Below are 69193 nucleotides of genomic sequence, written 5' to 3'. Positions count from 1 at the left end.
AATTACATCTGCGTAGCAAGCCTATCAACTGTTGTAACATCCTCATATTAGAACAGAAGTTATCAACATTTTGGACCCTGTTTCTCTAAAACCCCCTTACCCATGGTAAAATCACAGTAGTTCATACCCTCAAGTCGTTCAATGATGATTTTCTGCCTTATTTAGCAGTGTAAATCTAGCAAAATTTGTAATAATATTTTTATAATTATTATTATTATTAAGTGTAAATTTATAACATTATGCTTTGTGTTATATTACCCTGGAATTACTAAAACAAACAAAAAAACAAACAAACAAAAAAAAAACACAGCTGCAATGGGGTTTCAATACAGCTGCTGAGGCAGGAACAGTAAATGTGGCATCTTCTCTCTTCTGAATGCTGTAATCCACTATCTATTATTTTCCTCTTGTGGAAAGTCATGGAAACGTAATAGTGGAATTTTTCTTTTGATGTTGGAGCAAAAATAATATTTGCTGTGGTCTCCCATTCACAGCTATAGAAGTTAATAGCAATAGTTTACTACCACATTCCAAAACGTGGAAATGTGAAGAAAAACAAAGTTACTGACATTTCCCATCAGACATCTTTGTATCAATTCAAATCTGTTAACCTTTTCTTGTGGCACTAAAGCAGCCTCATAGACATGGGTTCTGGTCTCATGGAAAGCAGAAAGTAATCACACTCACTTAATCAATGGCTAAGATTAAATTGTTACTCTGACAGTTAGGTTTAAGGTTGGGGTTTGGGTTAGGGCATATGGTTACTAAAATCAGTGCCGGCCCTGCCTATTAAGCGACATTTGTGGCTGCATAGTGCCCCCACAGCCACCAGGGGCCCCCTACCATGGGTTCAGTATAGCCAAATAATTATTTTCAGTAAGTGTAAATATCACTGGGGACACAGCCATACTATATGCATGCCAATAATCCGATGGAACCAATCAAATCTGTTAAAATTGGGGGCCTGGGTAGCTCAGTGGTAAAGACGCAGGCTACCACCCCTAGAGTTCACTAGTTCGAATCCCAGGGCGTGCTGAGTGACTCCAGCCAGGTCTCCTAAGCAATCAAATTGGCCTAGTTGCTTGGGAGGGTTGAGTCACATGGGGTAACCTCCTCGTGGTTGCTATAATGTGGTTAGTTCTTGGTAGGGCACGTGGTGAGTTGAGCGTGGATGGCATGGTGGGTGGCGTGAACCCTCCACACTCGCTATGTCTTCGTGGCAACGCGCTCAACAAGCCATGTGATAAGATGCGAGGGTTGACGGTCTCCGACATGGAGGCAGCTGGGATTCGTCCTCCGCCACCCGGATTGAGGCGAATCACTACATGACCACAAGGACTTAAAAAGCACATTGGGAATTGGGCATGCCAAATTGGGAGAAAAAAACAACAACAAAAAAACTATTATAATTATTGAATATGCTTCAAAGAAAAGACATGGGGAGATAAGTATGTGCATTTGAACATCCTCAGTCTAAGATTTGATATGGCATCATTAGTGAGACAGTTGGTTAGTTGTGTGTGTGATCTGGGTTCAAGTCCACCTTTTGCCAATTTCACTATTCTCCCATAACAATCCATGTAAGTGAAGACAGACAGTGGCTGTACATGCCATCAACCGCAAAGTCATTTATTTTAAATAAAAATGAACACAAAAGGTGTTTAAAAAAAAAAAAAAAGCATCTAAGGGGAGTGTGATATCACTGAAAGCGGTGTTTTCATCATGATCAGGGGCTCACTAAACATTGGGCAGTGCAGAGAAGGGGGTTAGATGGGCACACACACAACTTTCCCAGTCTGGAACGTGTGGTTGGCAGCTTTTTCCAGCAGCTCGGCTTTTCAAGTAAGGGTCATGCCGGAGACTCGGTTACATGTTTCCTGGACCTGAAGAGACCACTCTAAAGCAGCGCTCCACATTTAAAGCACTGTACACACATGCAGCGTCTTCCAGCGACAAAGCGACCTCATCTCATTCATTTTCAATAAGAGCTGACGACTTCCAGTGACACTAGGGACTGCAACATCTGGCGACTAGATGTGGGCGTGGCGAACTACACGACAAAGTTGAGAAAAGTTTAACTTTATGTAAATGAGCAGTAACTTTCAGGAGCGATAACCAATAGGAGTGATCACCATGTCAGTGGAGCTAACGTCGTCATCCGTCTCCTGTGAGATAATGGAGTCGAGTGCAGGCAACACAGAGGAGAAGTTTCTGTGAGCGATTTCACTGTTCTATATGATTCGTCTGCAACCACATACATGAATATAATAAATAAAATTATGTGTGGAAAAGAAATTGTTGGCAGTCTGAGTGAGTTTGATTCATACATTGATAGTTTGATAATCTTATTAGGGACATGATGCAATGAGCACTGCTGCAGTTCATATAAAAACACTCTCCCCTGCAGAATGTACAGTTTTGGGGACAAGAATACAGATTCCTTGTCAAATTAGAAGAAAGTCATAGTTTTACTAGCAAAATGCCTCATCTGTGATCATATTTTCAAATGACATGGCCAAATGTGCTGTCCACCAATAACGTTAGAGCCACAGAAGTAGGAACGCCCACTAGCGACTTCACAGTACAGCAACATCAAGCGATAAAGTTGCTGCATGTGTGTACGGAGCTTAAAGAGAGCAGTGTTGAGGTACCATTATGTGCGTTTCTTCCCACTGCCAGCGATGTAGTTAAGTTCAGTCACAATACTTATTCTATATACTGATGTTGTTAGATTATACACTATTTTATTATACATCAGTGTGCAAATAGCATATGCCACTATTTACAGCAAGTGTAAATATCATCTACTGTAGCCTACCATACCTTAATTTGGTAATTGAATTTTATCTTATTCATTTCCACATAACTTCATTAAATATATTTATTAACTATATTTACGTCACTCCAAAATACTTTTTTTTTTCCAAGTAGCATTGCATTGCAATAAGAGGAACACAAAGTTAGGGAGTATGTGTGGGCCACCAGGATTATGCACCACTGTGTCATTTAGACTAGTGTCTCCTATTATTCTCAAACTGTAGATCAAAGGCCAAGCACAAAAATGTGGTCAAGACTCCTTGATTGAAGACATGAGACTCGCTGCCATACTCTTCGCACAGACCTATACATGCATTCATACAGCATACAGAAACCCTGATCACTGCCCATGCCAACTAAAAGAAGCACTATGCTGTGGCAAGACTTTGTCTTTGAGTAAACAAAGTGTAATTACTTAAACCTTCCTTAATAGGATACTGTGGCTTTTTACAAACTAAAAGCAGGCCCTCTTGCTCCAAAATAGATGCTTGTGGAAATCCGTGGAATCGGCCCGCAGACAGTTCACTGGAGCCTGTCCTCTAATCTAATGGAGTATACCACCTACTCATCCCTGCTCAGTGACGTACATCCATTCATCTCTGACATAATTCGTGGTACGGACTCATGCAACACAAACACGACTTAATGTTTATTGGTGTATTTTGGCTAAAAATATTTTTGCTGTACTGTGCGAGTAAGTGGGAACGCTGAGTCTTTTATGAGTGTTTCTCCACAAAGAACGAGATTGTTTAACGAAACGCGGCCAGGGATGAAAATCAAAAATTTTTTGTATTGTTGTCTGAATATTTTATTTTCTTACTAATTGGGATCAGATGGAGCTCTAAAAAATTTCATATTATTAAACCATTTTGTGTTTGGTTTATATGTTATACTGTCAATGGTACTGAGACTATTTACATGGGCTCTGATATGTAATGTATATATATATCTCCACACATAAAAGGCTGATCTGGTATGACTATATCAAAAAGGTCACTTTTTAACCAATTGTATACTTTGTTCAATTAAACATGAAAGGTTTCAAATGGTATTTACTGAAATGCTATTTTTACTGTCTTTTTTTCAGGGTTGTGTTTATAACTAATGGCACAGCTGTCATCCAGATGGGCCGCACCGCAGTCTGTATTGTAGAAGAGGGACCAGTAAAACAGGGCAAAACCCTTTACCGGGCATTCTTTCAGTGTCTTCACAAATCATATTTTTTCTTCTGGTATGAATTTCTGAACACCATAAAACATTAGGTCATGATTTAAAAATAAGATGTTATTGAGTAAAGTCACAGTTCAGTGTGCTCCCTGTTATGAGTCTTCCACTTGTACTAGGCTTAATGGCCCATCAAAAGATACTTTGTAAGAGTTTTCTGTTATGACACTGATGCCAGGCATCACAGACACACCCCAAGTGTCACGGCACATTTCACTGTGGATAAAGCTTTAGGTTTTCATAAATAAAGGACTAACCACAGCTTAATCGCACCTTTTAAAAATTTTACCGGTTGACTGCCTGCACTTTCGAAATGCATGAGCCCACAATATAGTATGAAAACAAAAAAGAAATAAGCTACCTAATTAATGATTGATAGCTTAAAATGATCCACAGTAAGCTTGTCACATCACATGACAGTGTCCCTAGAAATCAAACATTAATAATAAGCAATTGTTTATAATTTTGTCTGTGATATGCAGATGATTGCTTATTTGCCGGCTCATTGTGAAATCTGATTCATCCCAGCCAGCCACAGGGAAGTTTGTCTGGACATGAAAGCATGCGACCCACAGCCAGGTGCAGATGCAAAACATGCTGGACAAGCCCCTGACAACATGTCTTCACCTTCAGTAGTCGACTTGTTAAACGAGCACAGACAGACGCAGTGGCATGCATTAGCTTACATCGGTCTGCTATTCCCACAGTCTGCTAGAGTAGCCTGTTTTTGAGTGGTTTAACAAGGTCTGCAGATGAGAAGAGACATTTCTGAGGGTAAACTCTTCAGTATTGGTGGTAAAGCTTCACTCTCTCCCTTCTTATATAGACTATAAAAAGAGGTGTGTGTCTGCAGGGAGACAATGCAGATTTAAATCTGAATTTGATTATTGTGCTGTTGTCGTTGCTTTTATGAGTCCGTTTGTCTTGTTGAGCCAATTTTTAAACTTGAACCAGTGTTGCATAACAGCTGCAAGCTAGTAACCCAGTTGCTGGCCACAGACTATTTTATACACAAGTTTTTCCCTGTCTGCTGTGCTATGCAGGTGATTTTTAAAGCTGAAGTGTATCATTTGTTTTCAATATTAAAACACTTTCTCTTATCCCACACTCTGGCTCTGCGGCAAAATGTTGCTCTGTTTGTTTGAGCATCCTGTTTGAAAGCAACTTTTTTTTTCTTTTGGTGACAACAATATCACGGAAATTACACACTATTATTTTTGCATTCCTTTTTGCCTCAACATTCATAGAAAAAAAACAATATTACATTTCCACAACTTTCTAAAATAGGGGAGAAAATAAAGAGCAGAAGATTACAGCAGTCAGAAGAGAGAAAGATGCCAAATTTTTGTGTTATTAAATTTACATATTTTTGTGTGTGTGTGTGTGTGTGTATTTTCTCCCCTTTTCTCCCCAATTTGGCATGCCCAATTCCCAATGTGCTCTAGGTTCTCATGATGGCTCAGTGACAATCTGGATGGCGGAGGACGAATCTCAGTTGCCTCCGCGTCTGAGACAGTCAATCCGCGTGGCTTGTTGAGCATGTTACCGCGGAGACCTAGTGCATGAGGAGGCTTCACTCTATTCTCTGTGGCATCTGCACACAACTCACCGAGGAGTTTAACCCAACATGACTCTACCCACCCTAGAGTCACTCAGCATGCCCTGGATTCGAACTTGCGATTCTATGTGTGGTAGTCAGCGTCTTTACATGCTGAGCTACCCAGGCCCCCTAAAATGTACATTAATTTAAAAAAACTGAATTACACATTTACACAAACACCAAAAAAAAAAAAAAAAAAAATGGAAACACGTCATCACAGTCCATTTTGATTGCCGTGCTTCCAGGGTCTCGAACTGTGTTTCCAAAATGACTAAATTCACATGCTTACACACAGACACAGTACAAACTCTGGGCTCCATCTGTGACAAAGTGATACAACACAGTGTGATGCTGAAATGGTGTCTGTTAAAACAGAAAATTCCAGAGGTTATAATTTATAATGTATTGAGCAATTAAATCAATTGAATCACCCAAAGGCATTCGGTGTACATTTTACTGTTGTGCACTCTGGCTTTAATCGGCTACAATGCATGATCACACATTGAGTTAAAAACCTATAAAAGGTAATTTTATTAGTCAGTAAAAGCAATGAAATTTCACACAGAAGGCTATTTTATTTGTCACCTTGTGCTTGAAATGAGTTTGTCGAAGTTATGAGAATGTGAAAATTCTGCAAAAATATAAACAGACTGCATCTGATTGCATTATGAAGATAGCTAATCAAACCATTAATGACTAAATACACTCTTGGTGTGCCAGTATGTCCAATATGTTTAGGTTGACATCTGCATACATCAAGGAAAGAGTTCACATCTCCCTTTTTAGGTGCAAACAAATTAACTAACTTTTGCCTGAGGCTCTTAAACATTACTGTACCACAGTGCAGTCTGACCAGATATAACTTAAGTTAGTAAAACTCCAGGACAACTACCTGCATAAAATAAAAAAGAATTATTAAGTGCTCTTGTCATGCTTTGACAGACTGATAACATTGGCAATAACATCAACATGTCCTTTCTATAGGTGTAAAATTGAATCTGTTATGAATGAAGATAAAGATGTCTAATACGAAACATGAAATACAAAGTCATGGCACTTAAATTAAAAGTTAGCTCTAACCAATGCTTGCTTGTGAATTACTCCAATATGACACAACAACATCTTGGTTACATTTGATCTCACATTGCATCATATTTAATAGTTTGTTTAAAGCTGAAGTTGTCCTGTCATGTTGATCTAGTATCCGATTCCCATAACTAATTCACTGCATCGACTGTACAGGGCAACTTCTACCTATAGCTCAATGTTTACCTAATGCCAGTCGCAGTTCCATAGCAGTCAGCACCTTCGTTCTTAAAATGGCCAAGCTCCATTTTATCACTGCAGTGAAATATGTGCAGTGTGCCTTAATCTTAGACATAGTTACAGTATCCATGGAATTTACTGGCCGACTTGGATGCAAAACCACATTCTACACATTACCAAAAGTGCTGTGTTAACTCACTGAGGGCCTACAGTTTACACACCATGAAAATGCCTTTGGAAAATACATGTACTGATTTGCTAGACTATTCCACTAATTACAAAGGTCTGAAGTTGAACCTAAATGCAGGGGACAATTGTCTATGCCTACGCTACTGAAATGCACCATTGAGAACAACTGGGAAAGAATGGAAATAACAAGTATGGGAAAATTTTAGTCTGACTATGCATTATACCCCAATCAGGTGAGAACCGCAAATGACAGAAGGTTGAAGGAGTAAAGGGTGTCAGTTCCAGGCCTCTTTGAATGAAACAACTACATGCTTCAAACACTGCAATGATCCATGTGTGAAAGAGAAGAGAGAGACCAGATGAACACCAACCTGAGCATCAACTTGATATTATTATGTTTTCATTTCTATTTTGTGTCATTGTTTCATTTCTAAGTACATTGATATTCAGTATGTTGACATGTTAATGCATAAGTAGAAGAGCTGCCAAAGATAATGAGAAATACATGTTTTTTTTTTAATTGATTAAATATGTGTAGTGCCATTAAATTTATTTTAGCGCAGTTACTGTATTTATTCAATTTGACATTAAAATGGCTTCATTCTGTTCTGAGTGATATATCAAGCCTAGTCAGCATAAGAGTATGGCTTATTTGTTTATAAATCAATCCACCTGGGACACTTTACCAAAGTAAAGTCATTTACAGTCATTATATGCCGGAATTAATCATTGAAGCTCAACATGTATAAAGTGTCATCAATTAATGAAACACGCATTAATGAGACTGCCAGGCTGCTTGAATATATGCTTGATTTATTATTCAAGAGTTAAGTGTAGTTACATTTGGAAAGGAACGTAGCTACACTTATATTTAGAGGCAAATTTCATCAAATTATAAATTTGAGATCGGTCACGTTAACGCCAAAAAGATGATTTATTGTTTTAATCAACTGACAGCCATAAAAAGTAGAAATAATCTGCCTTCCCATGAATAAACCTCTGTATGTAGGTGTGCTGAAAGCTGTAACCGGAAACGACTGAGCCACACTTAGTAGAACGCTGAAGCACATGTGAAAGTGAAACTAAACAGGCATCACCGGCGTGACTTTCAGATCTGAAAGTGAAAGTGAAAGTGGAGATTTATAGTAAAAAAGGACTTGAATATTGATCTGTTTCTCACTCACACTTATCATATTGCTTTTGAAGATATAGAGTCTTATAGATTACTTTTATGCTGCTTTTATCTGCTTTTGGACCTTCAGATTTCTGGCCACCATTCACCAACAGAGCTGAGATATTCTTCTAAAAATCATAATTTGTGTTCAGCAAAAGAAAGAAATTCATTCACATCTGGGATGGTATTAGGGTGAGTAAATGATGAGAGAATTTTAATTTTTGGGTGAACTATTCCTTTAAACTGAAAGAAGCACTGGGCTCTTTTTTTCTTTTTTTAATAATTGTGTATAGAAACTTTTTTATTATTATTAAGAACAATTCAAATTGTACAAACAAAATTACATAAAACAATTTTTAAAAATATTGTTATTAAATAAACATGTCCGGGGTATATGGAAAAAAATGAGATGAAAGTGAAACAGCACAAATTACATTATAGAAAAGTCAACAGTTACATAGTTCGTATTGCTTTCATATTTTTTTAACTTAAGATATCGTTTCCAAATATGTTTAATTTTAAATTGTTCAAATATAGGTATTTTTATTTATTTATTTATTTATTTTTATTATTATTGTCCATTTAATTTTTCCATTTAAACCAATTTGTGTGGGAGTGCCCCCTATGGGCCATTGGGTGAAATATGGAAAGAACATGGCTTGTAATACACCAAAAGTAAACGTTATCTTTTGTGATAGAGAAGAAATGTTATGTTTGTCTTTCCAAAGAGTTGTGTTTGTCAAAGATATTTAAGAGACCTAAAACATAACACTACACGTGCACGAGCGTAGTTATTCAGCGCCGCGATGACGTCATTCTAAAGCGCCACAACCTTTACTACAGTGCTAATATATCAAGTTTGTCTCTTAATTCTCAGTTCATTGTATTTGTTTATAGATATGCAGAGAGCAGCGAGGTATGCAGTGAAACATGACTTTACGCGTGTTTTCTGTCCGTCAAACGTAAGGAACTGTCCTGCCCTGAACAGAGGTAAACACTTGCATGTATGTGTGTGTGTGTTGAGTTCATGACAGCTGCTCACTCTCCAGTTCATACACTGATGTCAAGAAAACAATAAGTTGAACCTCAACGATATAACCGTTTGAATGATGTCTTTTGTCACAAATCCTGACCTTGTATTAAATGCAGTGTCAAAAAAAGAAACGGAAATGATAAAGGTCGTACAGTTCATTTTATATGTCATATATATATATATATATATATATATATATATACATACATACATACATACATATATATATATATATATATATATATATATATATATATATATATATATATATATATATATATATGTATGTATATATACTATAATATGGTGTGTATATATACGCTAGATATGGTACATAAATATAACTGCATTTGTTTGTAATGCAGGGATTTGAATTATGATACTGTATTTGCAGATACATTCATGTCCTCTAAATTGAATATGCCTATTTCTATTTGCATGTATTTTATGGGCGTACTTACATTATATTCATTTATTCATTTATCAGATGTTTTTACCCAAAGTGACTTACAAATAAGGCATAGGACACAATCGGCTTATCTAAAGGAGACAGTATCATTAGGAGTGCTGCAAAGTTCCAAAATTGGCTAGAAAAGTACAAGCTACAGTTGTACTGAAAAGTAGGAGTGGCAAAGCAAGAGTGAAATAGAAGTTTTTAATAGTTAAATATTTCAAACTTATATAAAGTAGTATATGATAAAAAGTATCAATATTGTATAATAAAAATATTTAAAGTAACTTAAGCAGAAGGAAACTGACAAAAGTACAAGGACTAAACTTGTCTAATAAACAGTGCAATTAAGAATATTTTAAGTACCAGTACAATTGCATGTCGGTACGAATGCAGCTTCGGTGCTATAAGCAAATCACATATTTAGCTGAGGCAAGGTTTTTATTTTTTTATTATTATTTTTTTTTTTTTTGTCATAAAGAGTGATTGTTTTTGCGTGTGTGTGTGTGTGTGTGTGTGTGTGTGTGTGTGTGTGCAGTTAATGGCTCCCTGTTATGTAGAAGATACAGTGTCCTTCCTCCACCACGGGACAAAGAAGAGAAGGCCATGCTGGACAGTATGTTGAGGGTTGACCATGCAGGAGAATATGGAGCCAATCGTATCTACGCTGGGCAGATGGCCATTCTTGGAAGAACTCAGACAGGGCCTCTAATCCAGGTACTGACATCAGTCTCATGGCTTTAAATTTACACACTGGAACACTGAACTAATGTGAATGCGTTCTTTACATAATCTGCAGCATATGTGGGACCAAGAGAAAATACATTTGGAAAAATTTAATGAGATCTTGGGCGAGCATCGGGTTCGGCCAACGTTAATGTTGCCACTGTGGAATATCACAGGGTTTGCACTAGGTATGTTTTTAATTAGGCATTCTTATTTAGGGGTTTTATTGAGTACTTTTGTAGTTTAACATAATATACTCTCTTCCTCTGTGTTTGCAGGGGCTTGTACTGCTCTTCTGGGTAAGGAAGGGGCTATGGCCTGCACTGTTGCAGTAGAGGAGAGCATCTCAGAGCACTACAACAGTCAAATCCGAACACTTATGGAAGCTGACCCGGAGAGATATACAGAGTTATTACAGGTAAAGTGTGTGCCTTTAATTGTGCTGTGCATTCACACATATTAATATAGCATGCAGTGCAGCATGTGCAGTGTTATCACCACTGTGTTCAAATCATTAACAATAAATGCCTCTACCACTAACTGTTTCTCTGTGACTGTTTCTCTGAGCAAAAGTCAGGAAATGGATATATAAATACATATCAACATAAAGGCTTAATGTTTTTAATTAGATTATTAAAGAATTTCGTGATGATGAAATCGAACATCATGACACTGGATTGGAGCATGATGCTGAATCGGTGAGTATAACATGTCGATTAACTTGTTTGTTTGATAAGTTGCCATGTTTATCTAAACTTTTTTTTTAATTCTGTTTTTTCCTCTCTGTAGGTACCCGGATATTTGGTTTTGAAAACATTAATACAGGTTGGCTGTAAAGCTGCAATCTACATTTCTCAGCGTATTTAGAGTCATTTTAGCAATGCATTTATGTTTAAATATTGTTTTGTCATCATAAATGTACAATAAATAGCTGATGTCAGAACTGCACTTTTTGAAGCTTTGATCAGTTTGAATGATGCTAAAAGAAAAATTGAGAGTTCTGCAACATTTGAACAATTTTACAATTAAAAAATACAAACAAAATGATATCCTGTTTGTGTTGCAATTAAAAGGAGTCACAAAGTGTTCAAAAAGATTAATCTTCAGTTATGTTCATATTTTATTTGACATTGTCATCCGTAACAGAGAGAATATAACAGAAACATAAAAATTAATTGCTGCATTATCACAGACAAGGTTTCACTGATTAGTCATGGAGTTAAAGGGCTAGTTCACCCAAAAATGAAAATTCTCTCATCATTTACTCACCCTCATGCCATCCCAGATGTGTATGACTTTCTTTCTTCTACTGAACACAAACAAAGATTTTTAGAAGAAAATTTCAGCTCTGTAGGTCCTTGCAATGCAAATGAATGGTGACCAAAACTTTGAATCTCCAAAAAGCACATAATGGCAGCATAAAAGTATCCATATGACTCCAGTGGATAAATCTTTATATTCAGAAGCGATATGATAGGTGTGGGTGAGAAACAGATCAATATTTAAGTCCTTTTTATTATAAATCTCCACTTTCACTTTCACATTATCCTTTTGTTTTTTGCAATCCCATTCTTTGTGCATACTGGGCAGAGAGGAGATTTTATAGTAAGAAAGTTCTTAAATATTGATCTGTTTCTCACCCACACCTATCATATCGCTTCTGAATATATAGATTTATCCACTGGAGTCATATGGATACTTTTATACTCATACACTTCTGGGATGGCATGAGGGTGAGTAAATGATGAGAGAATTTTCATTTTTAAGTGAACTATCTCTTTAAGTCAGTTGACTTCACATGAAATAGCCAATCCTGTAATGAGAGATACGATATAACCATACATGTTGTCTGTATTGCTCCACCTTGTGGTCATTTTATGCAAGATGACTGTAAAATGCTTGGAAATGTTAAACTGTCAAACCACCAGAGGACAGCTCTTTTCTCCTGGTGATGTCATAGAATTTTTAAATGTGTGTGTGTGTGTTTTTTATTTTATTTTATTTTTTTATTGTTGATGACCGGAGAACATTTATGTGTATGCATTTAGCAGCTGCTTTTATCTAAAGCGATTTACAGTGCATTCAAACTATAGATTTAACCCTTTGGTTCAGTGTACAGATAAAGCCATTAAACCATTCTGGGTGTGATGTTAAACCCAAACCACTATGGATTATTAAATCTAACCCTTTCCCTTAATTCTGAATTGCTGTTCTCTTTAAATTAAATTGTTACTTTTATTTATGACAACATTTGTTCAGCATGGTGACGAAACTGCAATTTCCCACATACATTACTTCTATGCACCACATTAACGTCTGTCACAATTGACAGATATGTAACTCTTACCAAATCCAAATGCGTCATTAATAAAAAGGTGATTGGAAACAATTGTTTTCTTGTTCTGAAGTAAAATGAATTTATTTATTTTGTCATTTAAATATGTATGCATCAGAGAGTTAATCCGTATTAATTTCCTGAGAATCAGACCCATGAGCCTGGCATTGTTAGCACCATGCTCTATACTAGTTAAACTGTAAGAATATGAGAACTTGATCTGAAAAGTTAATGGTCCAAGCTGATACTTTGGTTTTACCTGGACTATATAGCCACCACACTGTCACTCTATCAAAGATCAAAATTCAAATTTGGGCTTAAATTCTAATTCAAAATAGCCATTTATGCACACAACTTTTATGCAATTGTTTGTTACATGCATGTTAGATCTGACACATTTTTTATGCAGTGATCCAGTAAAGAATCTGTCCTGTTAACCCAATTTTCCACATGACAATGGTTCACACATTTAAGTACTCGGATGGCATCAGCTTCCACTCATATAGCGCACTGTGCTGATCTACTGGTGAGCCCTAGTTTACATACATAAACTCTTACGTGCGTGTTCACAAATCATAAATCATGTCCCCTGTTTAGCTCCTGTTGCAAAGCACACTATCAATTTAAAATGGGTTGGAAAAAGGTTAAACAGCAGTGCTCTCTTACTGATTTTGTTTTTAGAAATGGCATTGTGTAAATGACAGCCGTCAAACCCTTTTGAACTGCCACATATCTACATCAGATGTGTTCATTTCTCCAAACCTCAACTATGGTCAGATTTCAGTGTATGCTGACATAAGTTAATCTTTTGGTTCATACTGTTATACAGTGTTTATAATTACAACATGTTTATGTAACCTTAATGGATAATAATGGCATAAATACATATCATAAACACATAATGAATGAAAGCAATTGTCTAATATTAGATTCCTTTTTACATCACAGGTTTTTTTTCAACCCCAGTGTTTGGGTTTTATATCTAGCTTTCATTGTGTAATGGAATGCAAAACAAAATCACTGAGGTTCTGACATGTAAAAACATAAGTGAATATTCTTTGCTGCCCATCTATTCTCTGGACGACAGCAGAATTTGCACATCTAAAAGCCGAATTGAGTCAAGAGATTATTTCTGTTTTAGATTAATAGTGCTGACAGCTTCAAAGCATGATGTAAGATGTGAAATAAAGCAACAAGAATTGAACTGCATATTTGGCATCCATATTGGGTGACAAAATTACCATAACATAAAAACATGAGCGATGAGCCCAGTCAAGCTGCAGGTGTTAATAACAGTAAACCATAAAACCGACATCTATATTAACTCGCTGTTTTGGAGGGCAGAGCCTTCCAAGTGCCAAAACGCTTTAATGCAGAGATGCGTTCAACACAAAACTGACCATAAAAAAGAGAGCATGTTAAAAGTAAACAATATTGTTTGACCTTCATTTTTCCCAGAAGGAAGCGTGAAAGTATTTTTTGAAATCCTAAAACATTTGTCCTGGACCATACATTTATTTTTATGTTCACACAGCTCTGTTAAAAATATTTTTTTCTTCTTCTTCTTTTAGTTACTTACCTTTTAGCGGACGCTTTTCAAACATTGTTACTTTGGATGTAATGGCACTATTTTGGACTAATTAGAGGGACTCTCCCCCTGGAACAACGGGGGGAGGTGCTTTTCTCAGTAGCTCTCCGTTATTTTTTTACTTGGGAACCCCATTATATTTTAGTACCCATTCCTTTGTTGTAGTTCTTATTGGTTCTGAGTACCACCCACATCACAAATAATTTATAGGGTGAGTTTTCAGCACACTAATATGGGAAATGGGAAACAGCCTGTATCAGTAAACAGGAAACAACCATCGGCAGGAGTATCAAAATCAGACTCAAGGACATTTTCTTGACATTTAATCATTAGAAGTCAGTTAAAAATATTCCAAAAGTAAAAATAGAATTACTCACAAGACATACAGCCATCATTTTAAGACATAACTTTAAAAAGAGTTTCTGGGGAAACATAGGTCATTTCTACAGACAGAAAGTCTTTTGGAAACTAATCTCCACACACTGTAGCTATGCAGGTGTTTGGGGGAAGAGCTACTTTGCCTAAACTCACCTCTCAGAGGAATCCACTTTTATATAAAAGAAATAAGCAACAAAAACACTTTAAAAAACATTATGATTCTCATATCTATGAAAAATTGTTTCCATACATTTTTGAGAACAAAGGTAATTTAAATCTACATATGCCATAAAAACTTAAGGATGCAGATCATTATGTTTCTTGGCAACATCAGAAGCCCCAAATAAATAACTGACTATAATTTCTTACAACCTCTCTTACTCCCCTGTTTCTGTCTTAGCATGTCTTTCCTGAAAGATGAAAGTTATGGTGTCAATATTACATTTTTGTATTGTTAGTCTTAGTCTGTTTTATACGTTTTATTATGAAACATATCTACAAAGGTTTAGTTCAATAGATAAGTATGGACTTTAGGCATGACAACCAAAAAGTGTCCAAATACTTCTTGTCTTAATTTTGAACAGTATATCTATCTACTTTATATTTGAAATCTAACAAAGTTCTGATTGTGTCCTCGGCATTTAAATACTAGGAGTGTGAAGGGTATGTTTCAGGCCTTAGTTTGCTAACCCTGCTGAAAAAAAAAAAAAAAAAAAAACTGCTAAAACCTCCCTAAGCTGGTTGATTAGTGTTAGCTTGTCTTGCAGCTTTGTCAGACTGGTCAGTTGACTGGGTTTAGATGAGTTAGCACACTTTTCAGCTGTCAGGCTGGGAAACATAGTTGAGAACTCAGGAGCTGAGTGTTCCAATGTATTTGATACTAGAAAACGTTTTCGAAAATGTTGTTCCAGTATGGATGAGAGGTGTAAAAGTATCAAAATCAGTAAGTTTAAACCAAAAATGTATTAGTGTGGACGTGGCCTAAGACCATTATTTAAATGGAATGCTCTATGCATCTCTCTAACCTCTGATTTTTTTATTTTATTTACTGGTGTAAAATAACTAATTTAAATATTTAATAGGTGGAAAAAGTAATTTGTGCCTATATTAAAAATAAATGTCAATGAGTTGCGTGGCACCATGCGAGGTTCGGACGTGTGAACGGCGAGCTCTGCGCACTTTGCTAGTTTTAATACTTTTTGTGTCGAAACTTGATACACCCTGATTCTTAACTGTTCTAGGAAGACAATATGTCAAAGAATTTAAAATCCTCAGGCTCTGGAGACATTAAAAGACACTTACGTGCTCAAGCTGAAGCCCCCGAGCAGCAGGCCGAAAGCCCAGGACTCAATTTGGCCAGTGAGGTGAAAGAGATTCAGCGTAACTGCTGAACATGTCGGAAATGCTGATGAAGGCCGTTGCTGACTTGGAGGATCTTGCTGTAATACATCGATCGATCACTGCCATGGAGACGAAATTCACTGAGATGGTTAAAAGAATGGCGGATGTTGAGAAACTGATCGATTATCTGGAGTCATCGGAGAGGGAATTAGCTGCTAAACCGCTAGCGACAAAGGTGGACTTGGAAGGCATTTGGGAAAAGTTGGAAGACCTTGAGAATCGTAACCGGCGAAACAACGTCCGAATTGTTGGAATTCCTGAGTGTGCAGAGGGTCAGAATATGGTGGAATTTCTGGATGGGCTCTTTCTGAGTCTGCTCAACATAACAGGCCATAAGCTGGAAATCGAGCGAGCTCACAGAGTTCTGGCTCTGAGATCCGCGAACGGAGACAGGCCCTGATCAATTCTGGCCAAATTTCTGAGACCATCCGATAAAGATCTCGTGTTACGTGAGGCGAGGAGTAAAGGAAGGCTTTCTTGGAAGAACCACAACATTTTCTTGTTCCCAGACTTTGCGAATTTGACAAGAGAGAAACATGATCGATTCAAGGAATGCAAGAAACTCTTACATCAATGGAAGTTCACTTTTGAAATGATGTTCCCGGCCAAATTGAGAATAGAAGCTATGGATTGCCGCTAAATATTTACATGCCCACAGCAAGCATTGTCCTTCATAATGTCAATGGAATAAGTCATTGTGTGATATTCATTTTGCAGCCGAGTGGACCTGACTCACTGAACATTCACTTGACCGTCCAAGGAAACTGGGCGCCTTTTTTGTTTCTTTTTGTGCTGGTTCCACCTAGCGGCTGGAGTTTGTTTTGTGTAGTAGCACTCCTTCGGGACAGTGTTGTGGATGAATCTGCACATTCTTTGTGCTAATGCCTCCTATCGGTTGGAGTTTGATTTGTGGAGTATTTCTTGCAGGACATTGGAGTGATTAGGTCATGTCTTATGTAACAGCCGGCTCATTGAACATTAATTTGACTGCCTGAGGAAACTGAGTGTTTTTTTGTTTTTGTTTTTGTTTTTAGTTCCACTAGCGGCTGGAGCTTTTGTGAAGGAATACACCTTCAGGACAGTTATGTGGTTGAATCTACATGTTCTTTGTGTTTATCCCGCCTATTGGCTGGAGTTTGTTATATTGATTTTCTTTTGTTATGTAATTCTGTCTCTCAAAATTTTTATAGAAACACCGGACTTGAGCAATCTGATGGCAAAGTTGTCACGGGGGTACTCGTAGGCGTACATGGACTGTTTGATTTTAGAGGGATGGACGATGGTTGGCGCTGTCGTGCGCTGGGTTAAAGCGCACATTTTTCTTTTTTGTTTAGTTTTGGGGGAAGTTCGGGGTTTGATTGTGGCACTAATGTGGAATGTGAGCTTTATAATCTTATTTTTGACACACAATCTATTTTTTCTAATATGTCAAAATGTCAGATGTTAATATGAGTGGATTGTCTCTCTCCACGTGGAATGTGAATGGGTTGGGGCACCCCATAAAATAAGGAAGGTTATTTATTTTCTTAAACGTAAGAAATATGATATAGTGTTTCTTCAAGAAATACATATTTCCCCACAGGAAGCGGAAAAATTTGGGAAGATATGGTGTGGACATGTTTTCTTTAGTTCTGGTTCAAGTAAGAGCAGGGGAGTCATTACATTGATAAGTAAACATCTACAATTCAAATGTCTCAATCAGATTAAAGAACAATTAGGAAGAGTCATTATAGTTTTAGCAGAAACTCAGGGGCAAAGTTTGATTTTGGCTAATATTTACAACAAGGGATGTTGCAAACCACTGGAACCCCTCATGATATAATATTGGGAGGAGACTTTAATCTATTGATGGACTCAATCCTTGATCTTAGTGAAGCAAAAGTGTGTAAGCCCCCTAGAGCAGCATTGATGCTTCACAGGATGTGTAAAAATCTTGGTCTTACAGACATTTGGAGACTTTTGAACCCATCTGGTAGAGACTATACATTCTTTTCATCAGTCCATAAGGTTTATTCTAGAATAGATTTTTTTATATATATATATCTAAGTCCCTCATTTCATCTGTTGTGGATTGCTCAGTTGGAAACATCTTAGTCTCAGATTACACCCTGGTGAGTTTAGAGGTGTTGCCACATACAGAGAAAAAGAGATCATATAGTTGGCACTTTAATGTAGCCCTTTTGCAAAATCCTGAATTCCAACAAATGTTAAAGTCTGAAATCAATGTTTTTATGGAGACCAACTGGTCCTCAGTATCCTCTGTGGGCGTGGCTTTGGAGGCACTTAAGGCGGTTCTTAGGGGTCGGATCATAGAGTATGCCTCATTCACCAAAAATCCAAAGTACGAGAACTCGTGGAACTGGAAGGGAATGTTAAAGGTGCCGAGGCAGAGCTGAAGCGCTGAATGTCATCTGATGGCCTCAGAGAATTGACCCAATTGAAATACAGATATAATACTATTTTGTCACGGAAGGTGGAGTTTTGGCTATTCATATTTTGAGTCGGGGGACAAAGCAGGGAAGCTTTTGACTAGATATATAAAGCAGAGAGAGTCTTTTTCTACCATTCCCTCAGTGAAATCTGCTGATGGTTAAATATTTACCTAGGCCATTGATATTAATAATGCTTTTAAAGAATTCTATCTTGATCTCTATAGTTCCATGTCTTCGTCTACTGATGAAGATATTAGAAACTTTGTGGAACCATTAGAACTCCCCAAATTGAGGACTGAGCAAAATAATTTTCTTGATTCTGAGATAACCTTGGAAGAGCTTGGCAAGGTAATTAAGGCCGTGCCTACAGGCAAGTCTCCGGGGCCAAATGGCTTTGCTGCTGCATTCGGTCTCAGACATTTGGCTAATTGGTCGCCTCCACCTGAGAGAGCCCCTCCCTGGTTTTGTATTGAACAGGAAGTTCTTGCCCCAATTTTGCTATTGCAAAGCCTTTCTATCAAACTAATCGGAAAAGTTAAGTTACACCCTGTTATCTCGCATTTGCACTCAGTATGGACAAAAGTGTCCAGAGTGTTTTATTCAGACATTTATTTAAATGTTACCTCGAGTGTATGGATGAACCCAAAATTAAGTATTAATAAGTCCCCTTTCTGCTGGTCAGAGTGGATCGTGAGGGGGGTTACTATACTCGGTGTCTTATATGAGAACGGAGTGTTGAGATCCTTTGAAAATGTGGTTCAACATTTTGGGATCCCCAGATCTCAGTTCTTTAGGCATTTACAGCTGCGCCATCTGCTCTGTACTATTTTTGGGAGTCGCATTGTGACTGCAGTGTGATATAGCCTTCATTCATCTGCCTTTGTAACACAAAAAGCAGAAGCAAAGTTGAGGTACCACAGGTGCTGTCCTTGCCCACTGGCAAATTGAATAACTATACTGAAGACTCTAGGTTTGTAGACAAAAGGGTTTGTGCAGTTGAAACCAAAAACATAAATATCTTCAACCTCCCAAAAATTAAAAATAAATAAAAATAAAATAAATGTCAATGTATTAAATGTACAAATTCTTTAGTATGAACACACTAGTAGGGATGTAACATTAGTGTATGGAACAGGTAAGCATATGTATGAATGTATGGATGTTTGTCTTTGTAAGTCATTACACTGTTTGGAGAGCCTGCAGTTGTGTTGGCACATCCACCGTCTGTGTTTCTGATCAGATGGGTCTGCTTATGTGAGGTCTCAGAGGGTGGCGTGACCCCAGGGAACATTAATCAATGGCTTTGACAGGAGTGTGGCTTCACCAGCATGACTTCAAGGCCGTTCTGCTGCTCAGCACTGTCATGAGCTTGTGCTGGCTCTTCAAGCTATTTGCACAAGCATTTGCTGAGGCCCCACATGGCCCAACTAGTGATCACTACAAACCTTTACAGATTGATCCCAAAATTGCCTAAATGAGGGAATGTTGTGTGGTGCTTTGGTTAAATATCTGGGCTGGTAACCAAGAGGTAATAGGTTTAAACCCCACAAAGAGTGATCCATGAGCTATCACCTCTGTGCCCATGAGCAAAGCACTTCAACCCAGGTTAAGCCATAGGTATATTTCCAATTTTACGTGAACACTCAATGTCTGCGTGCAGTCGAACGCAAGCCTGTCAAAGTATACTCCATATAACTGTGTGCGCATACACAGGCAGTTGGCGCATGCACGCTCCAACTGCTATGAGATACTGGACTATTTCTTAAAGGTGAAGGATTAATTTAAAAAGAGTGTCCAAAATGCATGACCACAAACAGTTAAAAATATATTTTTTAAAAACCAGGAGAAAGACAGGGAAAACAAATACAGACAAGACTAGACCAAAAATGCCAACCAAACTAGAATTAAAAAAAACACTAGAACAGGAAAGACAATGAAACGAACCAGCCATAAACACAGGTCAAGCAGCAAAATAAAAATGCAGGCAAATCAAAGAGGAACATGTGAAGCTAATTAACACAATCAAGAACTAACAAGAGGGAAGGCAGGAGAGCAAATGACAGGCAGGGCAGAGAAAAACACATGGCAAAGAACTATAATAACAGAAACCCATAAACACAAAAAACGAGCTCAGACAGGGATCTTGACACATCCAAAACAAGGTGGAGTGGCAGATTGGGAAGACCAAGGGGGCATCAGCAGGGGCGTAGACCAGGGCGAAGTGGTGGGCGTGGACAACCATGGGGGGTGCTGGTGGCGCTGGGAACCTTGGGGGTTCTGGGTCAAAAGAAGAGGACAAAGGAGCCGGTGGCTCCAGCTTGGGAGTAGGTTCAGACAGCTCCGGGGACCAGCTACAAGACCAGTTTGGGGAACTCTGAGAAGGGAGCGAGAAGAGCACCTAGACAAGAAGATGTAGAAATCGTTCTCTTCTTCCTTCTCCTGTGTGCAGGCCGGAGAGCCTCTGAGAGAGTTGCAGCAGACTCTGGCGCCTTGGGGAGTGGGTTCAGAAAGCTCTGGAGACCAGCTCTGCAATGGGATTGGGGGGCCAAGGAGGTGGCGGCACCGTGGTGGGAGCAGGGGACCATGGAGGTGGCAGTTCTGAGAAAAGAGCGCCCGGACGAGAAGAGGTAGATACCTTTCTCTTCTTCCTCCTCCTGTGTGCAGGCCGGAGAGCCTCTGAGAGGGTTGCAGCAAACTCTGGTGCCTCTGGGGGACCACCACGGAACCGAAACAAAGGTAGTTCAGACAGGGAACCTGACAGCAACTGTATGTCTTACAGTATGATACCAGCTATAGTATCATGCTACCAAGAAGAATCACAATGCTACTCATGTTGTTTGAATAACAGGCTGACTATTCTGTTGTTGGATTACTGTAATTTTTGGTTGATCATGTTGAAAAGAGTTGTATTTTGAAAAAGATGTCTCGAGATCCCATTTTCCGTTCCATTCTTTTGCACTCTGTCTAGTGTCATGTGTGAACAGCCACTATTGCTGCACTTGGCCCAGATACATGCTGTTTACTAGATGAGGCAGAGTTTAAGCCAAATACACAGTTCAACCCAAATACCACTACTGTCTGGTAAATTCACTACCTTACACACAACAGTAAGTATGGTATTTTGAAGCTTGCATACTGCAGTAGTACCCAGGCACCAGTAGGCCATGCAAAACTATATTGAGGACAATTACTCTTCCACACCACAGTTAGATATGAAGTCAAGGCTTAAATCTCTTAAATGATGAAAGTGACTTTTAAGTACTCGCTCTTGTTGTGGAACCTCACTCAATTCAAATCATGCCACTTGTTTTCAATGGCTGCTTACAGAAGGTTAGCATGTCAACTATCATAATGCCTGCTTAAGGGCAGTTGTCCCCTTCAGTGGGCGTCTCGCACTTTGCACCAATCCAGCAGAGATGTCAATACTGATGACAAACAGCTTAAACCACTGAATTCTTCTCAGCTAAAATCACCACTCCTCTTGGGGATTAAACTTTGAGCGTGCAAGTCACCTGCACATTTGTGTATATATTTCTCTCATAAAATGCACTTAATTGCTGGTGACAGTCAAAAGTATCTAAGATTTTGAGATAATCCAATTCCTCCCACGATTGAATTCTACTTAATTCTTCAAATGAACTTGGATCTGCATGCTCTGAACAGGTCGAACATTTGCCTGGTGTGTAAATTGTGGATGTTTAAGTCCCAGGCATTCAGTTTAGATGTTGATACCCTCTGGATCACGAACTTTACACATTACTCTACTCTTAAAATCACTTGTATTACAGTTCGCAGAGGTGTGGCATGCTTTGATGCCTGTCCATTTAATGGTGTACATTTAATTGATTAGGTTTTTAAAGGGCAGACTCATGATCTCTTTGCTGTTTATTACGTCAGCCATACACTGGAAAATATTATGTACATCATTTGTGTTTTGTAGGAATTACCTAGATGTGAAATGTTGTCAATTGGTTTCTTACTGGTATAATTGCCAATATAACAAACTTTCTTTCTTTAAAGTAATTCATATCTATAAAGTGTACCATTTTGTAGCAAATGTTGAGTTTTTATTATAATTGATCAAGGTGTAATTATTTACATTTATATTCCTTTGAACCTTTCCTGTCTCTTTTTTATTATATGCAGCAATTTCTGTGTAAAACAACTTGTTTTCTTTCATATTAACATTTGATTAGTGAAAATATAAAGTTTGTGGAATATAAATTTAAATTCTCATGAAACAGTGTAATAAAGATGGCACGCTATACATGAAATTTACATGACATTGCAGACACATAAAGTGCTTGATGTGCACTTTGATGGTTAGACGTAGACACAGAGAAGCATCCCATGCTGAAGATAACACAAAAATTTGACATAACATAATTTACATACAGATTTCTCCACGATAGATCCGCTGAACAGTTAATGACAGCATGAGGGTCAGACACCAACCCAAACTGCCTGGTGTACAAATCACCAGATACCTAGTAAATCTGCACACAACAGACTACCATTCTACAAACTGTTATCTCTGTAATTTGAGAGGAATTTACATTTCGAGAAGAGAAATTTAGGATTATTTAGTGTGAAGGGTTTCTCCTAATTAGAGTGAGCAAGGAGAGGTCTGCTCCACTGACCTGGAGCCACATGCCATGTAGCTGCAGGGCTATGCAGGTATTTCAAACATGCAGGTGTTTAAATAGAAGTCGAGGCAGGGAGGGAGGGCTTGTTGTAGGACTAAGTTAGGTGGGGAGGGGAAGTCTTTGAAATATGGTTGGGAGAATGCATGTTATCTTTTCTCCTCACCATTAGACGTCCAGGTTTGGTGTGTCATTGGTTGAAGCCCAGAGCTGGCACTAGCTCAAAGGGGATGTTGAGAAATGCAGTCCATATGGTGGCACTATAAAGTCTAGCCCAGATCACAACCAGAAACCAAGATCAATATCAGGACGCCAAAAATCTACCTTTCCTGCAGCAGCCACAGTGGTCCTTAACACTGAAAATTTCTGCAGTGTGATAGATGCCAAGGGGACCAGTTGCTTATAGAGGTAAGTTTGTTCATTCTAATATTGTGGCCTGATAGATCAATTTTTGGAGATTGATCACTTCTGGCTTCATTGGCGGCAATCATGCAAATGAATTCAGCAAATGAATTTGAAAATGACAAATGGGAAATGGCCTTGAAACCCTTTAACTTAATGATTGGGTTTACCACCTCTCTTCCATCTTTTCAGTATTTGGTCCCTTTATGACAAATAATTAAGGTGCTGATTAAAGTCTTTTGTGACTTTAATGCAGACTGTTCTCTTTGGCCTTTTTTTAGGGAGGTCCTGCTGGATTTGATATGAATATTCTGTGTCATGTTACGTACCTGCTTCTGCTGGAGTCATTTCTTGCCAGAACAACCGCAATGCCAAGCCGGGCAGGAAAGCTGCAAAGAAGCCTAACAGCCAAGCTACAGACACAACCCACCATGGCCCTGTAGATGATCCACACTCTGGGCTAGCAGGTGCTGTTGATTCCAGCAAAGACACAATCCCCAGAGGTTGCTGCACTACACAACTAAGCGCATCGGTCAACAAGCCTGCTGATGAAATGAAGCTACACTTTCTTCAGAACACATTAGTGACATGCAACGATGGTACTGCCGCTGGGTAAGAGACAGTACTGATATCCTCACATTTTAGCTGAGAACAACTGATGTTTGGGAACATCTACATTTTTAGATACTGTTGCTATCCAACTGAGTGCAAAATAAATTAGAATATCAATGATTTTAACTGGTTTACTACCCACCAACGGGGAACTTGGATAACATTATTTAAAGGAATATTCCAAGTTAAGCTCAATCGACAGCATTTGTGGCATAATGTTGATAACCACAAAAAATTATTTCAACTCTTCCCTCCTTTTCTATAAAAAAAAGTAAAAATTGAAGTTACAGTAAGGCACTTACTAATGGAAGTTAATGGGGTTTAAAGGCAGAAATGTGAAGCTTATAATTTTATAAAAGCACTTACATTAATTTTTTTGTTAAAACTCAGATGATGTATTTAGTTGAGCTAAGTTGTTTAAATTGTCATTTTTACAGTCATTTTAGGGTTTTAGAGTTTTTTAGGGTTTTTTGTTTTTTGTTTTTTGTTTTTATTTTTTATTCCCTTTTCTCCCAATTTGGAATGCCCAATTCCCACTACTTAGTAGGTCCTCGTGGTAGCACGGTTACTCACCTCAATCCGGGTGGCGGAGGACAAGTCTCAGTTGCCTCCGCTTCTGAGATTGTCAATCCGCGCATTTTATCACGTGGCTCGTTGTGCATGACCACAGAGACTCAGCATGTGGAGGCTCATGCTACTCTCCGCGATCCACGCACAACTTACCACATGCCCCATTGAGAGCGAGAACCACTTATCGCGACCACGAGGAGGTTACCCCATGTGACTCTACGCTCCCTAGCAACCAGGCCAATTTGGTTGCTTAGGAGACCTGGCTGGAGTCACTCAGCACACCCTGGATTCGAACTTGCGGTGGTAGTCAGCGTCAATACTCGCTGAGCTACCCAGGCCTCCAGAGTTTGTTGACATGTTGTAAAATTGTTAGTAAGCGACACACATATTGTTTATGTCTTGTGACTATATTTTTGAAACAGTGAGTATTTTAACGTTTACGGATTGGGCCCATTCACTTCCATTTTTAAGTGTCTCACTGGAACCCAGATTTTTGCTTTTTTTATTATTATAAAAAAAACATTTAAGAAAAGGGGTGAGTCAAAATAATTTTTTGTGGTAATCAATATTATGCCACAAATGCTGTCGACTGAGCTTAATTTGTTTTGAACCCAGAATATCCTTTTAAAGTTTAGGAACAAATGTTTTTGAAAGAACATTAATGGAACAACCTTATGATGTTTATACAATTTGAAAGGTTCTCCCAATGTTAGGAGAACATGTATTTCTTTAAAAAAATAAATAATAATAATAATAATTAAATATCCAATATGTTTTGCTAACCTTTATATAGCTTTTTGCTCACATTAAGAAAACGGGACGGTTTTAGGTTCCCATGACAATTTTACATTTGGACCTACATTTGTAGCTGGGAAATGTGTCAAGTTAATGAACTGTAAGAACTATGGCCATTTGGCTAAGTGATGGCCAATTTCACTGTGACACATTCAAAATTGTTGCAGTGTTGCAATGTCACATATAATTTTCCTTTGACTTATGACCAAAACAGTTTAAAAAATGCCCTCATATGGCAATGTTCTCTAGACCATCTATATTTATTTACGCCCCATAGGTTTTACCTTAAGGAGTTCAAAGGAAGCAAGAGATGGATGATATTTTTGGAAGGTGAGTTTTTAAAACAAAGTTAATTTTGTTGAGAGAGGTCAGCCGGCTTAAATGCATTGCTCAGCATTATTTTGACTGCTGGTCATCTTCTTCAAGATGTACTTTTTCTTGCTTTTTTGAGCATGTCACATCACTTTGGTTCACCAGTTCTTAGAGAAGATATACGGTGTTAATGGGCAAGAAAAGTAACATGCTACACTGTTGAATTAGCAATATCAAAATTATAAAATACAGGAAAGAGAAGGTGAGAGCACATATATCATGCCATGTCTCTTTACTTGGAAAGCCTCACCATGAGGAAGTGAATTATAAATGGAGGTTAAGAGACTAGCATACCTACCAGTACAGCACATTTTTATAATATAGTGAACAAGCTACAGTATAAGGTATCTGCGCTAGCTAGCTGGCTGCCATTGATTCACTGAACATTGTGTAGTTTTTGTGGATTAAAAAGTAATTTTAAAATGATAAAATACATGTATTAGTATAAAACGGTACACTCTTTATACCAATGTGTTATTTATCAACACTAGAGGGAGAGATTAATATTCAACAAGTTGTGCCTGTATAGTTCAAGCTGTCTGAGCTGTGAGAGTCTTGCAGGCTATCTGAGTGTCTAAATGTAAAGCTAATTGTAATTAATCATGTTTAGGTGGCTGGTGCTGCTACAACAAAGAGACTTGTGATTCCAGACACAAAACTATCCCCCGCCTTATGAGTTCAACAGACTGTCCACAAACACGCAAAGGTTGGCTGATGTTAACCAGACACACACCAGCACATCCTATCTTTTTCCAGCTAGTCAATACTTCAGTGGTTCTTAATAAATATACCCTCTTTGATTATTTGCATGGAGTGGTATACCATCACCACAAGCTGAAGAAAATCCTCTCTGGTATAATGCCAATATCGTGTAGGTTTCTGAAAATTCCTATATGGTAAATTCAAAAGTGAGGCTCTATGTATGCTTTATAAATATCCCATCTAACTGACTTGTCTCCTGTAACTTCTAACAAACTAGGTTTGTTCCCTACTGTTCAAGTGATATGTGGAGTGGTAACAAAGCAGCATCAAAGCCCAAACAGGGAAAAGAAACAGGTAAATTTGCCCCTAGTGATCTCTGCCAGACCATTTAAATCTTTGTCACCAAAATTATGACCTTTCCAAAATTCTCTATATCTTTATTTCACTTTAGAATACACTTTCATGGGATCTCTCATCATTCGGGAGGTGATCAAAGACCTTGCTCAAAAAGGATTGAAACAAGCCAAAGTTGTGATGCTGGCAGGAACCAGGTGAGACTTCACTGGCCATGTTCCCACTCTAGTGGTGGCTCAGCATTTACAAAGTCAGGGATCATTGCCTCACCATTGTTTTGAAACTAAACATGCATATTATACGCATATTAAAAAAAAATAAAATAAAAATATGATATTTACTGTAAAAGATGTTTGATTTTATTCTAAACAAACTTAAAAAATATTAGTTTATATGACTGAATCAACCTGAATATATTAAGTTACACCAACTAGTAATTTGCAAGGGTCAGATGAGGTAGAAATAGCTTCTCAATGTAAAAACTGCAAGTTTTCACTTTTTTACGGTGTCATTTTGGACTGTTATTCAAACACCAGGGTGCATTTACAATGAAAGAGGGATTAAGTGAAAATCTCTAAATACAGTTTAGCTTTCCAAAATGCTGGACCAAATACCACATGTTGAACAAGGAAACATTGAAAACAAGTTTTATTTTAAATGATAAATGGTTAAATATATAATATTATAAATTGTTCATGAAATTTATTTATTAGTTCCACAAAATTCAAGAACTGTTGTTATTATGATTCCCCTAATTGTACCACACAACCGCCTTCACACACAACACTGACCAAAACACTATTTTCAGCACATACTGTTGTCTACCATTAAAATGTTAACTGCAGTCTGTAATGCTATAGACAATGACATAATATCTATATATATGTCTTGCCATGTAGGCAGAATGAGTTCTGAGGATTCTTCCCAGGTTAGTGACATGTTTTGTTGGTTAGCGAATGGGCCAAAATACAAAAGCATACATTGAAGCACTTTGATATTCAGACCAAGGGCTCTATTTTTGGTAGTGTGCGCAATGTCGTCTCAAATTTTCGTGAAAGGGCTAATTCTAAGTGCAATTTTCGTGCCAATGCAAAAGCGCAAGTGGCCGTGTATGGGAGTGTTTGCACTATCTGTGGGTGCACGCAAACTGTGTGTGTATTTTATGTTAATGAAGTGCCGCAAAGTGCAATTTGCTATTTTTCTGAGAAATAGGTAATTGCGTTAAGACATTTCAAAAGGACATCTGTCCAAACTCATTTCCTGCATTAGTAGTTTGGAGATTTCACCAGCAGGTGGTAATAAAGTCCATGTCCAAATTCTGAAAATATAGTGGAACATCAAATGATGTCCCTGACAATCACTGTTGTAGCTGTTTTATTCCTTATTCCTTATTTTATGAAACAAATATTTATGAGATTTGTGTTAAATTATCTTTTGGTCATGGTTTATTTTTCAATTATTATTATTAGGTTTATATTTACAATTGTATTTATGACCTAATTTGTATTGGTATTTTTCAACCTGTTGTCATAGAGTGATTTAAGTCTCTGCAAAAGGGCCGTTGAAAGATACCGCCCCGGGCGGCTGCCCATGTTGCCCATGCCTAAATCCGCCCGCCTTTGCACGTATGACTTATCGCATAGTGCTGAGCTTAGCACTGGCACTCTTGAAGGAATGTTCCAAGTTCAATACAAGTTAAGCTCAATCGAAAGAATTTGTGGCATAATGTTGATTACCTTAAACATTAATTTCGATTCGTTCCTCCTTTTCTTTAAAAAAAGCAGAAATCTAAGTTTCAGTGAGGCACTTACAATGTAAGGGGCCAATTTTTTAAAGTTAAAGTACTTACTTTTTCAAAAGTATAATCACAAAACATAAAGGATATGTGTGTAAACAACTTTTCAGCTCAAATAATACATGTTTTAACAGAAGAATTAATGCAAGTGCTTTTATAAAATTATAAGCTTCACATTTCTGTTTAAACCCTCCAAAAATTGGCCACATTCACTTTCATTGTCCCCACTGATTCCCATTGTAAGTGCCTTACTGTAACCTCGATTTTTGCTTTTATTAAAGAAAAGGAAATTAATTAATTACGAAAATATGAAATTTATTTGAATGGTAATCAACATAATGCCACAAATGCTGTCGATTTATCTTAACTTGTACTGAACCCCGAACCTTCCTTTAAAATAGGGCCTTAAATGTCTTATCACGGCAGAGGCATTTATAGTCAGCAGAGGCATTTATAGTCTTATTTATAGTCAACTAATTTGACAAACCTTACTTTTGGGGGCAGGATGTGAAATTTTTGGCACAGTGGCAGGTAATTTTAGTCTTTCATCTACCTGTAAATGTAGCGGATGACCTCTAATTTGGCTGGCAAAACTAGCCATTCAGCTGCCACCATGGCTGGTGGGCAAAAAAATTAATTTCCTTCCCTGTTTTGATGGATGAGGTCACCCTTTAATTGAAACAAGAGTCAAGAGTCAGTTACTTATTCTGTCCTGCAGTGCTGGTGGAACAGGTGTGCTGCTTAACATCGATAAGGTGTCCAGTCTTCTGGAGTAGTTGGGTGCAGATGCTCAGGTGCGTGGTCTTGTTGACTCTGGCTGGTTTCTGGAGAGTAAACAGCAAAAAGTCCCTGACTGTCCAGACAGTGCCTACTGTACCCCTGTTGATGCCATCAAGAAAGGACTTCGGTAAAGTGTTCATGTTATTTTAAATTGACCACAATGGTGAATAATTTCAGTATCACTTTACATTACAGTATCTATATTATACCATCAATTATATGCTGTGCATTACAATTATTCAGTAATTAACTGTAATTCACTTTTACTATGGCTCATACTAAGGCAGTGTTGGGTAGTAACAGATTGCATGAAATCTGGGTTACGTAAACAGATTACAAAACCAAGTACTTGTAATCAGATTACATTTTAATGTGCATAATAGCATTGCATTTTTGATCACCAATCAGCCAGCGGCAATAACTAGTGCGTAATGTACTGATTATGCTTCTAAATTTAAAAAACCTTTAGTAAAAATGCATGCTGCAAACAAACATTTTAGAGGTGTCGGTCACATGAAACTTCGTTCTTCTGCACCATGCAAATGCATGAGGAAGGTGCAAAAAGTCATAAATTAAGGCTACACCTTCTCATGAATAATTATGAGGAGGTACAAATCGGTCATCTCTACAACATATCTGGAGACATTTACTAATTGTTAATTTCATAGACCATGATTTCAAGCTTTTTATTTGCAAAACATGCAATAAGTAATCTATAAGAAGTCTGATTAGATTACCTAAAAGTGTAATCTAAAAAATTACATAACTGATTACAATTTCAATCATGTCAGTTGTAATCAGTATCAGATTAAATTTCAGCAGTAATCTACCCAACACTGTACTTAGGGCTACTGATTTGAACAAAACCCTAACTCAAAGTAATGAAGTTTGGCATGTAATTCATCTGGCACCATTTGTGTTACGGACATGCATAATACAAATTGTGCGGGTTGTTGAAGAGAGGTCTGTTATTACTTTTCTAAGCAACTGGATTTTCTCCAAACCATAAAACGGGCATAAAAACAAACATAGACTACATAGACTTACATTGAAGGAGCGACCACATATCTAGGGACCGGCCAAATTATCTTAAAGACTAAAGGGTTGATGTCTTTTGACTTGGGCCAGTAAGCAACCAATGATCAACCATCCAGAACAACCTAGCAACACCCTAGCAACCACCCAGAACACTTTAGCAACTGCATAGCAACTCACTGGCAACAGCCACAACACTTTAGCATCATGGTGGCAAGTTTGCAAGCAAAAAATACTTATGTACAGTACTTACACTGTAACATAACCACTGTAATGTCAAGTGTAACTGTAGCTGTTTTAATGAGATATTGTATATTTTTTTATAAAATGTGCTACATGGCACAGTTATGCCCAATTCCCACTACTTAGTAGGTCCTTGTGGTGGCGCGGTTACTCGCCCCAATCCAGGTGGCAGAGGACACGTCCCAGTTGCCTCCGATTCTGAGACTGTCAATCCGCGCATCTTATCACATGGCTCCCTGTGCATGACACCACAGAGACTCACAGCATGTGGAGGCTCATGCTAATCTCCGCGGTTCATGCACAACTTACCACATGCTCCATTGAGAGCGAGAACCCCTAATCGCGACCACGAGGAGGTTACCCCATGTGACTCTACCCTCCTTAGCAACCGGGCCAGTTTGGTTGCTCGGCACGCCCTGGATTCGAACTCGCAACTCCAGGGGTGGTAGTCAGCGTCAATACTTGCTGAGCTACCCAGACCAAACCCCCGAATTAATTAATTTTACACTTATAGTGCTTTTCTGAGATAAAAGGGGACTCTCTTCAACCACCTGTTACCAGTATATTTTAATATTATTATTCAAGTGTTTTATCTACTTATAATGTTTGTATTGTACTACACATCAATTTTAGAGGTGAATCTCATGATATGGCTGATACGTGTTCAATGGAAGACTTTATTATTTTTATATTATATTGTACAGCTTCAGTTGATAATGGAAGTGAACCGTAATACTACAACAGTATGCCTATGCACTGCACAAAATAACAATATCACCTAAAAACATAAAACGAGGATTCAATAATGATGGGGATAAAACGTACTTTATTAAACATAAAAATATCATGCTTAAATATGCAATATAACAATTACAAGGTCAATTTAAGAAGTCATGAATATTAGTAAACAAGTCACAATTATTTCCCCTGACAACGCAAATACATCACGATCGGTTAACACACGAGTAATGTTTGATTTATATAAGCTTCACAACCCTACCAGAAAACATATCCAAGCATCATAGCAGGTAACTTCACCAAATGGATAACAGATAAACATTCATACAGACTGCAGGGATGCTGTGAACTGTGTGAGTGTGACTGAGTGAACTGAACGTACTGTAGTTTATCAAGCCTGAACATGAGACAGCCAGTTCTTCTTTCCTGTGTTTACAGACATGATGTTATGACGCAAGGATGAACGACATAAGCCAGCGATTTCATGCCAAATCCGACCCGACAGCTCACAATACAAATAATTTTTTTAGGCTTACCATAGTGATCAGGGTTAGGTAAGGTAAGGACATTGGTAAAGAGTTTTTATGTACTCAATCAATAACTGCAATTTGTTAAATTGTAACCAAAAAATCTTCTGAATGACATTCAGAGGTTACATTTTCGCTCTAAAATTATATTTTTACTCCACTTGAGGTTAGGTTTAGGATTAGGGTTTGGGTTAGGGAGTAGGGTTAATTAAACATGCATTACTGTGGACTGTATTACATAATTTACAACTAAAAATATAATTAGCTTTTGGCGCCACCCTTTGGACATTTGTCCTTGCAACTAAAAAAACACTTCCAACTTCAGCCAAAGGGCAGTGGTTCTAATTTCGGTTAGCTCAAATCAATTTAAGCAACAGAACTTTCAACCTCTTGTCATCTAATTCACAGTGTGATCAGTTTGTATGTCTTCACTGTTTTCTAAACTCCACCACATTATTTTTAATTACTAATTTGTCTGTCTTTTAGTAACTGGATGGACTTCCAGGTCAAGGGGACGTCACTTTCCCGTGCTCTGCAGTGCTGGGACAGAAGTCTTCAGGAGGCCAATAAGAACAGCAAAATGGCCCTAAAGGGCTGTCCCTTTCAACTTGTAGATAACTGCCAATGGCTACAGTGCAATCCAACCTGTCCGGCCCTGACTGACCTGGCCACACAACAGGAGATAACTCTGCTCCAGGTGCTGGCCAGTATGGACTTGGATCTTCAAAAGCTTGGCTTGGATGGAATTGGTGATATTTCAACTGGCATGATCAGCAATGGTGGCTAAAGGGTTAACGGGTGTTGGTGTTTTCATCAACACAATTCTCCTTATCAATACTTTAGACATTGTTCAGTGACTTTCTCTCAGGCCACTGAGCCTTCTATTCAGTTCCAAACGGACATGGTATACTTGTCTAGTGAGCATGTCACTGGATTTCAATACCGACAGTCTACCTTTCTATCGTCAAGAATGATGTTGGGTTCTCAATGTGAGCGACTCATCAGTTCGAGGTGCCTATAGCTAGACACAGTTAAACAATGGTTATCACAACTACTAAATAATTAAATTCATCTCTTTAGTATGAGGATGATTGTCTGAAATCAATGCTTTAGCTAACACTGTCTGATATTACTTTTCTGTTAACAACACTGCTGAAGTAGCACAAAATCATACTTTACCAATAGAACCATTGAGTTTACCAAGAGTTCAATTACTATTTACTAAACTCGGAACAATGTACAACATTTTAACAGGTTCAACCGGAAAAAAGCACAGTTTTAGTTTCTATTTCCATCACATTTTTGGGAAAACCAGTCAGCAGTCGATTAACAGCAATGGATTTCAAATAAACTACTTTGTCGTTGTTAAATATAACTATATCTCAAGATCTAAAGACAGCACACCAGTGTGCTGCAGAACTACACTTTCCAAAAACACGGCTGCAAGCAATACTACCACTATATTGTTATTGTATATTGTTAATCATGTTTTAGCATGTGCATGCTGTTTTAGGATGCTGTAGTCCATTTTGCAGACAAGTCATAAAAATACTGACATATAATGATATTGTAATAAGCATTGTGAATGTATTAATGTGATATCTGTTTATTTTTCTGCCTTGTATAAGTGTGATTCTCATATTAACAGTCATCCTCAAATAAACTTACGAAGCACACCATTAAACACAAACAACACACCACGTTCAGATGTATACACTTTCAGATTACCTATTTTAAATATAACAATCTCACATCCATATTTTTATACTTCTAGCCTATTTTCATTATCTGTAATATCCATCAAACTCTTTTGAAATTTATAGCTGGTTTGACGTATCTTGAACACTAATAAATAAAAAATGGAATATATTTTATTTGTATGATGTTTTAGACACCAGCTATCTAAGTGTGTGTATGTTTTCTATTTATTGTGTCTGAATAGCATAGAGGAACCATGTGACAAATATCAGATGTGGCCAAAAATTTTCAAAATCCCTTGGTAAATATGAGCAAAGAAGGCTTTGAAAAAGATGTCTTTATTGTTTATCCTTTTGATCTTTCATTCAAAATATTCACAAAAATATATCATCTAATGGATATCAAACAATTGCAAACACAACACAAGTTTTATCAAAAACAAATATTTTTGTCAATATATGTGTGGCACAATTATTGGCATCCTTTTATTCAAAACTTTGTGCAACCTCCCTTTGCCAAGATAACAGCTCTGAGTCTTCTCCTATAATGCATAATGAGGTTGGAGAACACATGGTGGACTCTCCTCTTCATTTCAGCCCACAGGTTTTCTATGGGGTTCAGGTCAGGAAACTGGGATGGCCATGGCAGAACCTTAATTTTGTGGTCAGTGAATCATTTTTGTGTGGATTTTGATGTGTGTTTTGGATCATTGTCTTGCTGGAAGATCCAACCACAGCCCATTTTAAGCTTTCTGGCTGAGGCAGTCAGGTTTTGATTTTTTTTTATCAGTTTGTATTTGAAAGAATCCATGATGCCATGTATCCGAACAAGATGTCCAGGACCTTTGGCATAAAAACAGCCCCACAACGTTAAAGATCCACCACCATATTTAACTGTGGCCATGAGGTACTTTTCCATATGCCTACCTCGCTGTGTGTGCCAAACCCATCTCTGGTGTTTGCTGCCAAAAAGCTCTATTTTTGTTTTATCTGACCATAGGACCTGGTCCCATTTGAAGTTCCAGTAGTGTCTGGCAAACTGAAGATGCTTGAATTTGTTGTTGGATGAGAGCAGAGGCTTTTTTCTTGAAACCCTCCCAAACAACTTGTTGTGATGTAGGTGACGTCTGATTGTAGTTTTGGAGACTTTCTGACCCCAAGACCCAACTAATTTTTGCAATTCTCCAGCTGTGATCCTTGGAGAATTTTTGGCCACTCGAACCATCCTCACCGTACTTGGAGACAATATAGACACACATCCTCTTCCAGGTCGATTCTTAACATATCTAGTTCATTGGAACTTCTTAATTATTTCCCTGATGGTGGAAATGGATATTTTCAATGTTTTAGCTATTTTTTTACAGTCGTTTTCCATTTTGTGAAGCTCAACAACCTTTTGCCACACATCATAACTTTATTCTTTGGTCTTACTCATTGTGATAGATGACTAAGGGAATTTGGCTTGTGTGTTATTTCATATTTATACCCCTCTGAAACAGGAAGTCATGGCTGAATAATTTCATATTCCTAGTCACCCAGGTGTACTAAAAATGTAAAATATGAATGGAATATACTTCAGATATATTTTACTCATAAGAATTTCTAGGGGTGCCAATAATTGTGCCACACATATATTTGATAAAAATATTTTGAGTTGTGTTTGCAATTATTCGATATCCATTAGAGGATATATTTTGTGAATATTTTGAATGAAAGATCAAAAGAATAAACAATAAAGGCATATTTTTCACAACCTTCTTTACTCACAAGGGTGCCAATATTTTTGGCCACCACTGTAAGTTTCCAAAAATATCTAGACACATTTTCAAGAGTAGCTGAATAATGCTCCTTTTAAACTTGCTTTATTATATGTCAATATAATGTGAATTTTAAAATCTTAAAAACTACCAAAGATTGTATGGTTGCCATTGACTTAACACAATTTTTCACTATTTAAATGAAAATCAGCAGAGAGTGACAGAGTGCAGTTTCACATCAACATTTCTACATTCCAGCTGTTTAACTGCAGTGGATAATTTTTAAAGGCTACCATAATTTTACTGAGGTAAAAGAAGTGATAAATTACTGTTTTCTTTGTTTTTTGCTGTCGCAGAACTAGGGCCGGATCTAGGGGGTTACCCTGCACTAACTTTGAGTGGGAGTTTCAGGAGTGAAAATAATTAAGTGATTAAGCAAAGATGTGACTAATACACTTCCCGGCCAGGTTAAAACAATATGTCTAGAGGGGAATTTCACAGTTGCATGGAAACAACTCATTATGAGTGGGTGACAATTCTTTACAAAGTAGTAAAACTGACCTTGGTATGGGGATGGTCCTGTTCAGGCATAAAATTTTATAAAAGGTTTACACTCACTATGCACTTTATTAGGAACACCTGTACACCTACTTATTCATACGATTATCTAATCAGCCAATCGTGCGGCAGCAGCGCAATGCATATAACCATGCAGATACGGGTCAGGAGCTTCAGTTAATGTTCATTTCAACTATCAGAATGTGGAAAAATTTGATCTTAGTGATTTCGACCTTGGCATGATTGTTCGTGCCAGACAGGCTAATTTGAGTATTTCTATAACTGCTGATCTCTTGGGATTTTCATGCACAACAGTCTCTTGAGTTCACTCAGAATGGTGCCAAAAACAAAAAACATCCAGTGAGCAGCAGCTGTGTGGATGGAAATGCCTTATTGATGAGAGAGGTCAAAGGAGAATGGCCAGACTGATTCGAGCTGACAGAAAGGCTACGGTAACTCAGATAACCCCTCTGTACAATTGTAGTGAGCAGAATAGCATCTCAGAATGCACAACATGTTGAATTTTGAGACGGATGGGCTACAACAGCAGAAGACCACATTGGCCCATTTAATTGGGACCATAGTGTTCCTAATAAAGTTCTCAGTGAGTGTATATCTTACTAGGGATGTCATAAAATATCGTTATATCGATTATTGATTGGCACGTTATTTTATCAATATATTTTTGAGGCATCGATATATTAAAATTAGTCTACATTTGGTAGAATGGGATTATCTTTTTAAGATTTTGGAAATGTACGGGTTTGGGAGACCATTTATTGGTTGGATTAAGTTACTTTATAGACAACCTGTAGCAGCGGTACAAACAAACGGGTTAATTTCAGATTATTTTACTCTGAATAGGGGCACTCGGCAGGGTTGCCCTCTTTCCCCATTATTGTTCTGTCTTGCCCTGGAACCATTAGCAGCTGCGATAAGGAGATTTTCCAGGGGTGATTGCGGGAGGTGTGCCGCATAAGCTTCTGCTTTATGCAGATGATATTTTATTATTTGTCTCTGAACCTACTAGATCTATGCCTTGCCTCCACAGAATTATTCATTCCTTTTCCAAGTTCTCAGGATACAAAGTCAGTTGGGCTAAATCCGAAGCTTTGGCTCAGACAGCGTCCTGTCCAGTAACGGCTTTTCAGCCGGGCGCCTTCCAGTGGCCCAAACAGGGCATTAAGTATTTGGGGATTGTATTCCCAGCAAATTTGTCTGATTTAGTTAGTGTTAATTTTGACCCTTTAATAAAAAGGTTTTCGAGCAATGTCAGCAGGTGGGCTTCATTACATTTATCGATGATTGGGAAGGTTAATGTTATTAAAATGAATTGTATTCCAAAATTTAACTACCTGCAACAATCTCTCCCTGTAGATGTCCCCCTCTCTTATTTCAAGGAATTTGATAGCATAGCGAAGTCCTTCATTTGGAATGGTAAACGTCCCAGATTGCATTTTAATAAGTTACATAGGCCGATAGACAAAGGAGGGCTAGGTCTACCCAAGATTTTGTTTTATTACTATGCGTTCAGTCTCAGACATTTGGCTCATTGGTCACTTCCACCTTATTGAACAGGCAGTTCTTGCCCCTATTTCGCCATTACAAAGCATCTCTATCAAACTAATCTGAAAAGTTAAGTTACACCCCGTTATTTCGCATTTACACTCAGTATGGACTAAAGTGTCCAGATTGTTTAATTTGGACACTTATTTAAATGCTGCCTCAAGCATATGGCAGAAACCAAGACTGTGTATTGGCAAGTCCCCTTTCTGCTGGCCGGAGTGGATTGTGAGGGGGGTTGCTACACTCGGTGACCTATATGAAAGTGGTGTGTTGAGATCGTTTGAAAACATGGTCCAACATTTTGGGATCCCCAGACCTCAGTTTTATAGGTATTTACAACTGCGCCACCTGCTTTGTACTATTTTTGGGAGTAGCACACATCCCCCTAAGGAGGCAGATGCTTTGGGAGAGGTGATTGCGGCTTTTGGAGAAGGTCATGAGGCATCAGTGTACTACTCCCTGTTAATTCAGAGTATGGGGGACGGAGCCTTAACTTCTCTCAAGAGAGTATGGGAGAAAGATTTCAACTTGGCATTGGAGGAAGGAGTGTGGGCTAAGATTCTTAAAAACGTTAAGTCTGCATCTAGTGATGCAAGGGTACGTCTTATACAATTCAAAATTTTGCATAGATTTTATTGGACCCCCTCTAGACTGTATAGGCTTGGTCTTAAAGACACATCCACCTGCTGGAGATGCCAATCGGAGGATGGAGACATGGCCCATGTTTTTTGGTGGTGTGTCGAGATCCAGAAATTCTGGTTTAAGTTTCAGAATTTTGTGTGCGACGTGGTGGGCACTCAGGTTTCATTTTGCCCCAGACTTTGTGTTCTGGGCGATGGGGCGGTCATCGATGTGGGGGATGGTCATGAAGAGAACTGGGTTCTGAAATGTGTGATGATCGCCAGGCAGGTTATTTTGAGGGGTTGGAAGTCAGCTGGTGCGCCCCCATATCCAGAGTGGTGCACGGTGTTGGGGAGGGTGGCAGCTTATGAGGAGGTGTCATCGGGAAGACGGGGTGGCTTGGATAAGTTTGTTCGGAAATGGGGCAGGTATTTGGAGTTTTTGGAGGGCTCTCGGGTGGGGTGTGGAGAGAGTAGTGTATTATAGTTTGTATGATTATTATGTGTGTGTATGTATGTATGTATTTGTATATATATGTATATGTATTTATGTTTGTATATGTATGTATGTATATTGACCACAGGGTTGTTTTTTTTGGGGGGGCGGGGTCAGGTAGGGGGGTTGTGGGGTTTAAATGTTGATTTTATAAATATATATATATATATATATATATATATATGTTTACATTTCATTGCAAAAAAAATAAAAAAATGTGTCTACATTTAAATTAGAAGCAGAATTTTTCGTATTTTCCAATTCACTCAGTTCTGTTTAACATTCTGGTGTAGTAGCATTGAGAGACCCCAAGAGGGTGAAATAACATTTACTGAAGCCAGTCACGGGTAGGAAAGGCACAGGTATCACACACACATGATGGGCTGATGCGGCGCAGCAGAAGGCAGTCCAAAGTTATGAAGGATTTTGTATTTCTTCAAGAATAAACAAAGTGACATTGATGACTTTGCAGGTTAGTGTATGAAACTGGTGTAACTGCGCAAACTGAATGATTAAAAATGCCAATGTTTATTATGCAATTTCTCTGCATGTAGCTGTCAAACCACAAAACAACATACTTATAACTGAAAATACAATGTGTAGGCTATATGAAAGATACATATACACAATATATCATCCGGTGATGACTATAGTAAATAATCTTTGTCCTTTAAAGGTGCTATATGTAATATTTTTACTCTACTAAATCATAAAATGACCATAATATGTCATTAGGAAATTAGGAAACATGCTAAGTTGAAATACTGGCTTGTCCGATAACAATGCTACAGCCAGTATATTCTACTTTGAAGTTTCCATTCCAGGCCGGAATTTCTGTTCCCTATCTGTCACTCACTCGACATTGTGTCGATGTAGTGACACTAGGGGTCACTCTTGGGAGCCCCAAACACCTCTGCTTTTTTTTAAAAATGCCAATGAGAATTGGCGAGTGGAATTTGCATGCCACTCCCCCGGACATACGGGTATAAAAGGAGCTGGTATGCAACCACTCATTCAGATTTTCTCTTCGGAGCCAAGTGGTTCTATTCATTGAGCTGAATTCATCCACCGAGTTCATTCACCTCTCTCTGCTGGATCTTACGGCGCATTTCAGCAGCTTCTCCCCCTCTGCATCTGTGGTTTGCAGAGAATGCCCCTGGGTGATTTAAAAGAGTATATTCTAAAACAGTATATTTTCTTTCTGAAAGAGCGGCACACACGGAACTTTTTAAAGTTGACTTTCCGTTTGTGTGTTATTCCTGGTTGCAGTCATTATCTCTCCACTTCTGACGGCCACGATCGCTGTCTTACGTGTCTGGGCACTGCCCATGCGGAGAGATCTTTCGTGGATGAGTCATGTCCTCATTGCGAGAACATGACCATGGCAACGTTGCGGTCGCGGCTTTCTTTTGTAAGAAAGCAAGCCACTCCAGCGGCTCCCCGTACCAGTCCTTCTACCTACAGGTTTGAGGCCGTGTCGGTTAGCACTGGGGGCAATTTGGGGACATCAATGGGACCACCTCCGCCGGGTATCCCCCCCATGGACCTCCCATTCCCCAGCATGCTCGCTTGCCCCAATCAGGCTCTTGCACGAGACCGGCGGCTCGTCTCAGCGCGAGTTCGACTTCTCGTTCAGATATCTGGAAGACAATGAGTTATTGAGCACAGCATCGGAGAGCGGGCTCGTCCAGTCTGACGCAGAGGCTTCGGCTCGGCTTCCTCCTTCGGGAACGGTCGCCCAGCCTCACGCCGACGCGGAAATGACGGACGTGCTTTCCCGGGCGGCCGCGAGCGTCAGGCTAGAGCGGAACCCTCCACTCTCCCCTGAACCCTTGCGGCTCGATGATCGGTTCCTGGGCATGGGGCGCTGCCCACGGCCACACTCTGCCCCCATTCCTTTCTTCCTGGAAGTGCATGAGGAGCTGACAAGATCGTGGGAGGCACCTTTTACTGCCTGGTCCCAGTCTTTCAGCTCCCCCGCTCTCGCTACCCTCGATGGCGGAGTGGCCAGGGGGTATTCGGTGATCCCCCAGGTGGACAAGGCGCTCGCGGTGCACTTGTGTCCGCAGAGCGCCACCACCTGGCATGGGCGCCCGAGACTCCCATCCAGGGCCCGTAGGTTTATGTCGTCCCTGACGGCTAGAGCCTATGGTGCCGCCGGACAAGCCGTCTCCGCCCTGCACGCCATGGCTCTCCTGCAAGTACACCAAGTCAAGGCGCTAAAAAAACTGCACGAGGGTAGTTCTGATCCGGGATTGATGCAGGAACTGCGCTCAGTGACTGACCTCGCTCTCCGGGCGACGAAGGTCACGCCGCGGTCTCTCGGGCAGGCGATGTCCACCCTGGTGGTCCAGGAGTGCCACCTTTGGCTCAACTTGGTCGAGATTGGAGAAGCGGACAAGGCACAGTTCCTTGATGCCCCCATTACCAAGAAGCGGTTTTACAACATATCCTGCCCCGGCGCGGCTTAAGACCCCGCACCCTTTCTGCTCATCGCCAAGGGTGTCCTCCTGCAGCAACAACACCATCTCTGCTGCAGCCCGCCCCCATGGCCTGGCTCTGACATGGAGCCCTCCGCAGGAAGCAGACGCCATCCGTCTCACGGCCAGCCGCTAAGAACCCGAGGAAGGCTTCGAAGCGCCCCCGAGACGGGTGACCCAGGGGCGAGGAGATCTACTTCTCTGGGGCTCGACAGACCACTCCATCCCCCGGTGGAGGGCCGGGAGGAGAATCTTTTGTCGCCGCATGCCCAGGAGGCTGCGGCACCCAAAATCCACTCAGCACGGCCATGGGGCTCGAGTCCCCTCGACATGGCACCTCGAGCTCCACCCCGCCGCGAGGCCCCACCCGCCGGTACGTCCGATGTGATCATTCCCTTGGTTCCCCTCGCCCGGAGTTTGGCCGCATGGCTCGCGCTTTCCAACCCGTTGCGATGGCTGACCCGGACCATCCGACTTGTCTATGCAATTCAGTTCACCAGGCGCCCGCCCAGATTCAGCGGCGTCCGCTTCACCTCAGTGAAGGGCGAGAATGCTGCTACCTTGCGTGCGGAGACGCTACCCTTCTGCGCAAGGACACAATAGAACCTGTCCCTCCAGCCGACATGAAGAAAGGGTTCTAGAGCCCTTACTTCATCATACCAAAGAAAGGCGTTGGGTTGCGACCGATCCTGGACCTGCGAGTACTGAACCGGGCTTTGCACAGACTCCCGTTCAAGATGCTGACGCAAAAACGCATTCTAGCGAGTGTCCGGCATCAAGATTGGTTTGCGGTGGTAGACCTGAAGGACGCGTACTTTCACGTCTCGGTCTTACCAAGACACAGGCCCTTCCTGCGGTTTGCCTTTGAAGGCCAGGCGTACCAGTACAAGGTCCTCCCCGTCGGCCTGTCCTTGTCCCCTCGCATCTTCACCAAGGTCACAGGGGCTGCCCTTGCCCCGCTAAGGGAAGTGGGTGTCCACATCCTCAACTATCTTGATGACTGGCTAATCCTAGCTCACTCTTGAGTGTTGCTGTGCGCACACAGGGACCTCGTGCTCTGGCACCTCAGCTAACTGGGGCTTCGGGTCAACTGGGAAAAGAGCAAGCTCTCCCCGGTTCAGAGCATCTCCTTTCTCGGTCTGGAGTTGGACTCAGTCTCGATGACAGCGCACCTCACGAACGAGCATGCACAGTCGGTGCTGAACTGTCTGAAGGCGTTCAGACGGAGAACAGCGGTTCCACTGAAACTTCTTCAGAGGCTCCTGGGGCATATGGCATCCTCATCCTCTATGCTCCCATTGCATGTCAGAACTTGCCCGCCGTCTCCTCCTCTGGAGTCAGCAGTGCCTCAAGTCGCTACGAGCCACTCACATCACGGGCGACCTCAACACTGCAGCGGACACACTGTCATGTCAGGTTACCCTAAGGGGAGAGTGGAGACTCCACCCTCAGGTGGTCCAGCTGATTTGGAGTCGATCCGGTCGAGCACAGGTAGACCTGTTTGCTTCCCGGGAATCCTCCCACTGCCTGCTCTGATATGCCCTGACCGAGGCACCCCTCGGTATAGATGTGCTGGCACACAGCTGGCCCCCTGGACTACGCAAATACACGTTTCCCCCAGTGAGCCTACTCGCACAGACCCTGTGCAAGGTCAGAGAGGACGGGGAGCAGGTCATCCTAGTAGCACCCTACTGGCCCCCCCCTGGCAAATTCCCCTAAGGAAGGACCTTCTTTCTCAGGGACGGAGCACCATCTGGCACCTCCACCTTGAAGGTGTATGTAGCCACTATTTCAGCTCATCACGATGCAGTAGATGGTAAGTACTTGGGGAAGCACGACTTGATCATCAGGTTCCTGAGAGGCACTAGGAGGTTGAACCCCTCTAGACCGCGCCTCGTTCCCCCGTGGGACCTCTCTGTAGTCCTTCAGGGTCTATGGGGAGTTCCCTTTGTGCCATTGGAGTCAGCTGAGCTTAAGGCACTCTCTTTGAAGACTGCCCTCCAGACTGCGCTCACTTCCATCAAGAGGGTAGGGAACCTGCAAGCGTTCTCTGTCAGCGAATCGTGCCTGGAGTTCGGTCCGGGTTACTCTCACGTGATCCTGAGACCCCGACCGGGCTATGTGCCCAAGGTTCCCACGACCCCTTTTTAGTGATCAGGTGGTGAACCTGCAAGCATTGCGCCAGGAGGAGGCAGACCCAGCCTTCGCGTTGCTGTGTCCGGTGCGAGCTTTACGCATCTATTTGGATCGCAAGCAGAGCTTTAGAAGCTCCGAGCAGCTCTTTGTCTGCTTTGGTGGACAGCGGAAAGGAAGTGCTGTCTCCAAACAGAGGATCGCCCACTGGGTCATTGACGCCATCGCTATGGCATATCAGGCTCAGGAACTGCCACCCCCAGCGGGGTTACGAGCCCACTCTACCAGGAGTGTGGCGGCCTACTGGGCCCTGGCCAGTGGCGCCTCTTGGCAGACATCTGCAGAGCAGTGGGCTGGGCAACACCTAACACTTTTGCGAGGTTCTACAATCTCCGGGTTGAGTCGGTTTCGTCCTGTGTAGTGGCAGGCACAAGCAGGTAAGTTCCAGGACAGCTGGCCGGGTGTACTGCTTGCGCATAGCGCCTTTCCCCTCCCTTGAGGGGAAGACGTGCGCTCTTGACTCCCAGTAGTGTTTGTTCACAGACTGTGATCCCTGGATGACTTCCTCCTTAGCCCTGTGGCAGCCGAGTTTGCGGAGAAACTCGCTGCCAGCTCAGTAAGTGTGCTGGTAAGGCCCTGTACTGAGGTAGGTACTCCGCATGCGGTGGTTCCCCATAGGTAACCCCATGTGTTATATCTTCCATAAAATTGTTTCCCTTTTGGTAAACTACATCTTCCTTGAGCAGAGGGCCCTCTTCTCTGGTCGCCATGCTTGTAGAAACTCCTCCCCCTTTGGGTAGGATCTACCATGGGACCTCTCCACATGACATACTTCCGACAAGACTCGGTAAGACCATGTGACGTATTTCTACTCAAAACACCGTGGTGTCTTCCCCTTGGGAGTGACACCCCCCCAACGCAGACACTTATGGCTCCCAGTCCGTTAACAAATTCCACTCTTTTTGGGGAGAAAAGAGAGGGAAAAGAGGCCTCGGCTGGGCTAGCCTGTCCCTATAGTTGTGCAGTCGACTTGTTCCTGATGGACCGTTCGATGCTCATAAGAGCGTTGGGGGAGGTTACGTGACAGCCTGGTGTGCTGGCTACAAGGCACACAGCCAGTTCATGCAACATAATTCAGCTAGTTGTGGTGTTTTGTATAGGGACCCCTAGTGTCACTACATCGACACAATGTCGAGTGAGTGACAGATAGGGAACGTCATGGTTACTTTCGTAACCTCCGTTCCCTGATGGAGGGAATGAGACATTGTGTCCCTCTTGCCACAATGCTGAAATACCCACTGAAATGGCCGGGACCTGGTCTCGGCTCCTCAGCACAAAACCTGAATGAGTGGTTGCATACCAGCTCTTTTTATACCTGTATGTCCGGGGGAGTGGCATGCAAATTCCACTCGCCAATTCTCATTGGCCTTTTTTAAAAAAAGCAGAGGTGTTTGGGGCTCCCAAGAGTGACCCCTAGTGTCACTACATCAACACAACATCTGGTTCCCTCCATCAGGGAACGGAGGTTACGAAAGTAACCATGACGTTTATGTTTTGGCCTGTGTGATCCCGCCCACTGCCCACTCACCAATAGTATTTCGACACTGATTTGAACAAGTTTGCAGGCAAACAATACTGCGTGCTGCAGTCATGGAAGCCCGCAAGCGAACTGGATCAGAAATAACAGATTCCACCCAACCTAAAAAGCCTTGCCATCCATCTAAAAACCACCATGACCAGAGGCGTAGTAAAACAAGGATAAATATTGGAGATGCCTTTGGAAGATGGAGACAGCTTAAAGCCCAGAAGATGAGTTGGCTAATTTGAGTATCAACATTCTGGCAACCCATATGAGCTTCGAGTCTGGGGCAGGGCAAGCAACTCTCCAATATTTTGAATTTGGACTGCAGTACCCATTTCAAATGCTTGAGGTTAATCTTACATATAGCACCTTAAAAATTATGTGAATTTAATGGAAAACTAAGTGAGTTGCGCTCGGTGGCACTGCAGAATTTTTATACTGAGCTTTGGCGGTGTGTGCAATCCTTCGTAGAAAATAATTATTTCAAATTATAGAACATGCCAAGTTGTCTGCTAGATGCATCAGGTGTGTGACCCCCTTTAATTAACACTGCCGCTCACACTTTACCAAAGTTGTGTTGAGAAAAATGTTTGAAAAGACAAAGACTACTGTGCAACGAGCAGCTCTATTTATATCTGAAAAACATCTCGATATACACAGATGAGCCAAAACATTATGACCACCTGCCTTATATACTGTTGGTCCTCCGCGTGCCACCAAAACAGTGCCGACTCGCTGAGGCATGGACTCTACGAAACCCCTGAAGGTGTCCTGTGGTATCTGGCACTGAAACATTAGCAGCAGATCTTTCAAGTCCTGTAAGTTGTGAGGTTGAGCCGATGTGGATCAGACTTCTTGGTCCAGCACATCCCAAAGATGCTCAATTGGATTGAGATGTGGGGAATTTGGAGACCAGGGCAACACTTTGAACTCTTCATCATGTTCCTCAAACCATTCCTGAACAATGTGTGCAGTGTGGCAGGGCACATTATCCTGCTAAAAGAGCCCACTGCCATCAGGGAATACCACTGCCATGAAGGGGTATACCTGGTCTTCAACAATGTTTAGGTAGGTGGCACTTGTCAAACTGACGTCCACATGAATGGCCGGACCCAGGGTTTCCCAGCAAAACATTGCCCAGAGCATCTTTCCTCAGCTATTTCCCATACCAATTTATTGTAGTTTGGTTTTCAGGATAAACTGCACAGCCTCAGGGCCGTAACCACCATAGACATTGAGGGGGGGAGGGGTGTCGCCCCCAAGATTCACATTACTAGTCAATCAATAAGGTTTTTTTTCAATGACCATTTCCTTAAAGTATACCTTTGGTTCCCCCAATCTAGAATATTTGGTTACATCCTTGTTTAGTCTTACTATTCAAACAGTTCCCCCTTCCAACTCTCACAGACTCACATACACTCCTCTTCCTCTTTATATTAAAACCACAATCAAATATTTTGTTCAAATCCCATGATTTACAAAAGCATCGAGAGACAGGCAGGCAAACAGCAAATGTCGTGACAAATTCATTTAAAGTCTAACAGTGGCCTTAGACCAGTGTCTTGAACTGCTCATGCTTGCATGCACTTTGACAAACTTTCCAAAGACAAGCGTATGTTTGTTTTTACAACAGGTGGTTTGATAAAAGGGAACATGCATCAGTGTGGTGTTTTCTTTTGTGATTTTTAGGTGGGGGTTGTGTTCCTTTTCTCTCACTTTCTCTCTTTGATCTCTCTGATCAAGTGTTTCAAAGCTTGAAAGCTGCAAAGAATTTATGACCTGCATTTTAACTATGCAAATCTGCTTCTTGCCTTTGCCAAGCTTATCTATGTCAAATATTTATTTTATGTTCATTCACCTTGGTTTTGAATAGACTTTGTAATATTAATGATATAATTTGTGCGTATCCATTTTATTTGAATTTAAAGTGTTTATTTGTTCTGATGTAACAAATTTTTACCGTCTGTTTACTTTTTGCATCCACTGCATGTACTGTATATTCTGTGGACAAATTCTGTTCCATCTAATTCTGTTGTTTGAGGACAAAAATCTTAAGCATATTTTACTCTATTTTTTTATTTTTCTGCATACTCCATAACTTTTTAAAACATTCCACTCCACCTCACAGTCTCATCTCAATCATAAACAGAAAAACAAATCTTTCTCATATAAAAAGGTACTGTAAGTGTACAGGTGTTTATACAAACGGAGATTTATTCACAGTTTCTGTGAGCGAATTGTACCACGCAAATCACCTGAGTTGTGGCCGAAAGAAGTCTTCTTGCTTAGTCCTATTTTCCTGGCAGTAATGTACACACAAAGCCACAACTGCACACGTGCAGCAGTGCATGTAACTGTGCAGAGCCGAACCTGGGTGAGGGGAGTGTCAGTGGTTGGGGACCGGGACCTTAAAAGAACAGAAGAAAAAAAAAGTGCAGGTTGAATGAATTGTTCATGTTGTTGATAGTCTGAACTTTATTTTTTACTAACCCACAGTAAGTGAGAAGATACTGACAGGAATTTTAATACATAACAGACACGGAATTTTAAAAAAATGTGTGCAGTTAATTTGGTGAGGCTAGTGGTGCTGTAATTACACACTTCTCTCAAATAAACTAATCTTTTTGTGCAATAGAGGGGAAGTGGAAATATCAAATTAAAGCAAAGTTGAACTCCAATTTTACTCCACTGTAGAGCAGCATTGGATAAAAATGTGTGTTAAGTGACTACTTCTCATTTTAAAATCACAGATCAGCTTTTGTTAAATGTTAACTCAGACACCATACATAGACACCATGTTTAAGAAAATGTAATTATTATCATCAACATTACTGTAGTATTTAACTGAATGAACATGGCAGAAAAAATGCATTTACAATTAAAGACTTTAATAGAACCCACTTTTTTGGTCGCGCAAAGGTAAGTAAAGTTCTTGTTTTTCTTGAAACACAGAACAGGTTGTGGTGAAAACCCTTTCCTCTGGTCTTGGCTTCAAAACTAAAAGCGGTGCTTCACCGTTTTAACAGTGCATACAGAGCTCTCATAATCACTGTGTTGTTAGCAGTCCTGGTGAAACAGTCGAAGAGAAAGTCATCTGAAATCATGAATGCCTTGACTGGTAAGCATTGAAGCCTTAAAATAAACTGCTGATATCAAGTTGCTTTTACCAAATAGTATAAAAATGTATAGGATGTGGTCAAATAAGAGAAACTGCTGGATGAATTAGTTAAATTCTCATAATTTCTTCTTAAAACTTTTAAAAATCTATAAATGAAATCTATTGTTTCATTTACTGACACACTGTGTCTTCCACTGATAGTTTTTTGTCCTGCTTTGCTGATCTGGTCGTGCCACATAAAGGTAATTACATGGAGTAAAACAAGACAGACTACACTCACATAAGACACATGCCTTAATTTTACAACCTTTAATTTTAACCTTTAAGATCTTAGTTCACCCAAAAAGGAAAATTATGTTTTCTCACCCTCTCGCGTGTTCCAAGTCTGTATAACTTTCTTTTGTCCATGGAACACAAAAGGAGATGTTAGGCAGAATGTTAGTCTCAGTCACCATTCACGTACATTGCATCTTTTGTCCATACATTGCCATAGGGTAAGTAAAGAATCACCGAATTTTCCTTTTTGGGTGAACTATCCCTTTAAATCTTCTGGAGGACAGCCCATTTCTCAGAACATAACAGAAAGAGATTCTCAAACACTTTTCAGTTTAAGGCAAGCAGAAGGCATGTACTGATCTGAGACTCTCCTGTGGTGTCACTATTTTTGCTAAGTGACTAATTTCTTCCAATCTCTTTAAGAGTTTATGTGAAGCTACTGCTTTACCTTTATTTCAGAAAAGTTGGTCCAATGACACTACTGGATACCAAGCAGAAGTAAAGTTGACAACTGAGTATGAGTATTCCACAGAGGTAGTGGACTACAATGGGCTTGAAATGATGTGTGAAAAAGCGGCCAACCGCAAATTTCGTGCCTGGTTTCTACCCACCATCTATACCATCATCTGCCTCCTGGCTCTTGTGGGAAACTTTCTGGTCATCCTAACGTACCTTTACTTCAAGAGGCTGAAGACAATGACCGACGTCTACCTGCTCAATCTAGCAATGGCTGACCTGCTGTTTGCAATTTCTCTCCCCTTCTGGGCAGCTAGTTTCATGAGCAAGTGGCATCTGGGTCAGTATCCATGCAAGGCCATGTTTACCATCTACAAGGTCAGCTTCTTTAGTGGCATGTTCCTGCTCACCTGTATCAGTGTAGATCGGTACTTCTCCATAACGAAGGCTGTCTCTGCTCATCGCTGCCGCTCCAATGCTGTATATTACGGACAGGTGTCTTCTCTGGTTACCTGGGTGATGTCAGTGACCTTCTCTGTACCTGACATGGTGTTCTCTGAAGTCAACTTCAATGGCACCTGTGTAGCAAATGGTAAAGACTATGAAGACTATCGTGTTAGAATGCTGGTTAGTCAGATGGTCCTGGGTTTCATACTTCCTGCACTTGTCATGGGGTTCTGTTACATCTGCATAATCAAGACCCTCATCCAAGCCAAGAACTTTGAGAGGAATAAAGCCTTCAAAGTAATCATTGCTGTGGTAGCAGTCTTTGTGTTCACCCAACTACCCTACAACGTAGTCATGGGGGTGACCACCCAAGTAACAATGGATTGCCACAATGACAACAGTCGTCTTTACGCTATGGATGTGACACGGGCTGTGGCCTTCTTGCGCTGCTGTGTGAACCCATTCCTATATGCCTTCATTGGAGTAAAGTTTCGCAATGATCTTCTGAAGCTATTGAAAGACTTGGGCTGCATCAGGAAAAGCCATCTCCTGTACACCCACTGTGGTAAACGAAGATCCTCTGTTGGTCTGGAGACCGAAACCACCACATCATTTTCTCCCTGAATGTACCTATCCACTTGAGAGATCAGATTCCAAAAACCATTTTGTCATTCATGTAACTCACTTTAGTAATACAGTGCTAATAAGAGCTAATTAGCTCTATTTAGAGAATACTGCCTGAAGAGGACAAAAAATATACTGCTAATTAATTTTCGATGCATTGTTAATTGTAACTTATTGTACAAAGTTGAGCAAAAACCTGTTCCTGCTTTTTAACAAAGACTTTTTGACTTGATTTTGATTGCCCTTTTCAAAAAGTAAAATCGCTTTCACAACTCTGTTATATGATATAGCCTTATTTCATTACATGTATAATTGTACAGAATTACATTGAATTGCTAATTGTTCACAAAGACATGGTCAATTAACAGTAAATCAATTACCAACATAATCCCATAATATGGTTAAAATATGGTACTTTGAAATATTTTTCCTCTTTTCACTTTTCTGAGATGATATAAAGCTGAATAAATCAAATTTTCTGAAATAACTGACTCAAGTTGCTTTATAGAAACATTTAGCCCACACTGCCATCCAATGTGTGATATGGACAAAGGCACTCAAATCCTGCGGTCACACCATTCGAGAAGGTACTGTGTATGTGGTCTCTATTACATTTAATGCCATGTGAATAGAAAAGCAAAATACAGATGGATTCAGTATCTCATTCATTCATTCAATTTTAAGACATTCACCAGGTTGATCTGCAATTACTTGGTGGTAGCCCACATTGTTTCATATCATTCATATTTCTGGTGGAGCTCAGTTCAAGCTAACATGCTCTTTTGTGTTCTGGGCTAAATTCACAAAACATCCATGATACTTTTGTGCATGGTATTTAATCTTCTTTTTTTTTTTTCCTCCCCTTTTTCTCCCCAATTTGGAATGCCCAACTCCCAGTGCGCTCTAAGTCCTCGTGGTGGTGTAGTGACTCGCCTCAATCCGGGTGGCGGAGGACAAATCTCAGTTGCTTCTGCGTCTGACACCGTCAATCCATGCATTTTATCACGTGGCTTGTTGAGTGTGTTACTGTGGAGACATCATTACCGCGAAGAGTCACTCAGCACACCCTGGATTCGAACTCATGACTTCAGGGGTGGTAGTCAGCGTCAGTATTCGCTGAGCTACCCAGGCCACCTGTATTTCATCTTCTTAATGGAATAGTCCACCCAAAATGAAAATTCTCTCATAATTTACTCACCCTCATGCTATCCCAGATGTGTATGACTTTCTTTCTTCTGCAGAAAACAAAAAAAGATGTTTGGAAGAATATTTCAGCGCTGTATGTCCATACAATGCAAGTGAGTGGTGACCAAAACTTTGAAAAAAGTACATAAATGCAGCATAAAATTTAATCATAAGACTCCAGTAGTTTAATCCATGTTTTTAGAAGCGAATCAGTTGGTTTTGGGTAAGAACAGACCAAAATGTAACTCCTTTTTCACTTTAAATCTTGACATCTGCAGTCTCCTTGGAGATCATAATTTTAAGCTCATAATGGAGCTTGAAATCATGATCGTGCCTAGTAAAAAAAGAATAAAATTTTGGTGTGTTCTCACCCAAAACAGATTGGATCGCTTCAGAAGACATTAATTAAACCACGTGAGTCTTATGGATTACTTTTATGCTGTGTTTATGTGCTTTTTGGAATTGGGGTGTGAAATAATTGGGTTCAAAACAGTGTTACTATGAATGCAAACTTTAATACAGTGAAAAAGACACTCTATTAGCATAACATAAATATATATAAATAAATACAAATTTCCAACATTATTTTGAATGTCCATGTACTAAAATAAAATATTTGATGCCATGAGTGTACCTTCATTTACTATTACTATTATTTTGAATGACCATGGAAAACTGCAATGTGATAACAATTTTCCCTGGTCGCAAAAAGTAGTCCGTTAATTTACCTGATGAACTTTCACCTTTTGCTGACCCTTTATGCTTCGCAGAACTAATGTGTGCTTCTAAATCACTTGCACCTTTATTAGCAACTGACACATAAGTGCCAGCTTTACATGTCATACATTCTGCTTCCCACGGATCTCGACATGGATGAAAGCATGGGAATTTTTTGTGCAAATCTTCTGTAAATTTGCACTTTCGTTTGGGCATTGTTTCCACTCAGCTGCCATTTGCTGCTACTGTCAAGCAACTGTTTGATGCCGAACACAACAGAGCTCCGAGCGTTCGGAGAGATTGACAGGCAGGAATTTGGCCAATAGTTGCTGCAAGCCTCTTATAATTGACCAATTGGTGTGCGAGAAGGCGGGACTTACAAAGAGGGGTTAAAGCAATGCAAATATTTGCGCGCACACATTTAAGTATTAGACCAGATGCACGTCATAATGCACCTAAAGCCGAATCCCAGACATATGCGCAAATTTAGAAATCCCGGCCAGACGCTTTTTTAAGGTCCGAAAAAGAGGACATATCCGGGAAAAAGAGGACGTATGGTCACCTTACCGTTACTTGATCTGCATTATTCCTTGGTAAGTGAATCTGGTGCTAAAACTGAAGTTTTTGAGAGAACAGCATTAGCCAACCACTTTAACTCCAGGTTACTGGAGGTTAGGCTGTCATCTGCTCTGTGACCAGTGGAAAAGGGAAAAATCTTTGAACTCGTTTAGCTAAAAACTGAAAAAGACTTTATACACTCTACGTTGCAGTTCTTTAACTTAGCCACTAGAGCGCACCCTTTCAAAAACAATATTTAAACTGAGAACCATTTGAGCACACTGCAGCGCAGTACTGCACATGAGCAGCAGATGTCGCCATCCGTCTGCAAACATAGCAACATTTCAGGGGACAGGAAACAGTGGTGGTGAAATGTGGTGGAGGTGGAGAAAGCGAGTGTTTAAGGAACATAAGGGAATAATATGGGAAGGACACAGTGGCCTCTAAAACAGCAAGGGGAGATTCCTAAGATTGAAAATGAGACGCTAAGAATTAAGGTTTTAAAGGTTTAGAGCGGTAAAAAAAAATTTATGGATAAACTGGGTTTATAAATAATTAAAGGTCATCAGAGGACTGCCTCTCTCACACCCACTTGGTTACACACAATTTCTTTCACAGCCTTTGAGAATGGAACCAATAGACAAAATTACACCATATGGAAGCCCTAGAGGTGTGTGTACTGGCAAACAGTAGAGGGGATACCCTGTGATGACGGCATGTTAGGATTGTAGAATCTGAATTTGAAAAAGCATGCCTTTAAAGGTGCTGTAAGTGATTTTTTTTATATAATGGTAGGCTGAAAATTTTCCTACTCCCTGAAAGATAAGTGTCCTGGGATATCTCACCAGTCTGTGACAGCTCCAGGCTCGGTGAGCAGCAAACAAAAATGTGTAAGCGGGCCACAGCCTTTGAAGCTTCCTTCCTGTGAATCATTTTGTGCTTTCTCATAATGTTGTAGTTAAAGCAGTTCATTAAGATTTAATGTCATTTTCAGATTCATAATAGTTCTCAGTTGAGAGAGCTATTTTGCTACTATTGAGTTTGACAACAACAGCTCTTCTTCTCTGTATCGGTCTCAACGGCGTGGCTAATTCAATGGTTCAGTCAAATGGAGGTGCCTGAATGGATCAAATCACTTTCAGCACCTTTAACAAGCAGCCATTTTCTGTATGTTGCTCTAGAAACAGTCCACAATTGGCTTGTTGTCATGGCAACAAGTGCAGCAGTGCATTAAGCCCGAGGCGGAGCACTTGTATTAAAATGAATGGGAGAAATTGGAACATCCAATATGGCAGATGTAAAACCGGATGCCTTACAGGTAAAAGAGACAATCACCTTTCAGATACAGGTATCACCTTTCAGTCAACTCGAGAACACACATGCACATTAGCTGGACTGGCCTGAAAAATAGCATTATTTAGCGTGATCGGAGCTAAAAAAGTACAATTTATGATAAAAATTGTTGTCAGATTTTATTGCTTATTTGAAATGTTTTCTTTGATCGTAATCTTGACCAACCATTTTGGAGATTTTGGTCCTTTCCTCATTCAGGTAGATAGGAGCTGTACTTTTATGCCATTTGTATCTATAAAAAATAGCTGCCCTGGAGCGTTCCAAAGATGGCCGACAGTGGACTGACTTTCCTTGAAAGGGAAAAGATTGTTCTGGTATAGTATCTGTTAGATTTAAGGATAAGCGCAAAGTCATATGAGAACTTTTGTGTAGGCTTATTAAAATAAAGCACTGTGTATGTGATTATAGTATTTGTGTAATATGTATGAGCAAGGCCAACCCAGGCTCTGTTGGCGAGATTTTAGATTGGCGCCTGCATGACACTGATAAATGATTACTGCCAGAGTAACATCTGCACACAGGTGTGAGGGACTTCAGCATTTTACAAATAACACAAAGAATAAATATATTCCTCTCTCTCGGTTTTGCTCTCGTGTCCCCTCCATGTGAGAATGATGCAAAGATCTAATGAGATTTTACTAAAGTTCTCACTGAAAACGTTTGCTCGCAGACTTGGCACTAAACGGCATACGCAGTCTCATGAATGGACACGGAGTGGCTGCATCACACTTTTAGCATAATATTGCACTATTGAGCGCTAAGTATTTTATTTTATTTTTTTAGAAGAGGAGAGAAACCGCGCGCACTCGCATACATGGTTGCCAGATTGCATAAATTAAGTATTACATAAGGTGAAATATTTCCAATTTGTGTAAGTATAAATCTCTGATTGGGGTGTTGCATCTATTATCTGGCAACCCTGAGCATATTAAAAGCTTGTGGATGCGCTATAGGTTCCAAAGCCAGACAAATGAAAGATCTAATAAAAAACATTCATGATAAATTGACCTGCGGGCAGTAGTTTGCCCTGGTCTGCAACTGAGGGTGCTCTAAGGTTCGTTTGAGGGTGCTTAGCATGAATGCTTTAGACTACATTTACATTTACATTTATTCATTTGGCAGACGCTTTTATCCAAAGCGACTTACAAAAGAGGAAAACATAAGCGAATCATCTTAAGGAGACAGTGGTACGAAAAGTGCCATACTACAAAGTATCACTAGCATCAGAATAGTATTCAAAACAGAATAAAATGCAGCAGGATTTTTTTTTTTTTTTTTTTTTTAATGACTGGTTAAGTGCTCATGGAAAAGATGTGTTTTTAGTCATTTTTTGAAGACAAGAGAGTGAGTCAGCTTCACGATGGAGTTGGGAAGGTCGTTCCACCAACGTGGTATGATGAAGCCGAAAGTCCGGGAAAGTGTTTTAGTGCCTCTTTGTGTTGTTACAACAAGGCGACATTCCTTAGCCGACCGCAGGCTTCTAGTGGGCGCGTAGCTCTGCATAAATGGTTTTAGGTATGCTGGAGCAGACCCAGTGACTGTTCTGTATGCCAGCATCAGAGCCTTGAATTTGATACGTGCATCAACCGGCAGCCAGTGGAGAGAGACAAGGAGTGGTGTAACATGTGCTCTCTTTGGTTCATTAGAGACCAGACGTGCTGCTGCATTCTGGATCATTTGCAGGGGTCTAATTGCACATGCAGGGAGGCCTGCAATGAGAGCGTTACAGTAGTCCAGTCTAGTTATGACAAGTGACTGGACAAGCAGTTGTGTGGCATGTTCAGAGAGGAAGGGTCTTATCTTCCTGATATTGTAGAGTGTAAATCTACATGATCTTGCGGTCTTTGAGATGTGGTCTGTGAAATTTAGTCTGTTATCGATGGTTACCCCTAGATTTCTGACCAATTTGGAAGGTGTTACTGTAGTTGCACCCAGCTACACGGTGATGTTGTGTTCAACAGCAGGGTTGGCTGGAAAGACTACAGTCCTAATCATGGTCTCTTTTAAAAGAAGACACTTTGGAATTTTTTGGTGAAGTGAAACCAAGCAGCAATATAACTGAAATTAAAACAACATTATAGAAACTTAAGTTTATTTTAAAGAAAATACACTGCACTTAACTTGCACTAAACTTAAATAAAACAAGTAAAAACGGCCCACAGTGTCCGTGCCGGTTAAGAGGTTCTTAATAAGTTATTTCAAAGTAGTAAATAAACATCAGTGGCTGACATGAACAGTCGTTAACTTGTGATTCTTACCTTTATATTGCTCTTTTTGTTTCTGCTTCTCTTCTTTGTGCCGCTTCCTGCCTCGTGCACCTGATAATTTGGTTCTTTTTTCACGCATTTTGTCCACATATGATAAGGATCTGATTTTAATATAATCATGTAGCACTAGTGCTCAATATATGGGCAGAGGGGCGCACAGTGATCACAAGAGGACACACTTCTGAAAAAAAAAAAAAAAACTTGTGCAGCACCTCTCTGTCATTTTGCGCCCTAGGCAACCGCCTATGTCGCCTATGCCACGGGCCGGCCCTGTATATGAGACAAAAGGTCTTTATTTGCATTATTTTTAAAAATGAATGAGGATAGGAATCAGAAAGCAAAACAAATTCAATGTACCCCAGGTATTTCCATGATTGGACTCTTTTACAACACAGCAATGTGAATCGAGCTGTCACAGCAAACATACATCCAAGTATTTACTCCTTAGTATCTCTGAAACGATAGATCCTATCAGTTGAAAAATCATAAACTGATTGTCTCTACACGTTTAGAATGTGGGCTATATGAAACACTGTGTAAGAGAGAGTTAAAAAAAATTAAAAAATAAAAAGATTTATTTCAAATAAATCGTATTCAAATATCTCTTATGCACAGAAATTCATTAAAGCAGTATGTACACCGCAGAAGCTGCATGTAAAGCAGCATATACAGTTGAAGTCAGAAGTTTACATACACCTTAGCCAAATATATTTAAACTCAGTTTTTCACAATTCCTGACATTTAATTGTCAGTTTGGTCAGTTAGGATCACTACTTTATTTTAAGAATGTGAAATGTCAGAATAATAGTAATATAATTATTTATTTAATCTTTTATTTCTTTCATCACATTCCCAGTGGGTCAGAAGTTTACATACACTTTGTTAGTATTTGGTAGTGTAACAGGAGCCAGCTGGTACGTGATAGCTGTGCAGTAAGCGTAGAGGTGCATTAGCGACTGATGCTAGGGGCTGTAGCCTTTAGCCTCCTTGCGCGCGCGCCTCCCATGCCGGCTGACACCGGTTCGAATCCCGTTCAGAGCGGGTCGAGCAGGACCGGTTACAGTGGTGCCGTGACCTGGATAGGAGTAAGGTTTAGGGGGGTGAGTGTGACGGTAGCCAGCTGTGCAGTATGTAAACCTCACTCCCCAGACTTCAAGAGGCACACTAGCGATTGACGCTAAAGGCTGTAGCCTTTAGCATCCTTGTTAGCAGTGCACCTCCCACGCCAGAGATGCCTGTTCGAATCCCGTTCGGAATGGGTCGAGCAGGACCGATTACAGTAACATTGCCTTTAAATTGTTTAACTTGGGTCAAACGTTTTGGTTAACCTTCCACAAGCTTCTCACAATAAGTTGCTGGAACTTTGGCCCATTCCTTCAGACAGAACTGATGTAACTGAGTCAGGTTTTTAGGCCTCCTTGCTCGCACTCGCTTTTTCAGTTCTGCCCACAAATTTTCTATCGGATTGAGGTCAGGGCTTTGTGATGGCCACTCCAATACCTTGACTTTGTTGTCCTTAAGCCATTTTGCCACAACTTTGGAGGTATGCTTGGGGTCATTCTCCATTTTGAAGACCCATTTGCGACAGAGCTTTAACTTCCTGGCTGGTGTCTTGAGATGTTGCTTCAATATATCCACATAATTTTCCTTCCTCATGATGCCATCTATTTTGTGAAGCGCACCAGTCCCTCCTGCAGCAAAGCAACCCCACAATGATGCTGCCACCCCCATGCTTCATGATAGGGATGGTGTTCTTTGGCTTGCAAGCCTCACCTTTTTTCCTCCAAACATAGCAATGGCCATTATGGCCCATTTTTGTTTCATCAGACCAGAGGACATTTCTCCAAACTGCAAACTGTAGTTTGGCTTTTTTATGGCGGTTTTGGAGCAGTGGCTTCTTCCTTGCTGAGCAGCCTTTCAGGTTATGTCGATATAGGACTCATTTTACTGTGGATATAGATACTTGTCTACCTGTTTCCTCAAGCATCTTTGCTGTTGTTCTGGGATTGATTTGCGCTTTTCGCACCAAACTACATTCATCTCTAGGAGACAGAATGCGTCTCCTTCCTGAGCGGTATGATGGCTGTGTGGTCCCATGGTGATTATACTTAAATACTATTGTTTGTACAGATGAACGTGGTACCTTCAGGCATTTGGAAATTGCTCCCAAGGATGAACCAGACTTGAGGAGGTCCACAATTTTTTTCTGAGGTCTTGGCTGATTTCTTTTGATTTTCCCATGATGTCCAGCAAAGAGGCACTGAGTTTGAAGGTAGGCCTTAAAATACATCCACAGGTACACCTCCAATTCAGTACACCTCCTATCAGAAGCTAATTGGCTAATTGCCTAAAGGTTTGACATCATTTTCTGGAATTTTCCAAGCTGCTTAAAAGCACAGTTAACTGGGAGCCATGTGACGGCATGCGAAGGGCAGACATGTGAGAGACATCTCTGCGCACTTTGCTAATTTTTGTAATTATTTTCATGATATAATCCGGTGAAATTCGATACACCCAGTTACACATTTTCTGTTTCAGGTAAACATTGCAAAGAAGTCAAAATCCTCGGGCTCTGGAGACATTAAAAGACACTTACGGGTTCAAGATGAAAGCCCAGACAGGCCTGTGGACCGGGGACTCGATTTGGATGGCGCAGCGGGAGAAGGAATCCAGCGTCAACTATCCAACATGTCAGTGATGTTGACGAAGGTACTTGCGGACTTTGAGGATCTCGCTGTAATACGTCGATCGATTACGGCAATGGAAAAAAACTTCTCTGAGCTAGTCACGAGTGACAGATGTTGAAAAACGAATCGATTATTTGGAGGCATCAGAGAGGGAATTAGCCGCTAATCCGCCCATGACCAAAGTTGATTTGGAACGTGTTCTTGAAAAGCTTGAAGATCTTGAGAAGCCACAGGAATAACATTCGAATTGTTGGAATTCCTGAGCATGAGGAGGGCAGAGATATGGTGAAATTCCTAGACGAGCTTTTCCCGAGTCTGCTCGACATAACAGGCCACAAGCTGGAAATCGAGCAAGCTCACAGAGTCCCAGCTCACAGATCTGCTGAGGGAGACAGGCCTCGATCGATTCTGGCCAAATTTTTGAAATCATCCGATAAAGATCTCGTGTTGCACCAGGCGAGGAGCAAAGGAAAGCTTTCTTGGAAGAATTACAATATTTTCTTGTTCCCAGACTTTGCGAACTCGACGAGAGAAACGCGATCGGTTTAAGAAATGCAAGAAACTCTTACATCAGCATAAGATCACTTTTGCTCTGATGTTTCCGGCCAGACTGAGAATAAACACAAAGGATGGCAGCAAAGTATTTACATGTCCCAATCAGGCAATGTCTTTTATTGAAACAATGGGTGAGAAATCATTGGGTGTTTTTCTTGTGAGTGGATTGGCTCAATGTACATGCTCTGGCTTTCGGAGGAAGCTGGGCGCCATTTTTGTTTCTTTTTGCATTGGATATGCCGAGTGGTTGGAGTTTTTGTTTTGTGGATTAACACTTTTCCTTCATGAAACTTTTGCATTGACGGAAGATCACTTTTACAATGAAGTTCCGCAAAATATCTACATGCCCACACAAAGGATGTCTTTTATAATGTTGGCGGACAGTGTAAATCATGGGATATACTTTTATGCAGCCTCCGAGTGAATTGACTCTTGACCATCCGAGGAACCGGGATGCGTGTTTCGTTTCCTTTTGTGCTGGTTCCGCCTAGCGGTTGGAGCTTGTTTTGTTTAATAACACTACTTCGGGACAGTTATGAATGAATCTGTCAATTCCTTGTGCTTATGCCTCCTGTTGGCTGGATTATGATTTGTGGAGAATTTTTGTGGGTCATTGGAATGATTGTCATCTGCTGCACTCATCAGCTGGCTCACTGAAGATTTGTTTGTCAGACCGAGGAAACTGAACGGCTTTATATCGGCTGGAATTTGTTTTGTGAAGGAACACATCTTCAAGACAGTTCTGTGAATGAGTCTACACGTTCTTTGTATTTATTCTCCTATTGGCTGGGGTTTGTTTTACAAAATATTTGATGTTATGTAATTTTGCCTTACAAATTTGTGAGGCAAAATTGAGCAATCTGATGGCAAAGTTGTCACGGGGGCTCTCGTAGGCATACATGGACTCTTTGAGTTTAGAGGGATTGACGCCGGTTGGCGCTGTCGTGCGCGGGGTTAATGTGCACGTTTTTCTTTTTTCTGTTTGTTTTGTTTGGGGGGAAGTTTGGGGTTTTATTGTTGCATTAATGTTGAAATGTGGTCTTCATAATTTTGTCTTTGGCACACAATTTATTTTTTCTATTATATCAAAATGTCAAATGTTAATATGAGTGGATGATCTCTCTCCATGTGGAATGTGAATGGGTTGGGGCACTCCATAAAAAGAAGGAAGGTTATTTCTTTTCTTAAACGTAAGAAATATGATATTGTGTTTCTTCAAGAAACACATCTTTCCCCACAGGAAGCTGAAAAATTTTCTTTCGTGCTGGCTCAAGTAAGAGCAAGGGAGTCATTATATTGGTAAATAAACATTTACAATTCAAATGTCTCAAACAGTTTAATGATAAATTAGGAAGAGTTATTATAGTTTTAGCAGAAATTCAGGGGCAAAGTCTGATTTTGGCTAATATTTACGCACCTAACGCTGATGATCAGGGCTTTTTTATAGATCTTGAAGGGATGTTGCAAGCCGCTGGCACCCCTCATGATATAATTTTGGGAGGAGACTTTAATCTTTTGATGGACTCCTTGATCATAGTGAAGCAAACGTGTGTAAGCACCCTAGAGCAACACTGACGCTTCACAGGATGTGTAAAAACTTTTGAACCTATCTGGTAGAGACTATAATTTTTTTTTCATCAGTCCATAAGATTTATTCTAGAATAGATTTTTTTTTTATATCCATATCCCTCATTTCATCTGTTGTTGATTGCTCAATTGGAAACATTTTAGTCTCGGATCACGCCCTGGTGAGTTTAGAGGTGTTGCCACATATAGAGAAAAATAAATCATATAGTTGGCGCCTTAATGTATCCCTTTTGCAAAATCCTGATTTCAAACAAATGTTAAAGACTGAAATCAATATTTATATGGAGACCAACTGGTCCTCGGTATCCTCTGTGGGCGTGGCTTGGGAGGCACTTAAGGCGGTTCTTAGGGGTCGGATCATACAGTATGCCTCATTTGTCAAAAAATCCAAAGCACGAGAACTCGTGGAGTTGGAAGAAAATATTAAACGTGCAGAGGCAGAGCTGAAGCGCCATATGTCATTTGATGGCCTCAGAGAATTGACCCAACTGAAATACAGATATAAAACTATTTTGTCGCAGAAAGTGGAGTTTTGGTTATTCAGGGCAAGACAGTCTTACTTTGAGTTGGGCGACAAAGCCGGGAAGCTTTTGGCTAGATATATAAAGCAGAGAGAGTCTCTTTCTATCATTCTGCTCAGTGAAATCTGCTGGTGGTGAAATTTTTACCTCAGACATTGATATTAATAATGCCTTTAAAGAGTTCTATCTTGATCTTTATATTTCCACGTCTTCGTCTACTGATGAAGATATTAGAAACTTTGTGGAACCATTAGATCTTCCTAAACTGTAGACTGAGCAAAAAAACTCTCTTGATTCTGAGATAACCTTGGAGGAGCTTGACGAGGTAATTAAGTCCCTACCTACTGGCAAGGCTCCTGGGCCAGATGGTTTTGCCGCAGAATTTTTTTAATCCTATGCTACAGAACTGGCTCCACTTTTGTTAGAAGTTTATACTGAATCATTAAAGAATGGAAAGCTTCCTCCAACCATGACACAAGCCCGGATCAGTCTGATTCTTAAAAAGGACAAAGATCTAAGCGAGTTAAAGGTACCGTCCAATCTCCCTGATCCAACTAGATGTAAAAATTTTGGCTAACTGATTAAGTAAGGTTATGACATCTCTTATACATATAGATCAGGTGGGGTTTATTCGGGGCTGCAGCTCTTCTGATAACATCAGGCGTCTCATCAATATCATGTGGTCAGAAGCGAATGATCAGTCTCCGGTCGCTGCCATCTCACTTGATGCCGAAAAGCCTTTTGATACTGTAGAATGGGATTATCTTTTTAAGATTTTGGAAATGTATGGGTTTGGGAGTACAATTATTGGTTGAATTAAGTTACTTTATGGACACCCTGTAGCAGCGGTACAAACAAATTGATTAATTTCAGATTATTTTACTTTGGATAGGGGTACTCGGCAGGGTTGCCCTCTTTCCCCATTATTGTTCTGTCTTGCCCTGGAACCATTAGCAGCCACGATAAGAAAGGAGGATGATTTTCCAGGGGTGGTTGCGGGAGGTGTGGCGCATAAGCTTCTGCTTTACGCAGATGATATTTTATTATTTGTCTCTGAACCTACTAGATCTATGCCTTGCCTCCACAGAATTATTCATTCCTTTTCCAAGTTCTCAGGATACAAAGTCAATTGGTCTAAATCTGAGACTCAGTGTTTACAGTTTTTAAGAAAACTGACTTGAAAGGCTTACTTATAGTTGTCTCTGCATATTAAACTGGGATAGAATAAAGTATTTTAACACAGACAAAGTTACATACTTCAGCTTTAATTCTGCAGTGTAAAGACACATTAGGCTTGCAAAACAACATTGTGACATGTCACGATGACTAATAATCTAATCATCTATATAAAGTATGCTTAGCTTAGTGTTCTATAGTGTTTCTGCTCAAGGCAGGACTAAGCTACCTGTTACATTGGGGTTGTAATATGGAATATGGGCAGTTGTAGGAAACAGATTCAATAAAGAAAGACCTCCTGAATTTTACAGGAATTCCTTAAAGGTCATTTGTAATGTTTAGTTTTGTTTACATTGTAAGGCCCTATGTTAAAAGAATATTCCTGGGTTCAATACGAGTTAAAACTCAATTGACAGCATTTGTGGCATAATGTTGATTACCACAAAAATTAATTTCAACTCGTCCCTCCTTTTCTTTGAAAAAAAGCAAAAATCTGGGTTACAGTGAGGCACTTACAATGTAAGTAAATGGGGCAAATCCATAAACATTAAAAAACTCACTGTTTCAAAAGTATAGCCACAAGACATAAACAATATGTGTGTTAACATAAACTCACTTACTAACCTTTTCTGTGTAAAGTTATATCCAATTTTACAACTTTGTTGCCATGACGATGTGAAATCAGCAAACCCTAAAATGACTGTGAAAATTACGATTTAAACAAATTTACAGCTTTACAGTTGTTTTAAAGAAAAGAAGGTACAGGTCTAAATTATTTTATGTGGTAATCAACATTATGCCACAAAAGCTGTCGATTGAGTTTAACTTGTATTTAACCCGGAATATTCCTTTTATGAAATGTTCTGGATTCAGTACATGTTAAGATAAATACACAGCATTTGTGGCATAATGTTCATTACCACAAAAATTTATTTTGACTCGTTCCTCCTTTTCTTTAAAAAAAGCAAAAATTGAGGTAACAGTGAGGTCCTTAAAATGGAAGCGAATGGGGATAATAAAAGTGAATGTGGCCAATTTTGGAGGGTTGAAACACAGAAATGTGAAGTTTTTAATTTTATAAAAAGCACTTCCATTAATTCTTCTGTTAAAACTTGTATATTATTTGAGCTGTAAAGTTGTTTAAATTGTAATTTTTACAGTCATTTTAGGGTTTTAAGGTTTGTTGACATTACATTGTCATGGTAACGAAGATGTAAAATTGGCTATAACTTTACACAGAAAAGGTTTATAAGGGATTTTATCACACTAAAATTATGTTTACACACATATCCTTTATGTCTTGTGGTTCTACTTTTGAAAAAGTATTTTAACGTTAAAAAATTGGCCCCATTCACTTTCATTGTAAGTGCCTCACTGGAAGCTCGATTTTTGCTTCTTTTTTTTTTAAGAAAATGAGGAACGAGTCGAATTTTTGTTGTTGTTGTTTTGTAGTAATCAACATTATGCCACAAATGCTTTCGATTGAGCTTAACTTGTATTGAACCCAGAATATAACTTTAATTAATGATCTATTAAGCTACACTAAATTTTTAAAATGCCTTTCATAGCATTTCTCCTGAAAAATAGCTTATGACTCACTGTATCAACACCGGTCATTTTCAAAAACAATTGTCTTTCAGCCATACTGTACGAACAAACTATTAGGCAACAGTGTTCTACATCTGACAACCTGTCATTTGTCATTCTTGTCAGTCAGTGTAACTCTCTCATTTATTAGTCACTGTTGACTTCTGTTGTTGACGGGGCAACACCGAATAACTTGAAAATCTAGTCCTTTGAACACCTCTCGTGTTCATATTCCCGCGAACAAGATACTGCGTCACATACAGTACGGCAATGTAATGAAACTCCTGTCACACTGTCAGAACCTCTTGACGCAACGTCAATGTCATTTTATACAGCTGCTCAGTAGAGGCACCTTACGGCATGGTCTGGTAATGCGTACATCTGAGGCTTGCGTAACTTTACATTACTATACAAGTCAGCAAAGCACATTAATCTTGATATTTCAAGGTTCCCACAGCCTTTGACTAATGAATTTCTGACTTTTCCATTCGTTCGTGATCAATTTTAAAACTTAATTTAAAGACATTTCACTCATAAAGAGCAATCTTCTTTAGCTGAGCATAACAAGAAAAAAAAAATAATGTCCACGACTTTGTATGATTTTATTAGGCTCATTTTAATTGATTAATTTTAGTAAAAAACTTTTGCGAGACTGGAAAATTAAAATCATCATTTTAAAATTCCCTGATATTTCCAGGTTTTCCAGGAAAACCCTGGAAAGAGTCCGTTTGACAAAAAGTCAACGCTGCACATTTATGCTACATTTACAGGTAGCATGTCGAATCTCCGCCTTATCTAAACCGATTATCTCTTTCAAAGTCCTGTCTTCCCTGTCAACTCCACGGATCGATCTTCAGGGGAACCGCTGAGCAGATTCGTCGATATGAAGCATGTGACGGCGCAGCGCATGATTGTGACGTCACACACCGGAGCCCTCTAAAATTAAGTGACCTTCCTCTCGCGCCCTGATAGCGAATCGGTCCGCCAACCGGGACAAGAAAAGTACCGCAACACGCGAGGTAAGGAGCCTTCTAACACGGCCTGAAATGTAACGTTGGGCAAATCACGCTATTTTAACAACTGTTGTCGTGTTAACTATCAGAGCAGTGAAATTTTAGACGAAATGAAGCAGTTCTGATGAAGAATGGCGTAAGGTTGCGTAAGCTTGCCGGTTTTCTTCAAGAACAGTTCTGTGTCAGGCAAAGTCTCCAAGGGGTTTTCTCAGTATTTTGGTCAGTACGACGGGGAAAAGACTCGTTTTTGGTAATTGAACAGTAATAAGCGCTAAGTTACTCGTGGGAAAGTCAATATTACACTTTATGGGTGCTAAGCAGATGTGTGCTTACTGCAAGCTTCCGCTCGAGGAAGCAACGTGGATCTCAGAGCCGGTTTATGCCTTTAAATGTGGGCTTTCATCAATATATTGCTTATTTGTGAATCCCTCGATAAGTTCAATACGAATTTTGTCGCAAAAATTCTAGTCCGGTTTATCCTTTTATCTAGCTTGATTTCTGACGAGCCACCCGGCTTCAATCTGTAATTAAGGCTGCTTCTAATTAAGTCCATTTAAATTTATCCAGGGACGAATAACATGATAATCCGATGGTTACAGTGGAAAATGGACAGTGAAGCCAATCACGTTCTTGACATTTAAAGCCAGAGATTAGAAACCGAAAGTCTCGGCGTAAACATTAACTGCCCCGTGATGGTGTTCTGATCATATAAAAAGGGAATAAAACTTAACAGTTTGAATTGGTAATTTATTACTTAAAGCTTATAAATTGCACTTATAAAGTGTGAAGGACAGATGCTCTCTTCCCATTGAATGACCTTCTATTATTCAGTTCTCAATACCTGTAAATAACTCTTCTCTTCAAATGCCTTTCTGATTTTTACACCTCTTTTACTTCTAGGTAAATATGGGTGACGTTGATAAGGGAAAGAAGGTTTTCGTCCAGAAGTGTGCCCAGTGCCACACAGTTGAGAACGGAGGCAAGCACAAAGTAGGGCCAAATCTGTGGGGTCTTTTTGGCCGCAAGACTGGTCAGGCACCTGGTTTCTCCTACACGGATGCCAATAAGAGCAAAGGTAATGCTGTTTATTAAAGAAGTACAGGATTTCACAAGGAGATGGTTTGACATTACATAACTCTTATGATATCTCACTTTCGCAGGGATCGTTTGGGGTGAAGATACATTGATGGAATATTTGGAAAACCCCAAGAAGTACATTCCAGGCACAAAGATGATCTTTGCTGGCATCAAGAAGAAGGGCGAGAGAGCGGACCTTATTGCATACTTAAAGGCATCCACATCATAATGCTGATGGAAAGAAAGGGAAAATATTTAAATTTAATGTTAGTAATTTGGGTTTGCAATGTCTGTAACAATATCAATTCAAAACGGTGTGATAGATCAAGTGGCCAGGAATATTCCTTCTGGGTATAACACATGGCATGCTTCTAATGCCAGTCCATTTCAGCTGTGAGGATTTCCATTTCTTTTTCTGTCCAAAAATGTAGAATCAAGTCAAGTTACTGCAGGTTTCCAGTGTTTCCACTGAGAGAATGAAAAAATGTGTCCCCTGGCTTCACAAGAGCTGTTGTACATTAAATTATTGAACTGTACTAAACCCTGTAAGTGTTTGGATTGCAATGAGTGACTAAGAAAGCTGCATGCGTATTGGTGACTATTGAATTTACCATATGGATTTGAACTGTCAAATAAAATACAAAACCTTCCTTTTTGTCTCGTATATTCTTTCAGCTTTTTATGTTCTAATCAAATGCACTGGCTAGCTGATATTTCTATATCTGCTGTTTGAAGTGATGGAATACCAAATCTTCTGAATTTCTGACCCATATGCGGAAGAGAGAGTAAGCTGGTGTGTGGTTCACCCAAAAATGGGAATTCTGTTTTGTCTTTCATCCTCATGCTCCAAACCCATATGACTAAAGGAGATATAAGCAGAGAATATTAGCCTCAGTCACCATTCACTTATATTGTTTATGAAAAATATGCAATGAAAGTGAATGGTAACTTGAGAGGCTAACATACTGCCAAATAGCTTCTTTTGTGTTCCATGGAAAGAAAGGAAAAAGTAATGGATTTGGACTAACATGGGTAAGGAAATTATAAAATAATTCTTTTTTTTTTTTTTTTTTTGGTTGAACCCTTTAAGACCTTCAACATTGGGAATGAAGATTTAGGCATGTGCATTATTTCAGGACAACGTCCTGGAAAATTGCATCAAGAAATACATAATGGAGATCATCCATTTGTAAGTACAAATGCTAATTGGCATATCTGATGTTTCAATGCATTGCTAATCTGTGAAAATTAAATTCTTCGTAATTGCTTTTATTCCAGTTCATAGAAAGTCACACTTGCTGTTGAGGACATTAATATTTGATCTGAATTATGGTCATAGTTCAAAATCATAAATGGTGCCACTCTTGTTTGATAATGAAACCCAACGCATTGTTCCCTCAACAAGGAGAAACTGAGCCTTTCAGGAAATGGGGGATCAATTGTACTGCAATAATAGATATATTATTACATTGTACATTTACAAATGGTTATTAATGAAAACTTTATACCACTAAAAAGCATGTTCATGTAAAAAATCTGATGATTGAGCATCAGCTTCTAAAATGTATTATGATATTTAGTGGCCTCTGTTTTTTAGATTCATTAAACCAACATTATGAATGTAACTGTAGAATAACCATAACAGTTAAATAAATAATGTTATCTTTATAGAATTTGCTAACATTATCCGTGGATAAAACTTAATTTCCTTTTTAGCATCAGCTTGTTAATTGAGGGTACTTGTGATCTGAGTCCTGAAGTCACCGGAACAAAATCTGATTTATTTATTTATTATTATTATTATTATTATTATTATTATTTTGCCATGCACTTGGAAATGGTATAGAATGCGTAGTTTTTGATAAGCCCTGGAATTAACCTTAAAAAAAAACACAAAAAAAAACACTCCATTGCAAATAGCAAAGCTGCAAAAAATAGGAAAACGATACTTGAAGAAATATTAAGTCATTATAATCTTTGATTGAACTTCACTAAAAGAAGATACGTAGAGTACATATCAGAGATCAAAGTTCACACAGAGGTCGGAATTCCTCTCAGAGTGCACCACTCTCAGCTGATCAGATCCAGTCTGACCAGCCACCTTACACCAACCTTTTACAACTTACTTGTTTTGATTATTGAGGGGGTTACCAACCCCCATCCCCCCGGAATCTACGCCCCATGCAACTATGACAGAGAATGTCAATGTTTTTTTAAATATAAAAATTCCTAATATATAACTTTTGTAAAGGTGTCCGATTTATAACATAAACGTGTTTTATTTGCAAAAATAAAAAATTACATGACGTATGTGGCCAAGTAAATGTGCTGCTTGTCAATGTCATTTCAAATGAAAATATCGCCATCTACAGGTCAATGGCCGTTGCGTAATGCTATTTTGTAAAAGTTAGTCTGTTAAGGAAACATAAAGGTTGCACAATCAACATGCATTTGTGTTGTAACTGGTAAGATATGACGCCCATTCATTAAGGGAAATGTTGTTAGTAAATCAACCAGGAAACATGCATTTGGTTTCACATAACTAGAGTATACCAATGAAATCAGTAAGCATTTTGGTTGACTGTAATATCATTTAAGTGTAGCGTGCCTTAAAAGTTATATATGTTGTATATTAATATAAAAGGAACAGTTAAGACCTGAGACCTTGATTTGTGGTTTTGATATCTAGTGCACGTACACCACTCAACGTGTCACAGAGAGGAGCTTCTGTCACGCGTAAAAATGTGGTAGCATTGGGTCAGGTTACAGTCTATAATACAATTTGTTTTACGTCTTCTTGTTTGACATCTCTTTAAAAATACAATATGAATGTGAACGCAAGAGCCAGTAAGCGTTGTGAAAATATACGTTTTATAGATAAACAAATCAAATTGAATGATTATTTGAAGCATTGCTTC

General features: G+C 39.7%; 3 protein-coding genes and 1 pseudogene across 4 annotated transcripts; all 4 read left to right on the top strand.

Annotated features, from left to right (window-relative positions):
- The first annotated feature begins 9042 nt into the window (after positions 1–9042).
- On the top strand, positions 9043–12903 carry coq7 (coenzyme Q7 homolog, ubiquinone (yeast)). The gene is made up of 6 exons (XM_051707446.1): positions 9043–9260; positions 10293–10471; positions 10554–10668; positions 10759–10898; positions 11110–11178; positions 11270–12903. The coding sequence occupies exons 1-6, from the start codon at positions 9170–9172 to the stop codon at positions 11345–11347; spliced, it is 672 nt and encodes a 223-aa protein (XP_051563406.1). The 5' UTR covers positions 9043–9169; the 3' UTR covers positions 11348–12903.
- An 11058-nt stretch (positions 12904–23961) lies between these two features.
- LOC127445688 (carboxylesterase notum2-like) lies at positions 23962–32969 on the top strand (annotated as a pseudogene).
- A 15105-nt stretch (positions 32970–48074) lies between these two features.
- ccr7 (chemokine (C-C motif) receptor 7) lies at positions 48075–50491 on the top strand. Its single transcript, XM_051707436.1, has 3 exons — positions 48075–48189; positions 48391–48431; positions 48925–50491. Exons 1-3 carry the CDS (start codon positions 48174–48176, stop codon positions 49990–49992), a joined length of 1125 nt encoding a protein of 374 aa, XP_051563396.1. The 5' UTR covers positions 48075–48173; the 3' UTR covers positions 49993–50491.
- Positions 50492–52337: 1846 nt separating this feature from the next.
- LOC127446487 (cytochrome c-like) lies at positions 52338–66925 on the top strand. 2 transcript variants are annotated; one of them, XM_051707452.1, is made up of 3 exons: positions 52338–52487; positions 66099–66273; positions 66359–66925. In XM_051707452.1, the coding sequence occupies exons 1-3, from the start codon at positions 52449–52451 to the stop codon at positions 66502–66504; spliced, it is 360 nt and encodes a 119-aa protein (XP_051563412.1). In that variant the 5' UTR covers positions 52338–52448; the 3' UTR covers positions 66505–66925. The 2 variants fall into 2 exon arrangements, with proteins under 2 accessions (XP_051563412.1, XP_051563413.1); XM_051707453.1 differs by lacking the exon at positions 52338–52487 and adding an exon at positions 65043–65204.
- The last annotated feature ends 2268 nt before the right edge of the window (positions 66926–69193 follow it).

The sequence above is a fragment of the Myxocyprinus asiaticus genome, chromosome 9 (genome assembly GCF_019703515.2).
Source record: "Myxocyprinus asiaticus isolate MX2 ecotype Aquarium Trade chromosome 9, UBuf_Myxa_2, whole genome shotgun sequence".
NCBI classification, from domain to species: Eukaryota; Metazoa; Chordata; class Actinopteri; order Cypriniformes; family Catostomidae; genus Myxocyprinus; species Myxocyprinus asiaticus.
The sequence above is the reverse complement of the archived record's forward strand: the minus strand, read 5'-3'. Positions and strand labels throughout refer to the sequence as shown.

Excerpts from the sequence above, each read along its gene's own strand:
- coq7 (XM_051707446.1), top strand. The coding sequence starts at position 9,170 with ATGCAGAGAGCAGCGAGGTATGCAGTGAAACATGACTTTACGCGTGTT. Across the intron at positions 10,472-10,553 it reads AGACAGGGCCTCTAATCCAG|CATATGTGGGACCAAGAGAA; the intron begins GTACTGACATCA and ends CATAATCTGCAG. Across the intron at positions 10,899-11,109 it reads GATATACAGAGTTATTACAG|ATTATTAAAGAATTTCGTGA; the intron begins GTAAAGTGTGTG and ends GTTTTTAATTAG.
- ccr7 (XM_051707436.1), top strand. Across the intron at positions 48,432-48,924 it reads TCTGGTCGTGCCACATAAAG|AAAAGTTGGTCCAATGACAC; the intron begins GTAATTACATGG and ends CCTTTATTTCAG.
- LOC127446487 (XM_051707452.1), top strand. The coding sequence starts at position 52,449 with ATGGTCACCTTACCGTTACTTGATCTGCATTATTCCTTG. Across the intron at positions 52,488-66,098 it reads TTGATCTGCATTATTCCTTG|GTAAATATGGGTGACGTTGA; the intron begins GTAAGTGAATCT and ends TTTTACTTCTAG. Across the intron at positions 66,274-66,358 it reads GGATGCCAATAAGAGCAAAG|GGATCGTTTGGGGTGAAGAT; the intron begins GTAATGCTGTTT and ends TCACTTTCGCAG.